Source organism: Tachysurus fulvidraco, chromosome 17 (genome assembly GCF_022655615.1).
Source record: "Tachysurus fulvidraco isolate hzauxx_2018 chromosome 17, HZAU_PFXX_2.0, whole genome shotgun sequence".
Lineage (NCBI taxonomy): Eukaryota > Metazoa > Chordata > Actinopteri > Siluriformes > Bagridae > Tachysurus > Tachysurus fulvidraco.
This window is the reverse complement of record NC_062534.1, coordinates 5,329,628-5,400,276: the sequence shown is the minus strand read 5'-3', so window position 1 is coordinate 5,400,276 and position 70,649 is coordinate 5,329,628. Positions and strand designations below refer to the sequence as shown.

Sequence of the window (70,649 nt, the reverse complement as noted above, 5' to 3'; positions counted from 1 at the left end):
ATCTGGCATGAGATCAGATCTTTTTTAGATGAGAACACGTTTCCTCACAGATAATCCTTACAAACCTTACAATTTTTAAAATAAAATCCTGCTACACTTGACCCAACAAACTATATGTTGGTTACGGACACGAGTGGTCTGTATCGTAATGATGGACCTGTCGAAACACGGCATGTGATGTAAAGTTTAAGTAAGTCTAGAACAACCCTTCACAAATAGCTACCAACAAACTGCAATGTCTTTCTACACCTAGTTACACCAACTGAGAATTATGTGCGATGTATTGCCATTGACGCTACTACACTTTCTATAAGGTAACTGCGGCGGCAGGGAGTGTGTGTGTGTGTGTGTGTGTGTTATCTAACCGTAACCATATGTGGTAACAGATTTTACAGGTGCTCAGGCAAGTTTAGAAAGTGGACCCTATTATGCTCTAAACACTTTGGTCTTAAAAAAAACAAAAAAAAAAAAACACTGGCACCCTTGAATAAAAAAAAAAGAATGGTCATTTTTAAGCACACTAAAAATGCAGAAGCTCTCAGATATACGATGTGGAGCCACGTCCTTTTGTCTTCACACAACGGTCAAGAAGCCAGTAAAGGAAAATGATGAAATATCAACCTTTATTTATTCATTTTTTTTAAGGATGTATTGTTCTTCCTCATTTTCACGATTCGGTTGTATAGTAAAAACCTCCAATGGATTAGAACCCTTTTTTCTCCAAAAAGGTTTGGCAGAGGGCAACTGAACTTAGTCTCATGGAACACTGGCTGAGAATCGGAGGCCTTCAGACTACAGGTTTCATCGAATTCAGCAAGCCCAGGGTGGTGTCATTTCAGGAAGGGGAAAAAGAAAACAAAAAACTTGAACTATGCTCTGAAGACCTCATCACATGATGTAAACCTTCTCAGCCTGGGAGAAGCTGAAGACTTCTTTGGTTCTGGGGCACACCACCTTGTCGTCTTGGCGAATAGACAAGAGAGACTGTGGAGGGAGAGAGTGAAAAAACATCAACATAAAGTTTTAAACAAACTAAAGCTAAATATTTATTAAATGACATAGAAATGGGGTTTCAACGCTCATATACACTTAAAAGCAGAAAGGAAATTTAAGGCAGAAAGTAGCATCTATCGGCAGCAAAGGCCTGGCAAAGCAACTCGAGGAAGGACATTCCACGTTTGGTGATGTCCATGAGCTCAGGCAGTAGTTGATTGGAAATAATGTCACCAAGTATTAAAAATAAACCATATATTTATAGTTTTGTTAGTTTGTCCAGTTATTTCTGAACCTGTGAAAATTGAGGTACTAGGTAAAAAAAAAATTCTGAACAGTTAATGCAAAATTTTTGTTAAACCCCTTGAATTAAAACGTGGTTAAAGTCTACACTTCACAGAGGCAAAATATCACAAACTGTGTCACTGTCCAAATATTTATGGACCTTACTAACAGCCATTATGCATTACCAGAACAGCTTCAATGTGCAATGGCATACACTGTATAAGTCTCTGAAACTATACAGGACCCAGGAGCACCCACCATATCACCCTGTGGCTTGGGAGCAGTCGTTCTGGAAGAAAGCCCTCTCATCTACATAGAAATTTTTACGTTTGAGGATAACGACAATCAGTCAGAAAAACCCTGTATTCATTTTCATCTGTATGACATTTACCTAAAAGGGCAGGGTATAAAATAGGCCTATTTTTATTTATTCTTCTCAAGAAGACAAGAAAGAAACTAGATTTGTCAAAACTAAAGTTTGTCATGACAAACCTTGATGCTGGCTTGTCGGAGCAAGTATTCCCAAAGGCCGGTATGCTAGGGTGGCAATACGAGCATGTGACATCGCTGAATTCCCGTGACACAGTTCCCCTCATTGTGCGGAGTGTTTTGATAACACACACATCCATTTTGCGGTAATATTTTATTTTGGAGGCGGGGCTACACGTGACTTTATAATGGGTGTCTATGGCAAAAAAGGCCATTTTGAGACCCGGTACCGTGAATACTGGTAGTCGGATTGCTTAGAAAAGTAAAAGCAAACTTCAGAACAGAGTCTACAGCGAGAGAGAGAGAGAGAGAGAAGAGAAAGAGATGGGGAGTGAAAGAGAAAGACAGGGAGAGGAGAGAGAGCAAGAGAGATGGGGAGAGAGAGACTAGATAAAATGGTATAATGGCACCTGAAGCTGTGTTCGTGTATAAGACTGCCCTGTAACAGTTCTCTACTCACATTATAGCCATAAACATAGCCATTAGGCAGCATCATGGGTGGGTTGTTCTCGTTCATGACTTCGCCGGAGATTTTACACACCAGACGAGAGTTTGCGCAGTGGGCCATGGGAAGAGGCTGAGCCAGTTTGTTCAGGGACTTGCTGCATACTGGACAGTCGGGGTTTTTAGAGGAACCATCCTCTTTATAACACTGTCTGTGAGCCAAGAGTCAAGGACAGCAACTTACACTGGACATCTGAGTGAGAGGAAGTTCAGTATATTTAACAATCACTATTCTATTAAAAATGATAAAAACTATCGATATATAACGGTACTGACCATGTGTCAGATTTAGTCTTGATAACAGACAGCAGACTTTATAAACTTGAGAGTAAATGATAGCATTGCTCCCCCCTCGAAGATATTTTAGAGAACAAATATATAAACCTACAATATTCATCGTTTCGTAAGAGATTAAATATCTCAACATAACTAACTGCATGTCTCTTAATTAAATACTAAAGAATCTGAGAAACAACACAGGAAATGTTTTGTTTTTGTTTTTGCTAGAAGTGACATTTGTTTTAAAGGATATGTAAACATTTGCATGTAACTGGATACTAAGAATGTGTTAACATTATCTCTAGATGCTTTTAGGAAAATGTGGTGTGTGGGAGGTGATCAAGCCCATTGCTGTGAGGATACGGGGTTTTGATGGCAGACAGCCCTGCCTGCAGAGTGATGGTGAACACAGAGTTGTTCCCCAGCTGGTGTAATCGGTAATTGTCGTATCTGAATTGCTGGATTAGCATTTTCCAGCGGCCTGGATCCAGAAGGTCCTACGAGAGACAACAAGCGTCCGGTAAATCAGTTTCGCTGTTTCCAGCCCCGACATCAAGAGTTCAGGTCATTTTATGAAATCATTTTCTTGTGCTTCTCTGGTCTTGACTATACTTCCTTAAAAAAAAAATATACAGGATTTCTTACTGTCCTCTTTAATCTCAGTTAGCAAGGTGGGGTGCATGATGTTTGAAAGCCAATGTTGACATTTGAAATCACCTAAACAAACACACCCCCTAACCCAAATGGGCATCACCCCTGTTTTTATAGCTCCGCCTCACACATACATACGTAACCCAGGTAACTGTTATGGCAGAAACTGCTGGGGCAGCTGGCCGAGGGGATTTTTTTTTATCAGTAAATGAACTCGATGAGTAATACTATGGTGATACAGATGTGTTTGTGTAGTACTGTGTGTTGTACCGTGAAATTTTTAGCTCCGTCTCACGCGGAAGACGAGGGGCAGAGGTAACGGGGCAGGTATCCACCATGTCAATGTTTCAGTCGCTTTCGGCTAATGTCAGACATGCGCACTGAACACTCTCTCTGCCGAATATTCACAAGACCCGCACCTTTCTGCTCATTGGCTACACATTCGTTTTGAAGCATTTTTTTTTTTAAACATTTTGCACCCCACCTTTAAATTGGTCAAAATGTTTCTCTAACAGTTCCAGCTGTAAAACAAGACACTCGTTCTAATCGTTTCTATAGTAACGGCTAATGCACAGGGACTTGTATGACTGACCTATAAGCCTAACAATTAAACAATGTCCTGTTTAACAAAAAAAATCCAATCATTATTAGGAGGAATCTGTATGTAGATGTGTAACGTTTACGGAGTCTCCAGTCTCAAGTGCACTTGTTGAGAAATGACGACCGTATTTGAACTCACTTTGTAAGGTGAAATGTGAGTGTCAGAAGGAAACGCCAACATGCCCATCACCTGCCGAACCTCATCCAGCTGCCCACCTTCTGCTTGGCTGAAATGTTTCCGTGCATGTCTATAATACACATGGGTGAGTTTTACAAACTGTATGTATTTAAACAGCTCTAAATCAGTTCAGGTTACAGAAGCTGGTCACTGTACCGTACTGCGTCCATGCGTTTGTTCTGTCGAATGAGCTCAATAAATTCCTGGATCCTTAAACTGAACTCCAGGCAGCTCTGAGAGAAAGGAGACATTTACAGTAAGCTAATCATGAGAGAAACAGAAGATAGCTCTAATGTGATGCTTATATCAAGGATTTTACAGTGCCATTAAAGATGACTCAGCCAATCAGGTTTGAGAAGTGAAGCTTTCTGATTTAGAATGCTAAACTACTATATAAACATCGTTACCTTCATTTTCCTCAGACGAGACTTGTTGTCATGGCACCAGGCCAAGCAAGTGGCGGTTTCCTGCCTTTCAAGTGATTCCTCCACTTCTTTTGCAGTGAGGAACATCTCAATGTTGACCAAATCCTGGCAAAAATGTAAATGTACAGAGATCGCTTCAGCAAATAAGAAAACAAGAAAAATATACAAACCTTTCTTTTCCCTCAGGGGTGAATTTATGATTTTTATGCACCTCGTGTTGTAGGTTGTTCATTTAAAATAATTGTGTGTGGGTTTGATCTACATGGAGCAAAGCAGAGTAAGGAACAGAGCTGCACCTCGATGCCACTTTGTTTGGCGAGCTTGACAGCGGTGTTGTAGTAGCCACAGCGTAGCAGGTGCTCCACCATCATGCGGTCCATGCGCTTTCTCTTCCACACGCTCACGTTAGCCGGTTGGTCGCTGCTGTGCTCCTTCAGGTGTTCGATACGCCGCTTACAGAGTTTAGCGCTCTCGTCCTCGGCCTGGATTGATTCTGCTGCCTTTAAGAGATGTTCCAATGAGCATTAGAACCCTGTAGAAATCATACCCTGCCTCCAATATCCAGACACCAGAAAAACCAATGATTTGAGCACTGAACCATTAGTTTCCCAACAATGTGCCATAAGAGCATAACACCATCACATATGTGGATTTTTTTCCGTATTCTCATCCTGTTGTCTCTGTGTACTGGGAGCGTTTGACAGTAAAACAAATTTCTTGGCAATAAAGCTCTTTTCGATTCTGATCCTAACTCTAAGCAACCTAAACCCATCAAAGTTTTTCAGTCTGTGAGTACACACCAGAAAAAGAGAGACCTTTAAAAACAAAAAAGAAATTCCACGAACCCATTTTATAGCTGGTAAGAAATACGGTTACTATGTGAGCGTACCTTCCGTTTGAGTGCGCTTAGCTTCTCCACCACACCATCCAGCAAGGAGACCACCGAGTCCACTACAGGGAAGGAGCTGCTCAGGGTCTTCTCCAGCTCGGCCACCACCATGGTCACGTGACTCGTCTCACGGTCTATGTTTTTCTGCGCTGCACGGAATCGCTTGTTTAAGGTCTCATAAGGAACCTGTAGGGGGACAAGACATGTTCAGGACATGAAGCAACTATATCAGTTGATAGAATCAAGACAAGAACCTCCTGAAAATTTAAAGGAACAACTCATGTTCAAACTAATCATTTTCTTGTGGTCACATAAATTGCTACAGCAAACATAGACCAACTGGTTCACATCAAGATCTCTCACTTTAGCTGTGATTTATATCAAGTCTGTTTTATTTTTCATTGGTAGTAGGATGTCAGATTTAAAAAAAAAAAAAATATCCAGCTAGTAGCTATAAGATCATTTCACTATGTATACAAATGATTATGTACTGAATCTGATTAAGCAATGTGAGATGTAAAAATGTAAGTTGACTGTGATACAAACATCAAGAAACATCTATTTTCTGCACCGTTTATCCTATACAGGGTCACAGGGGGCCTGGAGCTTATCCTAATGAACTCAGGAAACAAGACGGGGAACAACCTTGGACACACACAACAGCCTACAACGCATGTCTAAAAACTGCACTTCAACAAAATAATGTTAAAGTTTAATAAAGAAATATCAATTTCATATGATTTCTCTTCTAATCTATAGTATATAGTGGAAAGTATGTGGAACCTGAACATCACACCTGTGTGGGGTTCTTCTTCAAACTGGGCCACAGATATAGACACACACAATATTATAAGTTCCCTTTCCGTGTTGTGTTCCAGCACAAAGCGAGCTCCATAAAGACAGGGTTTGTCAAAGGTGAAGAGGAGGAACTCAAGTATCCTACACAGAGCCCTAAATTAAACCCCTATTGAACAACTTGGGGATGAAATAAAACACCAAATACACCCCCAGACCACCTCACCATCCCGACAGCAGGACCTGATCTCAATAATCCTCTTGTAGCTGAATGAACACACGCCCCCACAGCCACATTACAAAATCTTACAAAAAGGGGGAATAAATCTAGAATGGGCTATAGAACAAACATCAATTTCTAATGGTCTGGTGTCTACAAAATTTTGTCCATATAGTTTGTTTCCTTACCTCACATTGTCCTGCACTATGATGCTCATTACTGTTGTGTACAGTATTTAGCTTTTGTTCATTAAAATGATATATTGTCTCACCTCAGCAATATACTTCAGGACACTCAGACAAAGTATTCTATAGTTAAGTCTTGCTCATTTGTACAATTATCTAATCACAATTATGTGTAAGGACATTAAAATAAGTCACAGCAAACATCAGGTTACTTAATAAAAATAAATAAATCTGATCTTAAGATCCCTGACTTTGGTATAGTTGTCGGTGCCAGACCGACTAGTTTGAGCATTTCAGAAACTGCTGATCTGCTGGGATCTCAAGTTTCATTGAGCCTGTACCCACTGTATCCTGAGAATCCTGCTCTCGAAGACAAGACTGTAACCCGATGTGGTCTGTCGCAGGCCCATCCTCGAGCACATTGAGGTTCGACATGTGCATATTTCTGAGATGCTTTTCTGCACAGCACGATTGTAAAGACTGGTTACTTAAGTTACCGTAGCCTTCCCGTACGCTCAAATCTTTTCTCCTTTTAAGCTCTCTCGACAAACAAGACATTTCCACCTGCTGAACAGATGCTCCCTGGACATTTCTTTTGTTTTTCCAGGTCATTCTTTGTTAACTCTACAACCGTTAAAATGTTTTCTGGAATAGTCAATACTCCACTCGGCCTATAATAACTACAAAACCTTTTGGATGTCCGGATGATTCAAGATCGCGCGTTCATTCTAAAGTTGAATGCCTGTTGTTCGTGGTGGATTTTGTCAGCATGATTAAAAACAAGAAAAAAATGAATGAAGAAAAACAAAAAATATGACATGGCAGGATTCCAACAGTGGACACAAAAGCCCTTGGCATTTAAATTCTGCACACGTGCACACAAGTGAGACAGATTCCCTCTGTGTTTAAGCTCAATAAATCCCTGATATTCAGTGTCTGATCTCGACATGCAGCTTTCCTGAAAAGCGTCACTGCATGCTTGATGTAGGAGGAAGAAGGGAAAAAAAAAAAGCAGTGGCGCAGAGAACAAAGGTGGCAAAAGCAGCCATCACACGTTCTGCATGATTAAAACCAAGGCATGGAGGGACCATGAATGTGACTTTCTCTCTCTCTGTCTCTCTTTATGCAGATTTACACGTCTGCGTGCACAGACATGCTGATCCATGTGAGCATTCAGACATGTGCATGTCTGCTCAGCACCTAGACGTGTCTCATACACAAACCTACACCGTGTGTGTGCTCTGTGCAAATCGTTACAGTCTCGCTTCACAAGCTAGATAAAGGAAGGAAGGAAGCTATATGATGACCGATGACGAGCTAACGCTAAACAACAAGGACGTCATGTTGCGTTTACGTCACATCAGCTAGCAGCATTCCGGCCTGAGCCATTTTAGGAATAAGGCGCCGGGTATTTATTCCAGGAGGCAGCCATTTATTTCAGCAGGCAGCTAAAACAGTCGTTGCCTGCAGGGGAGGCTATAACATGAGCCGATGAGCAGCAGAGGCGTTTCTACAGACATCCAGTATTTAGAGCTGATTTTACTAAATAAAGCACGATAACGGGGACATTTACGGCATTTACACCAAATCTATTTACCTAATTACACCTTCATATCGACTGATATGTCATTATTCAGCGCGTGTTTGCGTGTCTGTCTGTCTGTCTGTCTGAGTTGTTTTGCTAACTTGTTTAGCTTTTAGCTCCCTGAACAAACCCGCAGTTCTACATTGATTCCAAACCTACTGACATCCGGTTTAAACTACAGCGCACAGCTAGTTAAACACAGCTTAACCCGACTAGACGGTTCTAACGGGTGTCGTGAGTAAGTATTTAATCAGTTACCAACCTTCAAAGTTGGATATTCTTGAACCTTAAGAGCCATAGAGAGTTGAGCAGCTGTTTCTTGAACCGCCATCTTGGTTTGGGGGAAAATGTTGCGCATGCGTAATACAAATCAGGGCGCTAGCGGTAGATACGCTTGTTCATCAGTAGCCCTTAGTGATGATTTCACAGTAAAAGGTTTCTTTACTGCCTCCTGCTGAAGAGACGAGACATTACAGCTGTCACAGTCAAGTCAAGTCAAGTCAAATCAAGAAGCTTTTATTGACATTTCAATCATATATAGCTGTTGCAGTACACAGTGAAATGAGACAACGTTTCTCCAGGATTGTGGTGCTACATAAAACAAAGACAGAGCTATAAAGATTTAGTAAGTTAGTCCTAGCCCTATAAAGTGCCACTGTGTAACCTGGTGCAAACAGTGCAGGGCAAGACAACAAGACAAAGTACAAACAAGACAGTGCAGAACAAAAGACAGTGCAGACGAAAAGTTACAAGACATACAAAAAATACAGCAGGTCCCTGAGATAATGTATAGGATTTGTGCAAAAACAGCAAATGACTAAAATATTGTACAGTATGTGCAAAACGACGGAAATGATTAGACAGTGTGTGCAAAGAGCAAAAGAGTAAAAAAGTGTGCAAAACAGCATGCAAACAGTTTGATGGATGTATATTGGAAGTGTGTGTATTTGGTGTAGGTCTGTGCAGTCCATATAAATGATGTGCGTGTGTATGTCGTGCTTAGTACAGCTCAGTTCAGTTATTGAGAACATGAGTACATGAGACATTACCCAAAACAAAATAAAAAAATATGTATAAACAAACTTGCCTTTTTCCCTCTGATTCAATGCTTCATAGATTGTTTTTTTTTCTGCCACTTAAGACACTTGTGCTAAGGCTACAGCTTAAACCTTTTTATAAAAACAAAAAACAACAGTATAAAAACAAAAATGTACTGTCCGGCACTAGTCAGTGATACCTGCACTCAGCTGTTTTGAAACTCACAATCTAAACAATCAAACCCACAACGCTAGGCTACCACACATGAACTTGGGAAGGAAAAGCATTCAAGTTCCTGCGCTCCAACATCTCCCAGGACCTGAAGTGGGACACTCACATTAACACCACTGTTAAAAAAGCCCAACAAAGGATGTACTTCCTTAGCCAGTTGAAGAAGTTTAACCTGCCACAGGAGCTGCTGAAACAGTTCTACTCAGTCGTCATCGATTCTGTTCTGTACACATCAATAACTGTCTGGTTCGGCTCAGCTACAAAATCAGACATCCAAAGACTACAGAGAACGGTTCGGAAGGATTAGTGTTCCACATACCCATCCTTCAAGAACTGTATATATCCAGAGTGAGAAAAAAGGGCTCAGAAAATCACTCACAACCAAGTCATCCACTTTTTAAACTTTTACCATCTGTCCGGCAATTCAGAGCCCCAAATACCAGCACAGCCAGGCTGAAGAACAGTTTCCCCCAGTGTATTTTGTTGTCTCTGTGTACTTCAAGGGTATGAAACTAAAACAAATTCCTTGTATGCACAAGCATACCTGGCATTTACTGTAGGCTCTTTCTGATTCTGAAACTAGAACAGTCAGAGGAAACCCTCAAAACACAGGGAGAACATGCAAACTCTACGCACACAGGGTGGAGGTAGGGTTTGAACTCCACGTGCCCAGGGTGGAGCTGGGGTTCGAACTCCACACACCCAGGGTGAAGGTGGGGTTCGAACTCCACACACCCAGGGTGGAGGTGGGGCTCGAACTCCACGCACCCAGGGTGGAGGTGGGGTTCAAATCCACACACACAGGGTGGAGGTAGGGTTCGAACTTTTGGCCCCAGAGGTAGGAGACATGCAAACCATGCCGCCATGCTCTCCTGCATGGTATCCATATGTAGTCTGCCTTAAATAACATTAAATTTTGCTCGAAATTAATGTCATTAAATAACTCCTAGCACACAAGGGGACTTTTTCTACACTCCCTGTGATAAGAAATGTTTCAAAACTGATGGAAAAGTTTTTTACTGAAACACTCTTATTACCCATTACAAGTCATTTCATCTTTCATCCTCAGCCAGCAAAAACATCTCGTGTTAGTTTGTCCATTCCACCTCCTTTTCTGTTCATCCCTGGTGAAACCCCCCACGGCACCTCCCCACGCCCCCCCCCCACTTGCCCCCTCCCCCCCCCACTTGCCCCCTCCCCCACTTGTGCCTCTCCGTCCCCACGTGCTCAGATTTCGTTTTTTTCTGTGACCCCTCCCTCATGAAACTGAGAATGGTTAAATCCTAAATCACGCCGTTTTAAGTGTGCAGTGCACAATACATTGGTAAAAGTCACTATTTTAATGCGTTCAATAGTGTACACTAAGTAGGAAATAGGTAGTCGTTTGGAACAGCAGTTACAGCGAAAGGTCAGCCGATTGGCGCGTTCCCAAAAGCAGCTCATCACTGATTGGTTGGTACTCATTCCCTCGATTGTGATTGGTCAGTGTTTTTCTGCAACGGATACCCGAATCCGGCACGCCGAGGGACTGAGTGAGGCTCCGAAAGCGGGCGGAATGCAAGGTTTGTGATTGTTTTTGCCCCCTTTCCCCCCTCATACTTCCTGTGTGCTGTAGCCAGCTGGCGTTTCATGTGCACTGACACAGGCTTTTCTTGTTTTCCCCACAGGCAGGGAGAGGCAGTTAGAAGGGACTGGTTTTATGTCTGCTGGCTTTCTATCTAAACCCACCGCATTTGAGGGAAGTGTTAGGTGTAAAAAACAAACAAACATTTAATGTGTGTGGAATTTTAATCATCATTTATGGTAGATGGACATTAGATGTCCTTAATTTTAGTCAAATAACTTAATATAGGATGAATAAAGTACAGGGTGAAAATAGTGCTCATATTACTAAATTAAATCTCTGTGATTCTTAAAGTGCCCTCGAAATGAAAGTGAGTTGTCAGGGTGTTGAGTCAAAGTGGGTGTTGAGTCAGGGGATGTTGAGTGGGGGGGCTGAGTCAGGGGATATTGAGGAGGGGGGGTTCAGTCAGGGGGTGCTGAGTATTGTCTGGCAACAGCTGGCAGAGGTTCAGATTTTCATCACATCTTATTATTTCTTACTTAATTGGAATAAAATCCTGCATACGCACCAACGCTCTGTAGATAAGACACAACCATGACCTATATGAAGAACGTAAAGGAAAAGTTATTCCAAAAATGACATGTATGCAGCGTTCGTATATCCGCTATGTTTGATTTGTGCCAAAGAGAGTCATGTCTACTCAGGAGATATTTCTAAACTAAGATATAAACTACAAGCGTGGGATGTTTTGTTCTCAGTATAACTACAAATCGTGGAGTGACATCTGAGGGATGATCTAGAACAGGCTCAAGCATTACAAAAGTATTTTGTGGTCTCTGTAGAACAACATATCCTCACAGTAGCACAACTCAACCTAAAATCCACACAGACTGAGTGTGGGAGTTAACAGCTATGAAAACAGAGTACAACTCGAGTCTGTGTCTCGTACCAAAATAAAGTAATGAAATCATAGCTAAAAAGTAATGAAATCTTCAGTTAATTATAAAGGATTTTATTTTGGTGTAAGGAACATTAGTCATATTGTTCCATGCAGAGCTTAAGAGACAGAGTTATATTTTAGTGTATTATTTATTTTTTGGATGAATTAAAATGATCATACCGAAGTCAACAATGCAAATCTGCGACACGCCTCGTTCAGAAATTCATCCACAGATCATGGAAAGCCTACAGTCATCTGAAATAGTCTCACCATCGTGCATATACCATAAACGAGGCCAAACAACAGCAAACATGATTGATGTAGTATCGTGGGCGAATATTCCCTAACTTACTGTTTACTTCTGTTCACTCTTTCTGGTTTCACATTTAGTCATCATTAACGTCTGGGGTAAGATCTTTAGCTATGGAACATTGTCCAAAGGTCATGCTGAAGAGGAGTTCTCTCAAAACCTCAAATCAGAGGCTGGACTTCAAAATAAGGAGAAGGATCATTTCAGGAAATGACAACATTGGCTGTTAGTATAGGTTTTCTGCCGTGGGGATCGTTTTAATAAAATGGGCTTTACTGTAATGGTGGACCACAGCGTCATTTTTAGCACAACTGCCTCATAACCACAGGCTCTGTATTTGTTACAAGTGGAGTTGAATAGGAGGTGTGCGGTCACACAGAATTTATTACAAGAGGGAGGGTTGAGTTTAACAATTCTCCACGCTGCTCTGTATATGTGTGTGTGTGTATGTGTGTGTATGCGCGCATTTGTGTGTCAGCGAGGCAGCAGCCGTGCATGCCACAGACAGTTTAATCTTTTTTTCTCTGGGGCTTCTTCTCTCCTTACTCGTTGTTTTTTTCCCTCCTGTTTCTCTTGTTCCATTCCACAATAGCATATTGTCATTCCTGGCTGTACAATTTATATGCTTGATACTTGGCTTGTAATTGAACTGCTGTTTGGAACATATTTTAAATATTGGAATATATTTCAAGTAGTGACCTAAATAAAACTAGTCCCATATTTAACATATCTCAGTTTAATCTCTTACTTACTGTGTAGGATATTATTTTGTACAGCTATAAAATAGCCTGAATCTTTACCTATAGGAATAGTCATGAATCTGTGAATTTAAAAGCACCCTCTATATCCTCCTACCTTCCTAAACAGCTAGCTGAATATTGAACCATGAAAGTCGAATATAACATCAATATTGTGATTATCAAATACAATCCATTTTTCAGTAATATCTTTCTATATTTGAAAAAAAAAAACATCACACACTCTGATTTCAGGTGCAAATGTTTGTGCCGAATTTATTAGTTATTTTTATTGGATTTATTTTCTTCCTCATTTTTAAATATCAGTGAAGACGTTAAATAAATGTCTCAGTTTAACAGTCAAAAATGCAAAATTGCATCATTATTTTTATTATTATTTTATTATTATAGCATATCCATACAGTATGTTGCCATGGATCAAGTCAAGTCCAGTGAAGGGTCTTGATGTGCCTCACGACAAGCCACTTGAGGCAGTTTATCACAATGGGTGTGTGTGAATGCGATGGGATAATAGTCAGTGATTTTGAGGCATGTTAGAATGACGGTGCTGCTAAGGGAAATGTTGAAGATGTCAGTGAAGACATCTGCTAGCAGTTCTGTCACAACACTGCATTCCTCAAAACAGTTGGGCTGAAAACATGAATAGAACCCTTTTGGATCCAGGCTGCCTGCTACTTGCGCACCACGACTTTTAAAGTACCAGGTCATTCTTAAATTATTTTCCATTTGCAAGTAATCTGACATGATTAGTTAGGATCGTTTGCATATCAGATTGGCGGCTGGTTGTGACCTCACAAACTAAATTAATGCAAATTAAATTTCTTTACTGATCAGAAATTAAACATTTTATTTCACAGTAATTTAACATGGAAATGGACATTTCTGATTTTTGAGTTCTGTGTAGGAAAAAAAAGATCTTGCTTTATTCAGTCAGGAGACTATCTCTGAACTAACTTGGAAAACTGCGTACCCAAATTTTCCAAGTGACACCATGACAAAAACATGGTATACACTGTCTTTTTGTTGAGTAAAACCAACATGGTGCAAGGCCCTGTGTAGGGTGGGGCTCGGTGAAGTAAAAAAAAAAAAATTGAATTAAAATAAAGAAATCTTGGCAACCTACCTTGGCTTCTGCAAAACAGCACACATGCCTCATTTGCTCAGCTCTCCAGGTTGGCTCGTTAGCCAGGAAATTTAGCAGCTATCCGCGTTCTGTAGTATAAATAGCATCCCATCATCACACCACTGACAGTTAGAGATGTTGCAGAATAAATGTGAGGAAAAGAGGGAGTCATCTTGCTGAACGCACATCAAATATCATAGGAGAACTTTTCTGCATTTAAAGATTTCTGCACTTGGAAAAATCTAGTCGCACGTGGAATTAATTGAGGTTTTGTACTGCAAACAGATGAAAGTGATGAAGGGCTCAAGAAAATATTGAATGGAACATAGCCCATTTTTGTACACAATACCAAAAGTGCGGTCAAAGAAGTGCTGTCAGTTTTGTCATACTGACTTTTTTTTAATGTGTTTATTACAACTCGTTGGCGATATTCTATTTAACTTAAGTACCATTTGACATGGTAAATTATTAGATTACAGACAATTTTAGTAGTTGATTGTAGCTAGATTTTCACAGTCATTACTGTCTTTTGTTCAATTGCAATATTACTTGTTACCCTGTATGAGGTAATCCAAAGACAATATTGGCCAGATCATATTACTGACTGTGCATTAGAGAATGAGATCAGTCAGCATGACCTGGGTCTATGCAGTGAATCAGATAAACAGAAGCGTTGTTCAGAGTGAGTTTGCGGTAATAAGGACATCGTTCAGCCCTCTAGCATGCACTGTTTATGGTTCACCTTTTCCACTTAGTGTCTGTAGCACACATTATGTGTCCTAAACCACTGATGTTGCCCGACAACCAAAGAATTCTATTATGTTGTATGATTTTTTTTTTGTCTGACAAAATGTGTAAACCAAACTTCAAATGTTTTTATCGACATTAGATTTATCTTGTTATTGTTTTGGATAAAAAATGGAAAGCCCAATCGATCGACATATTTTAGACTTTTGTAAATTATTTCCCTGTCACCAAGAGTAGCATCCAAAACACAGGAGTTAAACATGGACATGCCACTAACATGGCTTCTTCTTCTTCTTCTTCTTCTTCTTCTTCTTCTTCTTCTTCTTCTTCTTCTTCTTTTTCTTCTTCTTCTTCAGACTATTATGTATGTATGTTATTTCCCTCTGTTGTCACCCAGGTCTCGTTGTCAAAACTGTAATTTACTTCTCTATACTGAGAAAAGCTTTTTTTTTTGTTCCGAGAACAGTACATTTATAGTTTGTATTATTAATATGCATCTTTCACCTATAATATCCACTTAGTGTGCAGTGTGCACTTAATGCACTGCTGCTGCAGCCACATGATTGTGTCACTGAGTCACTATTCACTGAGGTGTTCCTATTAATGTGGACGGTGAGTGGGTTAAATAGATATAGTGTGCTTCTAAATAGATTTGAGGCCATTAATTAGGTTTTAGAGTAGAAGCTTAATAGGTACTTTCCTCTGTCTTTGCCCTGTAGTTGTTCCCCAAAATTTCCATTTTTTTCCTCCTCCTTTTTTTTTCTTCTCAGGAAACAAAAGATCAATTTTGCGCGAGCAGAAAGACTCCACCCCATATTCCTCTTCCCTCTTTCTTGCAGCCATCTCTCTCTCTCTCTCTCTCTCTCACTCACTCACACACACACACTGACACTTGCGCTGCCATTCTGTATGTGTGCATTGAAATAGAAAGTGAGGGAGCAAGGGGAGAGAGAGAGAGAGAGTGTGTGTGTGTGTGTGTGTGGTGGGGCGAGCGTGCGCATATGCTCGTGCTTGCACGCGCGCGTGTGCAGCGTACACTACAGCGGAGACGGAGGGGGAAAAAGGGAATAAGAAAATTTGAGGTAGCCGCCATATGCTGAGGATTTGGTGAATGTTTCGTTGAAGGGGTTATTCGTTCGGACCTTACACGATGGGGAGCTCACACTTGCTGAACAAAGGCCTGCCTTTAGGTAGGTAAATCGTGTCGGATTTTTTTGCCCGCATGTGAAGCGGTTGTAAAGCGCGTGATATATGCGCGCGCGGCGATTATTTGGGCGTTGAGCGGTAAAGCTGTGTGTGTGTGTGTGTGTGTGTGTCCCCTTGACTTCCCACCTCCTTTCGCTTATGCTTTTTCCCCTTTCGTCTGTTCTGTTTGTCCGTCTCTCGCTCCTATTATCTTTCACGCTAACCATTCATCCTGAGCACAATGCAGCATGTTTTTTTTGTAAAGCGTTTTGGTGTGTGTGTGTGTGAGAGAGAGAGTGCGCGCGCACGCGCGCGCGCGCAGTGTGAGGTTTTCTCTTGTTCCACGCCGTCTGTCTCCTCCTGCGTGGAAAATCAGAGGGTTTTGGCAAGGACACGGTGCCTCTCTCACATTCGGGAGTCCTCCCATGTTGTACAGTGGAAATGTGGCTTCCAATCCAGGCCTTGACTTTTTCTCTTCCCTCGAAGGAGGAAATTTAGGGTTTAAAACCAGCCAGAACAGGAAGAGCTTAAGGCATGTTTTTATTATGCATTAAATGCGGCCACACATCAAAAATCACCTAATTTTAATATTTATTCTCTACACTATTATAAATATTAGAATCAACCTCATTTAAATAACAGCCTTCTGACATCTTTTCACTTTGTTGTATCACATATTCTTTCAAAGCCAAACCTCATTTAGGGTCGTGTGAGAAGGTTCTCACGTGTTTAACCAAGGGGTGGGTTGTGGGTTTTGCCCAACAGCAAGCAGCGACCGTTTGCATTATTGCCCCGGATGGCCGGGGTAGAAGATATCTCATCTCTATGAAGTAGCTAATTCAAACGGACCCAACACGCATCCCTGGGGGTCAAGAATGAAGTACTCTGACCCAGTCACACAGATCCACACTACAGCCACGTTTCTTTCCATGATTTGTTTTGCACATGTGTGCGATTCACCTGTTTAAACGATCCTTTGTGCAGAAACCCTAAAAGGTTCAAAAGAACACTGTATCAGCACAGAGTTAACGTTACTCATCGTTCTGGCTAGTCCTTATTTGGTCTGATTGCATGCATGACACAGATTAGGTACGCTTATATCATGCTGGCAGTTTGTTTTTTTTATCTGAAAATTGAACGGTTTGGGTGGGAGGAGGAAGCTGTTAGTCTGGAAAGCTAGACACTGCTAGACTTCACACAACATGAGCAACTAAAGGTTTATGAGCGGTCCTTAGACCTGGGTAGAAAAATAAAGGTAACTGGTAACTGTATGACTAAGGAGGCACGGGATAGTATGTGTGTGTGTGTGTGTGTGTGTGTGTGAGAGAGAGATTTTGGGAAAAACAGTCACGTCATGTCTGCACACGCCAGATTAGATACAGTGTGCATGGATCAGGCATGTCCAAGTCACAGAGGTACATATTGCAGTCACTAGTGAAATACCTGTGATGTCATACAACACATTTTTCACTGTTATTTCCAGAGAGTTTTGCTTTTTTAATGTCCTACCTTACGGAACAACACAGCTGACTCTGGTTCAGATGGTGGAGTGTCAGGTTAAGGTATATTGTACTGCTTTTTAATTGAAATGAAATATTTATTTTTTAGGAACCTTCATTTGTTTATTTTAAGTATTTTTAAATGTGTGAGGAGGGAATACAGGGAAACATGCACTCACATACACACATCATCAGGGTGATTTCCATTGAATTATGTTTAATATTCACAATTATTTCAATACATATTCATTGCCTATATATGTACACTATCAAAAAAGTTTCTTTGTGGTGTTTTTTTTTTTTAAAACTCCATAGAAGAAACATTCTCCAAATTCTTGTCTAGTGGAAAGTCACAACTATAAATGTGTCCAATATAAACACCATATAAACTGAGCCTTTTTATGAGCTTAGATGTTGTTCAGAAATGAATTATTGTATAGTACATGGAGTCATTATTGTCGCCTGTCTAACAACAAACACATTGTCCTAGAAAGGTGGGAAACTAGAACAATATGACAAACACAGCAGACAGACTGAAGAGTACCTGAGGCGTGTTATTATTTATTTTTCTCTCCTCGTTTTTAACATACATCATCTGTGTGTTTATCTGGACGTTATCAGCTTCTGTTATCAGATTAGGGAACAAACAAGAATGGTGGCATTTACTGACGTTAATCCTCAGCACACAATGCAAACATGAACTTTTACCCTGCAGTGTGTGTGTGTGTGTGTGTGTGTGTGTGTATAAAATATTCTATAGATATCAAACCTTCATCCTACCCGAAGGGTCTGTACGAGCACAATATGCGAGATGCCTTATTGAGATTTTGTGCTGAACCACAGTGCAAGTACTTGGAATTAATACGTATAATTGACTATATAGTTAAATATATTATTATTATTATTACTATTATTTTTAGTTGTGATTTTGATAAAAAAAAGACTCAGTAGTTGTATCTCAGTGGTTAACGTGTTGGACTACTGATCGGAAGGTCGTCCATCTGCCCTTCCTTGGCCCCTGAGCAAGGCCCTCAGTTGCTCAGCTGTATAATTGAGATAAAGGTAGGTCACTCTGGATAAGGGTGTCTGCTAAATGGCATAAATGTAATGTAATATAAATTTTGAGACTCCCATATAAGTGAACGAGCTGTTAATATATAAACGATAACATTGTGGAATTAGTGAATTAATAGAAACCTGTGATCTGTATCAACTGACAACTATCACAACTGCTGCTATAGAATCTTAATCAACACAAATTCAACAGTGATGTGGTATGTGATTTTGAGTATTTAAGGTATTTTGTGTATTTAGTGAAAAAAAATGTTCTGAAATGAACAAATTTTCCAACCTGATTTCTTCGCAAATAGTTGATCGTAATTGTGCCAAGTAACCGTTTTCAGAACCAACCATTTGTCACGTCTGGAATTATTTGTTGTAGGCAAACAGGAAATGATCAGATAAAAATCTTTACACCGATCAGTAGACAGATGGATGTGGAGTTCGTCTGATACGCTCGTGAAGGTGACCTGCTTCCTCGTTATCCCAGACTTTCTTTGGGTGATAACCGTATGGTTAGAATAAGAATCTGAATATTTTGTGTCCGTGTCACAGGCCACTTCAGGATGCATCTGCGTCGCAATATGTTCAGGAAGCGCAAGTGTGACAAGTGAGAAAATGACCCAGCATGCTCGGTTATGTGTGCTGTAATTGGTAGCAGCATTTTGTCAGCGACGAACCTTTTTCGGGTTTGTCCCAGAGATATGTGAATATCTCACTGGAGGTCAAGTACAGAATTTATTCCACAGGGTTTGTTTTATTTTGGCAATCTTCCCTGTGAGACTAACCTTGAGTGTTAATGTTTTTGTCTATCGTTTAAGCGTTTTTTTCTTCTTCATTTTTCTGAACTTCTTGCACAGAAACAGTTCTGCCACGTGCTGTTTTAAGGTCCGCAGAAGAGCCGTTGTTTAAACTTATTTTTGCATTTTATATTCCTTCTACTTGTATAATGGCCTGGTGGCTGTATGATTATGCTTCCTTATTTTGTTTAGCCCACAGGCAACCTTTTTTGGTCAGATTATGAGGAAACAAAAAGAGTGCTGAAGAAGCCTTTTGTTAAGATATAGAAAGATATAGAACAAATCCCCAATGAACTGAAATTTCACTGGAATTTTACTTTCGTATCTCTTTAATCCTTGTACGTTTTTGGGTTATAATTTTTGTCTTCACTGTCATTAGAAATTGCATTTATTATTAGTCTATTTTCTTTTATTTTCTACTGTTTTTTTAGGGTGTAAAGCATTAATAATAATAATAATAATAATAATAATAATAATAATAATAATGTCACAATTAAAGGAATTTTCTACCATAAAATTTAGTAATTGCAAAGAATTTATTACTGTTGTGTAACAAGAATAATTTGTGTAAATCATAAATGAATTATCTGTAAGTCTATGACAGTTGTGATGATTAATTAGATTTCTTCAAATATTTAACAAAACAAGTCCCTTGGCAAAGAACAGGCTAATGTAGTGTTCATCAGATATAAATTCTCCCGAGATTGAGAGAGAAATACTCATTAAGTGCTCGAATCTGTACAGAAATAGACGTTGGTGTTGACTCCATTTGTGCTCACTGAGAGCACATAGACATTGATCAGTATTGTGGAAGTTTTTTCTCTTATTGACTTTCCTTTAGTGTTGGTATCTTTAGCCGAGTCATTGAGATGTCTTGCTCCTTTTTTTCCTTCTTTTTTTTCCTCCTTTTTTTTTTTTTCTTTGAGGCTTTAATGCCGGAGCGTGGGGTGGCCTCAATTTCCAAGCTGCGGCTTGTATTGCCATGATTCATTTTACCACAAAGTGGAATTGATCCTTGCATAACGGGGGTGGTGAGCCGTTCGTTCTATACAAGTCCGTTTGCTGTAATCGAGACATTTCGGTGCATATCGCATGCCACAGAAACGACAGACTCGAAGACGTCTCGAGCATTCGTTGCATTATTACGAGATTTATTAAACTTTATTTAGACCTAAGATTCGGATGTCTTTTGAATTCAGCACAACTGAACTCTTGAAAAAGTCGCAGTATTCGAAACTGCATGCACAGGAGCGACATCTCTGCCTACAGCGCTGCACGGTAGCACTTGGAACCACAGTGAGGAAAAAGAAATAACTCAAGTTCCACATCTCTCTGTGCAGGCATTAGGCCTCCTATAATGAACGGGCCCATGCACCCTCGTCCTCTGGTGGCGCTGCTGGACGGCCGGGACTGCACGGTAGAGATGCCTATCCTGAAGGACGTGGCCACGGTGGCCTTTTGCGACGCTCAGTCCACCCAGGAGATCCACGAAAAGGTAGAGGAATCTTTTACTGTGTTTATATTTGTGTATATATTTGATATGTTTTATCACTTACACATAACTGACATCATAGCATTTTTTTTCTTGACCAGACAGGAGATCTATGGTAACTCTTACATAATCAGATTTGTTTGACCCATAATTTGTTTTAAAGCTACAGTATTGTCGGTGCCGCTATTATGGAAAGTGTATCAACACTGACCAATCAGAATTAAGGCAATCATGTTTATATATCATGCGATTTTTTTTCAAATGTGTTCAAATATTCCCCCTTAAAAAAGAAAATGCCACATAGCCATATTTTTCAGTATTTTATTAACACGCTGTATGTCAATGTCACTGAATAACCGTATGAGTTTGGATGTGGCGCTGCTCCACTCGTCTGTGCTTCGTCGGGGTGGTAGTCAACAGCTGAGACTGAAGATTTGTAAGTCTTCGACCATCTACAGTGTAGAACCAAAAATACTTCCACACACTGCTTTTTAGACGACGTCGGTTCGTAATGTGGGATGTGGTAGCTCAGTGGTTAAGGTGTTGGGCTACTGATCGGGAAGGTCATGGGTTCGAACCCCAGTTCCACTAAGCTGCCACTGCTGGGCCCCTGAGCAAGGCCCATAAATAACCCTCAGTTGCTCAGTTGTAAGTCACTCTGGATAAGGGTGTCCGCTAAATGCCGTAAATGTACATGCCTGCTCGAATCGGCTCCACCGCTTGCCATTATCTTCCATTTTTGTATCTTTAGCTTAATTTACTAATAGGTCATGAGTTCATTCAAAACATTTAGGATGCTTGCTGCTGGATCAGATGCTGATCAGCAAACTTAAAAGCTGGCTAAAGTGCTCAGGCTGCATGTTATTAGTCGTATGGGCAAATTAAAGCTTGAAATTTTCACGTCACGTTCGAATATCGGGTTGAAAAATGACAGCCCTAATCGGAATAGACGTTCGAACAGCGCTGTGATTTGAATTTTTATTATAGTTGCTGTTAATTAATTAAAAACTTTTAAGGTCATTATAAAGAGTTCTGCATTTTTGCACTAGCACTTTATAAATGATAAATTGTAAACTGTTAACAGTGGACTCATTGTTTGAGCAATCTAAACACATTTGAATTAATAGCCTTTGAATAAATCTGGATTTGTTATAAGTTCCCTTTTGTTTTTTGTAGATTGTAATTGTAACTTGTCACGAAGCCTCGATGTCAACATGCCGACTCCAGTAGACATGCCAGCTAATTTACATATTAAACATAAGCAGAGTTGATTCTGCTCTGAACTTATGTATATTGACCCACAAGCTTGCAGTTACAACTGTATCTAAAATTACAGGCTAATTTCTAGGTCATTGTGGCAGCTGGTTACTACAGTACGTCGTAGTTTCTGTTTATCGCTATAATCATCATGCCAGATTTTCATTATCTCTGCCGCTAAATCAAGTGTAGAACAGAGAAAGTTTCCTACATGCTCTTCGCTTCGTGATCAAACGTAACCTCTTAAATATTTAATCCCGTTTAAGAAACCCGAACACGGCTTTCTGATTTTCTGCTGACTTGCGGATCTTCTTTTTTTGGCACGTGTCGCGTATTTTTGGGCAGACGCCAGGCTCCGCCGTGCCCCCCCAGAGCTCGCAGTGACAGATGGCTCTCTGGTTTTCCTCCCTGTTGTCTTCTACAAGCCAATTTAAACTTCCCGTGCTGAACGGATGGGGTTATTACAGAGAATAAAAAGCTCTTATTCTGCTGTTTTGCTGCATGTGATTGAAATCAGTGGTATTTGTCAAAGCGACAGTGACACGATGATCAGCAGTCAACTATCTATCTATCTATCTATCTATCTATCTATCTATCTATCTATCTATCTATTTATTTATTATTTTTAAATGAGCAGCAGCTTTCCAAGGCTTCATAAATATCTTCCTCAAAAAATGTTTTTCCCAGATTCAGCTGACACGCAGGCTTTAACTAATAATGCTTACTTTTTGTATTATAACGCAGTGTTATAATTCCTAGCTCTAATTGGTCAGAAGATGTTGACTAATATTCCATACCTGCAACTGTTTAAGCAGATGTATGGCAGAGATTATGATGGTTATTTATTTCCTCTTATTAAACTAAACCTGTGTTTAAAGGTGTGGTCTTTGTTGTTTGAAAGCCAATGTTGACATTTGAAATCACCAAAACAATCACTACCCTAACCCAAATGGGTTCCACCCCTGTTTTGAAAGCTCCGCCCCCACACATACACCAGACAAGTATAACCCAAGTATAAACCAGACAAGTATTATGGCAGAACCCATTGGGGCAGCTGGCTGAGGGCATATTTTTATCAATAAATTACCTCGATGAGTAATACAATGGTAATACAAATGTGTTTTTGTAGTACTGTGTGTTGTACCGTGTAAGGTTTTGCTCTGTTTCACCCGGAAGACGTTCAGTTCCCTACAGCGCTGGATAGCTGATCCTATATTAACACGGGCCCTGCTTCTTGCCTTAAGTGATTCTGGTAAGAAAAGTAGACATGGTGGCTTAGTGTTGTGGGTTGTGTCAGGGGTTTCCTCTGGGCACTTCAGTTTCCTCCCCCGAGTCAACAGATGTACGTTGGAGGCAGATTGTCATGTCTGAATTGTCTGGGTGCCCTGTGGTGAGTTGGCACTCTGACTATAGGGTCCTTACAACCCTGTATATGATCAGCGCTACAGAAAAAGCCTGGAAGAAAGGATTCTGGTAAGGAAACAACAGTTTCTAGTTGTGAGAAGTATTTCGAGTAATAAATCAGTTCAGGATGTGCAGTTATTTAATACGAGGAATTAACAACCTGGTATCAGATGCTTTGCATCCGGTCACGTGATAACTGAACTGTTGTTGATTTATTTTCTAATAAATGCAAGTTTTTAATGTATTTTATTTCTTGTGCACCAAGAACTCTTGGATCCCTGTTATTGGGCATGTTGTATTAGATTAATTCATCATATTCAACACAACACTGTAACAGACAATGTAATAATGGAAATTTAGTGTAATAACGTTACAAATTTATTACATCCTTATAGAATTTCTTGGCTCTTCAGGTTGTAAATGGAAATCATGTGTCAGTATTTTACTTGTTTTATTTTATTTCTTTGCCGGTTGGTTGCATTTCATTTGCCTTTGAGAGACGCAAAGAGAAATGCTGTAAATCATGTCAAATCATCTTCAACTAGTGTTATGTAAAAATAGAATTATTCAATTCTAAGAAATGTTTTGAACTGTAGAGATTTGAAGTCCTAGTGAAATCCAGCAATAGGATCGAATGGAAGCCGTGCTGATAATTAAGCTCAAGGGCCCGAGGCAGTGTGTGCAAAATGAGAAGCACCTCCGCAGCGGCGGTCGTTTGAGTATGAAAGTTAATAAGGTGGAGCTGAAATGTTTTTAGTCATGTGGCCGACGGAGCAGAAACGCTTCCATGGTAACGTAAAATCCCAACCAAGGGTCAGCACATTTCCATGAACTGTATTTCATGGAAATAAGGTCTTAATAGACATGCAGCTGAACCGACCTCGATGCCGGACGAACGCTGTTTTTACTTGGAAATGCAAAACGCAATTCATTTTGCTTTTGCATGAACGCCAGATAGTTCTCTGTGGCGGATCCAAGTAAACGCATTTATGAATTAATCCCTGTTTTATGAGTGTAGGTGTTTGTGGAGCTGGGCAATATAATTCAGTGTGTAACTGTGGGAGGCATGAATAGCAAACCTTAACGTCAGCAAATGCTTCACAGCACATTCACAATGGTTATGTTTTTCGCCCAGTCTTCATGTTAATGCGGTACGTTTCTGTGGCCAAGACCACGAACAAACCGGATGAATAAGAGCGACACTGCCTGGAATTTCTAATAAGTTGATTTTTTGAAGATTTGGAAATACTTTATTTATCCCTTTTCAGGAAGTTTTTAGGTCTGTAATCCTTTGTTTGAATTAATCAATCAATTAATTAAATAAATAAAAATAGTATTTATTTACCAAGCTTTGTCACCTATTACCTCCTCAAAACTTTAATGTCATTAAGCACCTACACATTTAGCCTCATCGGGAAGTCCCCAACCCTTCTCTGGTATAAATCCTTATCTGTTGCAGAAAGTAATAGTTTATTTGTATATATTTGCCTTCACTTGTCCCCACCTTTGTCTCATGTGTTCCTCCAGGTATTGAACGAGGCCGTCGGAGCGCTCATGTACCACACCATAACACTAATGCGCGAGGATCTGGAGAAATTCAAAGCACTTCGAATCATAGTCCGCATAGGCAGCGGTTTCGATAACATCGACATTAAATCAGCGGGTGAATTAGGTAATCTCATTTCCTTCCTTACCATGTTAACGCTGACTGCATTTTGTAGTTTATGCAGTGTGTATAAACCTCTTTCCGTATAGTAATGGGTTTGGGTTTGTTATTTATTTATTTATTTTTAATATTATTTTATTTATTTGATGTTTTTAGGTATAGCTGTGTGTAACATGCCGTCAGCCTCAGTGGAAGAGACAGCCGATTCCACGCTGTGTCACATCCTCAATCTTTACAGACGCACCACCTGGCTGCACCAGGCTCTCCGTGAGGGCACGCGGGTCCAGAGTGTGGAGCAAATCCGTGAGGTCGCTTCTGGAGCTGCTCGCATCAGAGGGGAGACTCTGGGGATCATCGGGCTTGGTCAGTTTACACAATCGCTGTTAATCTTCTTCTTTTTCTTCTTCTTCTAATTATTATTAGTAGTAATAATAATAATTAGTTTGTTTTAATATAAATGCTAACAGTTTATATTATAGTCTAATTTGGGGAATATTAATAGAAAATAATCAAATATGGGGAAATTCTATTTAATTTAAGTTATAATTAAAAAAATAATATATAGTTGTTTTTTTCAGGTAAAGCAATTGATTCTTAATCAAAAATCTAAAATAAAAAAAACATTTATCACTATAACAGGAAGGGAAATCATTTCTAGACAATTTATTGAATTATTCACTTTATTTATGTTTGTTTGTTTGTTTTTTTATTTATGTATTATTTATTTATTAAACTGATTTTTACTGTATTTTATATTGTTTTTATTGCTATTTAAACTGTATCATTTTTTATAAGCAGCGCTAGTGATTCTGATTTATTTATTTTATTTTATTTTTGAATAAAGCACTTAATAATATTAATAGAATGTCATGCACTATAGGCTTAATGCAATAGAATATTTACAACCTCTTTTTATGTTTAATTAAGCACCAGATACGGACTTAGAAATCACAAATGATCTTTAATGTAAAGCGGATATGAGACGCTCGAAATCGATGCGTTAAATTAATCAGTCATTTAAAGCCACTATAGAAGAGGAAATGAAACCGGTCTGATTTGAGTAGAAGGAAAGGTTATTGATATGTCGTGTGTGTGTGTGTGTGTGTGTTTCAGGGCGTGTTGGTCAGGCTGTAGCTCTGAGAGCTAAAGCGTTTGGCTTTAATGTGATCTTCTACGACCCGTACCTTTCTGATGGCATGGAGCGAGCGCTGGGACTACAGAGAGTAAACACACTACAAGACTTACTGTTCCACTCTGACTGCGTCACCCTCCACTGCAGCCTGAACGAACACAACCACCACCTCATCAACGACTTCACTATCAAACAGGTAAGAAAGACACACGCACGCACACGCACACACACACACACACACACACACACACACACACTCACGCCTCATATATCAAACAGGTCTTTCACCTTCAAAAGCAAACACGCCAGCCTTTGACATATTTTTCATAGAAGCTCCACATTTCAAGATCAAAGCATGCTGAGATGAGTTCACACTCAAAAATGTGCCAAATAGCAGGTTGCTTTTTCCACCCAATAAAAATGGCAGCTGACGTATGAATTAGGAAAGATCGATGTTTGTGTAGGTGGCTTGAGCTCTGCGATATTCTCGGACACACCTAGAGGTCCGGCATTCTTCTTTTCATTTTTCTTTTTTTCTTTTTTGTCCTGAGCACTCGATTCATCTCCGTTCACTTACCCTAATAAAATGCATATATTCCTAAGAAACAGATGCAACCTCTTTCTTAGACATATTATTTTATTGTGTCGATTGTGTATTAATCATTATTTCAATATCAGAAATATCGATTTCTTCTGCTTTATACAAATCCATTCTCAAACTTGCTTATGCTTTCTTCAGGCTTCGACCTTATTACGGACTATACAAATAAATAGACCGAACTAACTGTGTTTTTGTTTTTTTTGTTTTCTTTGTTTGTTTTTCTTTCTGTGTTAGATGCGTCAGGGTGCGTTCCTGGTGAACACTGCACGAGGGGGACTGGTGGATGAAAAAGCACTTGCTCAGGCACTAAAAGAGGGCAGAATACGTGGCGCAGCTCTCGACGTTCACGAGACGGAGCCATTTAGGTGAGCCGTGAGTGCGTATGGTAGAGAGAACGAGAGCTGCTCTGGTAACTGTATGTGTGTGTGTGTTTGTCTGTGTGTTTGTGTGTGGGAGACAGAATCAGAGTGCCTCAGGTTATTCGACAAAACTCAATGAGGCATTATTTGCTTCATGAAAGCTAGTCGTCTTACTCCTCAAACTCCCCGTCTCAGTTTCAGCCAGGGCCCACTGAAAGATGCCCCTAATCTGATCTGCACTCCTCACGCCGCCTGGTACAGCGAGCAGGCCTCCATCGAGATGAGGGAGGAAGCAGCTCGGGAGATCCGCAGAGCCATTACCGGTATGGCACAGTTACGGTTTTTAAACAAACGTCACATGCCTGATAGAGGGTAATGTGTTTTATATCCAAATAACTAATGATAAAAATCCATCTGAAAGTGAAACATGAAGTGTTTCACTTTCTCTTGACACGAAAATAACATGGAAAAAAAATCTGCTTATTAACAGGAAAACCACAACATGCAACTTCCTTTATCTTCTATCTATAAAGATGACAGAAAAAGCTGTTTTTCTTATTGTTACTGGCACCGGAGACTCCTTGCATAAATGCTAAATAAACCCTTTTACAGAAAACATATCACACAGTGTCTAAGATTGTACATCTATATTATACATAATTCCATTCGATATAAACATATACAGTGATACCTCGAGACACGAGTGCATTGACATACGAATCTTTTGAGGTTCGAGCTGTGATTCGACCAATTTTTTTGCCTTGAGATACGAGCAAATTTTTGAGATACAAGCATCCGAGCCGCCGCCGCTGAAACAAAGATCCCCAACAACCACATGTGCTCTGTTTCCCCTGTCTCAGCTTCCCACGTCTCACTCGGTTAAAGCCGCCTTCACAATGCACACGACAAACGACGGCCGATAAACCATAAGTCATTCATTTCTTATGGAGAGTCGCAAAGGGGCTGCGTGAGGTGACGACCATCTGCGGATCTGTAATTTTGCTCCGTTTTGAGCGTTGGATCCGTTAAATAATTTAAACTTGTGTGACTACACCGTATCTGATATGCCGACGGGTTTTTATTAAAACAACCGGCAGATGTTAGTGAGGAAAGAGTGACAAAAAAGGAAAAACAAGTGGAGAGAAAAGCGATGAAGAATATTAAGCAAAATTAATGTAAAGAAAACAGAAATTGTAGCAATTAAGTTCAGTTAATAGAATTTTAGTTAGTTTTAGTGAAATTTAGTTAAGTTCCATTTAAGTGTAAAGTAGCATTAAGAGTGTACAGTAGCGAGTAAGTGAACAAAAGTGAAAGTGTAATTCCTCCTAACTCCTCCCTCAACCACCGTGCGCATCTTCCGTAAAGTAAAACCAGGTTATTTTTTTAACATTCTCTTTTATTACTGTATGTTTTTATACATATTTGTTATTTATACATACAGGGACTGTACATTTTTCATATTCAAAACACATAAACAAAAAAACTGGAGTGGAATTTTGCGAGCTGGAACGGATTAATGGGATTTCAATTCATTTAAACGGGGAAAATTGCTTTGAGATACAAGCAATTTGAGATACGAGCAAGGTCACGGAACGAATTAAACTCATATCTCGAGGTATTACTCTACTTTTAAATGTATTTATTATTAGACTTGGATTATACGGTGTGGCCCTATGAATTAGCTGTTACTATAGAAACGATAACGCATTAGAACAAGCGTGCAGCCGGGAATACAGTTAGAGCAGCTGAGTGAAGAATCATGTTAATTATAGATTAAGGATTTGTTGTTGCAGGATTTGAATTTTTCCAAATAAGCATTTATACAGAACTGTTTTTCGTGCTATACGATTGTTGCCGAATTTTTAACACTCTTCGTCATCCGAAGTTGCTGTATTGTCGTGGTGTATCACAGCTTTTTTTTTTCCCCCCAGGTCGTATTCCAGACAGCCTGAAGAACTGTGTGAATAAGGAGTTTCTCACACAGACCACTCACTGGGCAGGCATGGACCCTGCCATCCACCCAGAGCTGAACGGAGCCTACAGGTGCCTGAAATGCACTTACGCTAGCAGTGGGATATCAATACAGATTTGTTTACTTATTAAACTGTTTAGTCAGCGCAGCAGTTTACACACCGGTTAAACCTACAGGGAGGATGGAGTGTATTGGGGGAACTACAATGTCACAGTTTGGGAGGTGCAGGAAAGGGTGTGAGTGGTTTGGAGGATGTTTATTTGTGCTAGATGTTGTAGTACATTGTTGCACTTATGATTCTAAGCCATTACCTACTAGATTGAATTCAATCTCCTGGAATAATTAACCTGAAACAGATATAAGGATGGAGGATGTATTTTATTTTTTTTTCCCCATTTCTGTCAATATCTTCTCTCATCTCTTTGGCTTCTGTTAGCTTATTTTTGCTCCATTTTTGTCATTCTCACTCTTGAACCTTTGTTTTGACCCCAAACGTGGAAATTCTGAAGGCTCACCGTTAGCAAAGGAGTGATTCGTAAGCTATTTAACATTAGATAACCTTAAATGCTGTTGCCATATCTCTGCCAGCCTCCATTTCCTGGGTGTTATTCTGGTTCTTTCTATCAGGTCCCGAGAGAGTTTTACATTGCAAGAGTGTTATCTCATGTGCTGCAGTTATCATAACACCACACCCCAAGTGACTGTAAATATATCAGCACCAAGAGTACTGTGAGCACATCACAACCACGGACAAGCTAATCACAATAACGTTATATCAAACGACCAGATATGCTCCAACTTACACTGGAAAATTTTAAAAATGTCCTTTTAAACAATAACACACCGTAGCAACGGATATAATATTCCACTTGAAAACCCAAACACGAAAATAAAACAAAAAAATCTTTAAAGCAGATTTCACTTTCACTCATGGTGCTTTTTCCACCCTGGACTTTTCCGACTAAGTGCTTATAGACTACACAGTTTATATAAATAAATGTGCAAAGTGTTGTGCTGACCACAAAATGTCCACACATGATAATGTGCACATGTTCTGCATGTAAAATAGTTTAAGTTAACATTGGGAAGCTATGGGAGGCTTAGTGGTTATCACCTTCGCCTCACACCTCCTGGGTGGGGGTTCGATTCCTGCCTCCACCTTGTGTGTGTGGAGTTTGCATGTTCTCCCCGTGCCTCAGGGGTTTCCTCCGGGTACTCCGGTTTCCTCCCCCGGTCCAAAGACATGTATGGTATGTTGATTGGCATCTCTGGAAAATTGTCCCTAGTGTGTGAGTGAATGAGCGTGTGTGTGTGCCCTGCGATGGGTTGGCACTCCCTCCAGGGTGTATCCCTAGGCACAGGCTCTCCCGAGAAGTTCGGATGAATGAATGTATTTGCAAAACAAAACAAAAAAATCATTATTCAGTTAAATGGGGCAAGTATTAACTGTAATAAAATTATATGTTTGTATATTTATATATAGGATCCTATAAAAAGTCTTGGTTTTTGTGACTGAAAAAATGAAACCAAGATAAATTACGTCAGAATCATTTTCCACCATCCGTGTTAAATTACAGTGTATAAAAATGACCGGAAAAACAATCAGAAACCTTTTAGAGAAAAGTTAAACAAGTTACAATAAGCTGGTTGTATAAGTGTACACACCCTTTTACGATCATGGGGGCGGGTGGGGGCTATGAACTGAATGAGCCAATCACGTTCAGTCTCATGTTCAAAAGAATTATACAGCTGTCATCAGGGGATTTATACTTATTAACGGTAAATAGAGATCAGCCGTTTCTTTAGGATCTTCTCGGTTTCATCTTAGGGCCTTTTTACACCTGGTCACTTCATGTGTTTTCTCTGATCCGATAGCTATCTGATTTGTTAAAACTGCTCCATTTACATTAGGCCACATAAATGCGTCTCGGCGAATCGGATATTAATCCGATCTTTCTACTCCCGCCAAATATGCAAATATATTTTACCTCATTTCCGGGGTAATTGAAATGGAACACACTTTGGTGTATGCGGTTTTCAGAATGCAATCAAAAGGTCGCGAGTGACGTACTTCCGTTTGGGAGGAGTATAGCGCTGACATATGTGGCTTGAACATCCACATTCATTTACACCTGTCCAGTTTCATCTGAAACGCATCCCAGACCACCTCCTGAAGTGGTTTGAAAGATCGGATTTATATCCGTCTCGAAACCGTTTCAGAAGGCGTTCTTTTTATCATCGGATAGCTATTTGATCACAGAAAACGCATGAAGTGACCAGATGTAAAAAGCCCCTTACAAAGCATGTGAGTTCTCTTCGTTATTGAATGGTATCGATCGGAAGAGAGGTATACATCGTAAAGTCACGCGTCTAAAAATAGAGAAGACGGAGCATCATAGTAACATAACCAAGAACAGGACGTCCATCTGAAATTAAAAAAAAAGAAAAACGCTTACCAAGGAGGCTGTCTAAAGACCTACAGGGAGATTAAAGGAGCTGTGTGAATATCTGACAAGTTCTGATTGCTCTCTGCATGTGACAAAAATCTCTTCACACATCTGGGCTGTGAAGTAGGATGGAGGGATGGAAGCTTAACTAAGTCACTTCAAACCATGTGGCAAGATGTGTGTATGCTATTTTCAGATTTTCAAATAATTCCATGATTCTAAAATTTATGGTTAATGCTAAAAAATAAAAAAAAAGGGCACATCGTTAAAAGAACACCGGTACCACTGCGAAGCATGGTGGTGGCAGCATCAGGATTTACTGCCGCTGTTCTTCAGCTAGAACTAGGGCTATTTGTCAGGGTGGAGGGAATCATGACTAGCTAGTAAGCTGAAGATGAAAATAAATTGCACATGTACCCAAACCATACATCCAAATCAACCAAGTAATGGATGAAACCAAAGCTGATCAATGCTTTTGATTGAGTGAGTCAGAGGCCAGACCTGAATCTAAATGGAAAAAAATCTTACAAGCTGATGGATCTGCAATGCTTTCGTAGGAAAGAGTGGAAAAAATATTGGCAAGATGTGCCACAGTAGACTATTTCCCAAAATGACTTTAAGATGTAACAAAATCAAAATATTAGTGTAGGTTTGTGCACACTTGCGTAACATAGTTGTTGTAGCTTTTTATTTATTTTTTGTTATTTTTTTCTGGAAATGTTTCTGTTCTAGGAACAAAAAATGAACAGGGTGTGTATACTTTTTAAATATCCATTGTGTATTTGACTGTACATAAAGCCTTCTAGTGGCTAGTTAAGTATCTTAGCAACAGCTAAGCAATCAACATTTTTACACTTGACGCGAATGCATTTCTGTTTTGAAAATTTAAAGCATAACGCATATTTATTTGTGTGTATATTTGTTCGACTTTGAGCCCAACATGTAATAATTTGCTGTTTAACTGACAAAACAGTTATTTGGGGAAAAAAAGCTAGTTGGTGCAAATGCACCCAGTCACTATAAAGTCATGGCTGTTTGCTCACACAACCCCCACATGAGTGTGTACAATACAGAGCAGTGTCTTGCACCAAAACTCCCCGGACCAAAAAAAAATGAATTAGAAGAATGAAGTGTAATGTTTTCCTGTAGAAGACAGAATGAATAGAAGAATCAGTGTATTGATCGCAGCACAGAAGACTTAATAATTTTTTTTTCTCATGTAGCCTCTCCACATATTTGTCAAATATATTTATTTGTTTTTGTTTGTTTGGGGGGGGTGTCTAATGAATAAAATTTAAAGATCCGTATTTGCACCTTTATATTTTAATATAATTGTCTGATTGACATTTAAGTGTAAGTGAAATACTGATTCTTGTTTCTTTCCCTCTCTGCTTTACAGGTATCCTCCTGGTGTGGTGAGCCTGCCATCCGGAGGCCTCCCGCCGCCAGTGGAGGGAATCGTGCCGAGCGCCGTGCCAATCAGCCACAGCCTTCCCCCTATAGCACACCCGCCCCACGCACCGTCTCCGGGCCAGACGGGCAAAGCCGAGCCCGACCGAGAGCAGCACCCCAACGAGCAGTTGTAGCCACACACTTCTGAGATTCTATCCAGAGTTTTCCTTATCACTAGAGAACTCACCTGGTCCTTCTTTGCCCCAAAGGAGACGAGCACCACATGCTCGAAACCAGCAAAGAAAAAGAAAACAACAAACCGTGACTGTCTGAAGTAGCCTACTGTTTGAACTAAAGGTGGTGGATCATGCTCACGCTCTCTCTCTCTCCCTCTCTCTCTCTCTTTATCTCTCTCTCTTTCTTTTTCTTTTTTTTTTTATTGTGGAGACATTTGGGACAAACTAAAAAAAAAAAACTCCCTAAAACAAATCCTGCTGGTTTAGATTGTAGTGCAGTGGGCAATGTTTTTGATTTTTAAATTTTTTTTTCTTTCTTTTTTTGTTTTATTGTTTGTTTTTTTTTGTTTTGTTATTTTTTTTAATGTCCTATGGGTTTCATTGTTAAAACAGCCGTAGTTCTGAATGTAACCTGTTTGTGTACAGTTTTTAGGATACGATCAGTGCTTTGTAGAAAAGAAAAATAAGAAAAACAGCATAAAGGGAGGTAACCATCAACTAATAGTTTAGTTTTTTTTTATTGTTTTATTTTTTGTTTTTGGTATGATTTTTAAAAAAAAGAAAAGCCCCGAAAGAGGCCTGTTTTGCACACCCTCTCAGGAAAATTATTTTTCTCCTGTCCCTCCCTCCCTCCCTTTGGAATTAAATCACATAGTGCATCAAATTTTAAAAAATTTTTTTTTTTTTTTGTATCCATGTGTCTTTTTTGTAGTCTACTTTAGCACAGTACTTTCAAAAAGTATATTGAGTGTTTTTTTTTTGTTGTTGTTGTTTATTATTTTCTGTTCCTGTTTGTTAACTTAGCATGTACTACCTTATGTGTTAAAGGTAATAAAAAAAAAAAGTTGTCCTGTTTTGACGGAAAAGAAAAAAAAGTTTGTCTTGTGAAAAGCTGGCGTCATGCTTGCCTGTTTCTGTGTGACTTGACCGTACCGTGTTTTACGAGGCAGCTGCCGGGGTAGTTGCAGCGCTCCATTGCCTACATAGTTTCCTTCCTGGTTAAAGTGGTAGGCTAGCAATATACATACTATATATACTATGAGATATCATTATTTTTTGTTAAACAGAATTCAAAAAAAAAAAAAAAAAAAAAAGAAATGTTTGTGACTGTATGCATTTGTATGAATTATTTTAAATGAAATAAAAGTCCAAATTTAATGACATGGCTTTCAGGGTGATGGCACTGAATTTCTCAAGCATGATGATGATGATGATGATGATGATGATGATGATCGTGCACAACATTAAGCCCAATTCACACCAGAAGCTATGCAGTACCTGATTATTCTGAACATGCGTTACTAATGCAGTGTAATGTATGATTACTGAGTCTGGTGTAAAATGAGCTTTACCGTTTCTTTATTTTTATTATTAGCAAACAGTGGATTCCACATTAACACTTGTATCGCTGATACTAGAGAGCAGGGTTTGGTTGGACCAGCGTTGACATCTTACCCCAACTCATTACCATCTTCCGTGTGGCATCAGATCAGCAGCACAATGATTTAGCATGCTAAAAAATCCTTGAAATTCCAGTTTACATGATGTTCCTTAGAAACATTGCTCCTCATTGCTCCTCAGATATTCACATGATTGTACTGCTTCAGTTTCGACATCTGATACGAGGAAGAGGACGTCTAACGTCTACTGTCTCCGGTCAAGAAACATGAAACCTGAGAAGAGCCACCAGACGGCGGATACAGTTCATTAGTTCAATAAATAAAGGGTCCGATTTGTTTGCATTCATCGTTGCCGTTAGAACTCGGTCAGTTAACGAAGCCTGTTAATTAAGGATAATAGTGTAAACATGCAGTAGTGATTTAGACACGGACAGGCAAATATATTTCCTGGTTCATCTCAGTCTCCTTGTGTTACATTTCATGCAGGAGTTCTGAAGTACAGTTCCAGTCATAATGGTGGTTATTATTATATCCAGCATTAAATTATTATTATTATTATTATTATTATTATTATTATTATTATTATTATTAGGCTTTTGTGTTTATACTGAAAACATGCTCTGAATAGTACAAATTCTCAACTGGTACATCCTTGTAAAGTTAAAAAAAAAAAAAAAGCTGTTGCTCTCAAGCGTCATTTCACTGACATGTTGTGTCCTGTAACTGCAGAGGTTTGTCTTGTTCTAAATGATGGCCGATGTGGTGTCCGGAGCCGTGTCTATCCTGAAAGATAAACAGGTTGTTGCTGGCCGCAATGGCGATGATGTTATCTGTAGGATGCCATGCCGTGTGTAGGATCTTCTTCCTGAAGTCCAGGTTGTCCACACTGATATCATTCTCCCTCCTCTTTTTCCCCACACACACACGGCGAGGTCGGAGCACGGCACGCCGCTTACACACCTCCCTACTCGCCTCCAAAGTCACATCACGCCGACTCGCTCGGTCAAACATCCGGAAGAAATTATTATACGCCCCTGTCATGATGACACTGAGAGACACATAAAGATAAATGTTTGGGGGAGGGGGGGAATGATTGTAAATGTAGCTCAAAGATGAAAGTTCAGAGGTCATGGATTTACCTGTCAGTTCCATTCCAGGCACATTCAAACTTATCAAAGATGCAGTCGCTCTCGTAAAGGGCACATAGCTTAGAGCGCAAATAATCCTGCACCTGCAAATACACACTATTTGTTCATACACAATACACACGAAGATGTAACAGAAGTCTGGAGAGTTTGCCTTGTTCTGCCCTGTTATCTTGAGTGAACTGAGTAATTTATAGGGACTAAATGTGAATAAAAATCGTTCCTGTTTTGTTGCATTCATTTTCAGTACTGAATTTCTTTTTTTATGCCACACGACACATTGGTGCTTAATTTTAAGCTGGTTTAAAATAGACACTCTGGGCTTTAAGATTTGAAGTTTGTCATACGTACGTTTCATACCTACTAGAGCTAATAGAAAAGCATTTTTGTTTTCCAAACAAATCCAGTAAACAGTCAAACATTCAAACCCCATTAATGAATGAATGAATGAATGAATGAATGAATGAATGAATGAATGAATTTCTGCTCTCTGAGATGCCTTAAGTGCTTGTTCATGTGTCTAAAATTTGAAGTTGTTATCCTTAAGCATGAAAATCCTGTGTAAAGTTATCCAACAGAGAAGGAAACACATGTCTCACACTAAAATATTGACAAGAGGCAACAAAAGTCAGTTTACTCAGTGAAATGGACATCAATCAGTATGGGGCTCATTTTATATCAGACTTGTGTTAAAGTAAGTCACTTGTTTATACTGATTGGTGTCCATTTCACTGAGTAAACTGACTTTTGTTGTCTCTTGAAATTATGTTAAATGAACAGGACAGAACAAGATAATAATAGCTGGCCTCATTGGACATCAGTGTATAACAGCTGGGTGTGAGAGATGAGAGATGAGACCTGATAAATCTCCACTGGTTTGTTCTCCATGTTGAGGTCCCAGACTTTAGCAGTGAGGTAGTCTCGGGTGAGCAGGTAGCGTCCACTGTGACTGAACTTTACATCCGACACAGAAGAAGTGATCTCAGAGAAGAACGATCGATGGGCTGGGTCCACTGACTCCTCAAATACTGAGACACAACACACACACATGCCGACGGAAACGGATATTACTTACAGATATACTGTATTACAGACAAAAAGATTAAGAGAACTTTTTATGACACACAGTTAAGAACATACTGTCCACTTTATTAGGAACACTGTTAATGTTATGCATTTATCTAATCAGCAATTTAAGGCAAATCATCACAAAGACACGGGTCAAGAGCTTCATTTATCATCAGAATGTAGGAAATGTGTGATCTCTGTAACTTTTATCATTGCATGGTTTTTCATGTCGGATGGGCTAGTTTGAATATTTTGGAAAATTCTGATCTCCAGAGATTTTTCACTGAAATAATCAATTAGTGCTCCCCAAGAAGTGCTTAACCATCTAAAATGTGTTACATTAAACCAATAGAATTCTGCATAAGGTTCTCTGAACAGAGCTAAAAACATCTCACACTGAACTATACAGATGGGAAATGATAAGTAATGATTTAAACGACGACAACAACGACTGGTAAATCATTCCAAATGTTGAATATAATAGAAACAAATTTATCTTTATGATTACTTTGAACAGCTCTTGTCTCCGTTCAATTGGAAACACTTCAGTTTTCCTCTCAAGTGGTTTGCTGTTCACTTACAATCACTAATCTGATATCTGTGTGTTTCTCGGTCAATACAGTCTGCATGTTAAACAGCATGAGTGAGAGGAACTCACGTTTAGCAGGTCGGTCACATAATGCTCGAGATCTCATATCACACAGGCGTGTAGCACCTGCACTACTACTGAAGGCCAGCAAGTGGCAGTGATGAGGGTGAAACTCAGCCACGGTGATCACCTCGCTCAGATCCTCCATGTTTTCTGGCTTCAGGTCCACAATGTCTGAGAAAGTTGGTTAAGGAAACAGACATACACTGGATACACAGAGAAGCATTACTGACATGCCTGATTCTTGGAGCTTCAGTTGAAGTATATCTGAAAGAGTAATCTAAAAGACACTTACACTCATTTGTGAATCTTTCATATACAGAGAGCTATGAATCCAGAATACATCCCAGTAACACCGATCGCCAGAACAGGATATTTTAGAGTAGCCAATCCACCTACCAGCACTTTTAGCCGGTCGGATGAGACTAGAGCACCCAGAGGAAACTGACAGCTCTTATATCTCAAGCTCTTATATGAACAAAGGATCAGACTTTATCTAGACCCAAATAAAAGTCTTCATTTTTATCATCATTTTGTAAGCACTTTAGCCGAACGTATCCAAATCTACCGCAACTGCAGATACACACCTTTAGAAAGCTGTCCAGGTGTACAGACAGGATACTGAAGCTGCGATCTGTGATATTCAGATTCCACAAGTTGATCCTCAAGTCATCAGCAGACAGGTAAGTCTCACAGTCACTGTTAATGCTGATAGAGTTGATGTGATAGGCATGAGCATTAGCGAACACACGCCGTGGTGACGCTTCCACCAGCAAATCCATCGGCCGTAACACGGGAACCTTCAAAAAGATTACAAAAATACACGTCAAATAAATTGCAGCATTGTTTGTTTTGATCGTTAATCCAATCCATTAACATTCATCTCATTTCTCAATTTGAATTATAAAAGCAATATATAAGATTTTCCCTATAGTGATAAATAAGAAATGGATTTTTACATATCCCAGGCAAATATGAAATAATCAAAGAAAACTATTTATTATAAGCATTCTTTAAGGGTGTCAGTAAGTCCATAATGTTTATCATGACAAGTTGCATATTCTTCAGAAGGTTATGAAGAGTGATCAGATGAATTGCAATTAATTACAAAGTCCCTCTTTGCCATGAAAATTAACTTAATCCCCCAAAAATGTATAAAAAATCCACTATGGTCCTGCCACAAACGGACCAGCTGACATCATGTCAGTGTTAACACAGGTGAGAGTGTTGATGAGGACAAGGCTGGATATCACTCTGTCATGCTGATTAAGATAGAATTACAGACTGGAAGCTTTAAAAGGAGTTTGATGCTTGAGATCATTGTTCTTCCTCTGTTTACCATGGTTACCTGCAAGGTATGTGATTCACAGGCAAGGATATTTCTGCTAGTAAGAGTGCACCTAAATCAACCATTTATCAGATTATCAAAAACTTCAAGGGCAGAGGTTCAATTATTGTGAAGAACGCTTCAGGGTGCCCTGTATATATAGGACAATGAGTGATTTTTCTATTGTTTTAAGGAAAAATAGACCACATTAAATGTCATTAGTGACATATTTAGTTCTCCAGGATCTAATATGATGATCTTCTGTGAGATGTTCATGATCATGTGCCTTGTTGATGTTACAGAGTGACATAATTATTGCTAGCTCATTTAGAGTTGTGATAAATAGTTTCCAACCGTGTGATATCAAACATAAATGATTGTGCCACAAAACAAATAAGTGCTTGTTTTCACAATCATTATTTTGAACTGGTGTTTAAACTCATGTGAATGAGAAATAAAAGCGGATACACTGAACGCAAACATCCCAAATGTAGTGCAGCTATATGACGTAATTATGGCTAAGCTACTAGGTGATTTATGAGGTGATGCGTGTGATGCCATTAATAGAGCGCATTGCGGGTAATGAAGGAAACGGTTAACCAAACTGAAACTAGACCAACATGTCAATGAAAGAAAATCAAACAGACTGCTAAAGATCATATATTAGTCATGATCAAATATTGGTATGAGTGTTGTTTAGGGCAGATTTTGAAGGCAGTGGAAATAATGAAGAAATAAATGTTTTCATTTATTTCAAGGGGTGCCAATAATTTTGGATCCATATTGTGTATTTAAAGGGAGGTCTAAAAGTCTGAGAATAATATTAAAATGCTTTTATTTGGATTCTTTTAAAATTGAATTCAATTCAGTACAAATTTAAAAAAAAATGAGTTAGCATTGATCATATTGTCATGAACGTCAAAGTTTAGCACCTTTTTTATTTTAATGACAGCGTGTACTCGAGCTGGTCTGCACAAGACTCCACAGGTTTGTGTGAAAGCTTATGATGTCATCTAAACAGTATTCTAAATATCAAAGATTAGACTTGATGAAAATCTGATCTATTTGTTAACATGGTCAATACACACATTTGCCTACATTTAAACATAATTAGAGAATAATTATTCAAGATATTGAACATTTACTGTCATTGTTTTAAATACTTTCAAAATGGTAAAATCCTCTGTTTATTTCCTATTTTAAATGAAAGAAAAATGTTCAACATGGACTCAGACTTTTGGACCACTCTGGATGTAATTGTTTGTAGAAATCCACCTGAAGGGATGTGATCCTGGAAATGTCCTTCATCCGGCCCTCCTCGTCTTTCAGGTTGTAACCTTCAGGCCTCTTGTCTCTCTCGCTTACCTTCCAAAGCTTAATGGTCTTATCTGTGAAAAACACACTCGTTCAAGATACACTTATTTGAAGGTAGGGACGGTGTGAGAAACCAATTTGGTGAAGTTACATTTATTCTGACTTATCAAATTCTAAGTATTAATCACCATTGGTGGTCAGGAGGAAGTGGGTGGAATTGATTTGAGGTAACCAACGGATCTTATTGATTTTCTCCTCTATCTCTAAGCTCTTCAGGCAGTCAAACTCAGGCTCATGGCTCTGAAATGTACTGTACACATTATATTCCCCCTGAGAGTGAAAGAGAGAGAGAGAGATGAGAGAGATTTCAATTAAACCGTATTAAATATAAACAAAATTTCACATTTTTCATGTTTTGCTGCTAACTCGTTTCCCCAGAGTACTGTTGAGTAAAATCTTACCTGAGGTTCTCTTTGAAAGATGACCACTCTCCCACCCTTGTCCCCTGTGGCCAGGAACTCTCCCGATTGGCTGAACTCCACCGTAGAGATGACATCAGCTGAATCAGTATTTGAATGAAACAAAGAAAAAAAGAACAATTTCATCATTAATGAATGTGACATTTACTCTGACAAAACACTTCCCAAAAAAAAAAAAAAAACCCCAATAAGTTTAATAATACAAACAAATTACACATACTGTTTAGAATGTTTTAAGAAAAATAAAAATGTATTTGGACACTAATTAGTGGCTTCATTAAAGACGACGGTTACAGTGTTTTGTAAACTTCTAAACATCTGGGTATTGTTGGTGGAAGTTTCTTCTTCTGGCTTTCTCCACACAGACCAACAGATCTATACACGTTATATTAGTATGGAATGACTAAATTTGTACATATAATTTAAGTGGAGATTTCAAAAGCTAAAGTAATTTTTCTAAGGTAAACTTGAATGCCAGTCCAGCTCAGGATAACTCTCTTCCCTGCCAGTTCTTCTCTTAAACCATTCTCACTAGTTTGTTCTCACCATGTCCTTCAAACACTTCATTAAAAAACCCAAGACAAATTTTTTTTTACTAAACTGTGGCTGATTACACAGTAACATAATGTGAGAGTGTGGTATAATTACTCATATAAGTAGCTACTAAAGTGTGACCGCATGTACTGAAAGTTTTTTGGCCACTTTGAATGAGACATCTGAAGACATCTCCTGATCCGTATGAGACATGATGAGTATGTTTGTTGTGTGTTTCTGGTTTAGGGCAGTGTAACAGTACAGTTAAAGTAAGGCTGATATACTTTACCGTCTGTGTACTCCGGCTCCAAGGCCGAGAGCTCAGAATGGAGAACAGGGCTCAGCATTATTGGATGGTGTTACAGCAGCTACATCTGAACCAATCCTGTGAGAGGGGAGGGAACTTTCTGAAAATCCTACAGAGATTCAGTGTACTGACAACATAAAGGCTCGATTAGGTATTTAACATCTGATTAGAACACACACACACACACACACACACACACACACACACACACACACACACACACACACACACACACACACACACACACACACACACATACACACACACACACACACACAGTAAGTCTCTGAGTGCTGAGATCAGTTAATGCAATCCTGATCCTGCAGTTGATGAAAACAACAGATTTTGAGACAAAATGTGACACGGAACAGCCACACACACACACACACACACACACACACACACACACACACACACACACACACACACACACACACAGATTCTGGTACACGTATCATGGATTATCATAGAAAGTGTGTTAGGAGTGTTCTGAAAAATTACGTAATGTCACTGAAAACAACAAAAGCTGTCATGGGAAGAGAATTAGCTCTGTGTGAGATTTTTGTCCCTTCTAAGACACACATTTAACATGTCATAACAATTAAACCAGTAGATTAAATACAGTAGAGCCGGGCAATATGATGAAATGATAATATCACAATAAATTACAGCGTACTGTTGGTTACACTCATCTACACTGTATCAGGCAGAGAATCTGAGACAGACAAAGAGTTTTGAAGGTTTATCTGTTAGAGAACAACTTTGAAGGGCATCTAAACCTAATGCCTTGTGAACATTTCTGACAAACGATCTGCCTCCTATTCCTACCGACATCTCTTTAGAACACATTATCAGAATAACAACTTTCTATTATAATTCTGTATAATATTGTATATTCATATTAGGTTAAATCTACTTCCTTGTTTAGTCATTTCTTTAGTAAATGTTACACGAATGTACTTAACACGGTTGTTTATTAGATGATGTTATATAATTTAATGTGGAGCTGTTTTTAATGTGGAGCTGTTTTTAATGTGGAGTTTTTTACTTTTTAATACTTTCTGTCATAGCACACATAACCATAACTTTAACTCTGCTGTCAGATGACGTCCACTTCATCAGAACGAAAGATACAAACGTAAATTTATAGAAGCCTTTTAATACAGAATAAGTCATATTAAAACTTTTAACAAGTAATTTAACAAGAGTATGAATTAAAAAAATTAAATGTTAAGTCTAGAGTCTAATGTATATGTGATCTTTAAGACTGAAACATTGCACAAATTAAAGAAGAAACCTTAACAGTGTATTAGTTTTGTCTATTAAACATACTAAAGAAGTGTTTCCCTATTAGTGTTATAAGTAGAACCCTTAGATCCCATTTTTTCCCCTAAGAGTGTATAACAGCGACACTGTATATTAATATAGTGAACATATAGTGTTAATATAGTGAAAATTGTCACTATACACTTTATTTAGAGGTTTATTATGTCACTTAATGTCACTACTCACAGCAACATGTAGTTGATGTCAAAGTCGCAAAGATCTTAAATAGTTCATTCATTCATTTTTTACTGCTTAAATGAACTTCTTGGGTCATGGGGAGCCTGTGCCTATCTCAGGCATCGAGGCAGGATACACCCTGGACGGAGTGCCAACCCATAGCAGGGTACACACACACTCTGGACAATTTTCAAGAGATGCCAATGAACCTACCATGCATGTCTTTGGACCGGGGGAGGAAACCGGAGTACCTGGAGGAAACCCCCGAGGCACCGGGAGAACATGCAAACTCCACACACACAAGGCGGAGGCGGGAATCGAACCCCGACCCTTAAGGTGTGAGACGAACGTGCTAACCATTAAGCCACCATGCACCCCCCCCTCTTTAAATAGTTTAGTTAGTAAATAAAAATTAACTTAGATTCCCACTTTGTGTATAATGTTTAAAAAACATTATACACAAATGTTTCCCCATAGTAGCCTCTGTTTTTCTTCTTTCTTGAAGTAAGTAAAAAGAGACTGCAAGCATGCCATGTTACACAGAACTGACCTTCCAGTCATAAACATTATAAACCTATACATTTACTGACAACTACTGTATTACAAAGTGCTGACACTGGAGACTCCTTCCAAAAATGGTAAAGAAGTAAACACCTTCTTAGAGAAAACTTACCACAGTTACATGTTACACGTTGCACGTTATGTTACTTAGATGAGTTACACGTTTTTAGATCTTTTTACAGTTTGTGAAATGTCTTCTGTACAAGGCCCTGTGATTTAGCTCTGACTACAGAATAGAGACGATAATGTTTTAAAAGCAGATTAATTTATTCATAGAAAAATAAACAAACACCTTCTGAGGATTCAGAATCAAACAGGTCCAGTTGAACTTCCCCACTGTACACAATTATAACCAACACACTTTTAGAAAAGGAACAGTTTCTATTTTGGGATATTGAGATAGTCACACATCTGGAATTATTTTATAATCATGATAAATGTCCCCCGTGTCCCGAGGTAGTTTGGATAAGCGGTAAAAGATGAATGAATGAATGACTGAATGAATGATAAATGTCCATGATTTGTCCAAGAATGTCCATGTAGTATCATGATATGATATTTTGACCATATTGTTGAACCCTATCTCAAGACACATAGCTATTTTTACTAAACCCTACTCTGCTCTCTTTGACAAACAAACAACACACACACACACACACGCACACACAATATCTTTCTTACCCTCAGTCACATTGTTGTACGTTTGATCCCCGAATGTGTGGATGTTGATTTCTTCATTCGGCCCCACGACTGATCTCTGAGTGTGTGTGTATCTGTGTGAGCGTTGGTGCATCCATTCTTCCTACATCAGCACATCCACTTGCTGCAAAGCCTTATGGGGCAGGAGGAATCCCAAGCAAAAAAAAGAAAAAAGAGTGTGTCATACACACACCCACACAGAACCTCGGTTTCAGCTCACCTATAGCAGACACACACATTCACACACTTGCTGGTGAACAGAGGAATGCCAGATGATGCCAATGCTCCAGCCAAGCTAATCAGCTACTGTTCAAGTGCTGATGTGAAGCAGCTCTCCGTGTAGGCGTATTGACGTGTATGTGTATGAGAGGAGGGGGGGTGGGTGGGCTAGAAATCAGTGTGTACGTTCTGGCGCATAGACTCCTCCCCCCACACTGAGAAACAAAGGTCCTGACTGACTCAAGCTCAGCCAGTCACGTGTCAGCTTCTGAACTCCAGCCAATCAGTGAGCACCGCTCTGGTTTTATGGTCCTACAGCCTGGGCTGGTTGCCTAGCAACCGCATCATTTTTACCAGGGATAAACAGGATTGTGGTGGAGCAATGAGAGATAAGCGTGGGTACAAACAGACTTACATAGCTTACATAGATTTGTAATCCAACTGTGTATTAATGTGTTACTTTTTTGTGACTCCATATATCCTTTATAGACAACACAATGCATTGAAACCAAATATAAAACAAAAAAGTAGAATCACGGATGAATTAATCGTGAAAAAACAAACAAACAAACAAACAAAAATATGATCATGCCAATACACGTTTTTAAATTTAGAAAAGTTTAGGTTATTTTGCAAACATATACCATTTTTTGACCAGTCTGTGTGTAACTATCATTACAATGCAATAATGAAAAGTTTATTCATTTTATTCGATATTTAACAAAAGGTCAAAAATATTGCCTGAAATCCATTGAATCACGTGGCTCCTCTTCTTCAGCAGATTTCAGGTTAAAAAAATACAAAAATCACATCCTTTAATTTGCTTTTAATAAGTTTAGACTTAAATATTATTCTTGAATTCCAGATACACACAAACATTCACACAGTTTTCTGCAAGAACATTAAAATCACACATACAGAATAGAACCAAAGTGCAAAGGCTAACAATGAGATGTCTCCCTCTGCTGTTATCATACTTCCACTTCCACCCTCATTATTTAACAGTACAAGACGTATTGAGAATAGATCAGGGTTTATTCAGATATTACATTAATTCTGAATAGATAATAGAAAATTCTGATAGATATTATAGGAGGTCATAAAATGTACAGTTTTTTGCCTAGTCTTACAAATCTGCTTAGTTTAAGAAGAAACCAATTATAGAAAAATACAGAGAATAAACAATGTTAAAAAATTAACATAAGATACTTAAAAGCTGTTATATCATCTGACTGTATCAGTATTATACAAAAACCTAAAGCACTCTGAAGCCCTTGCTTAACATTTATCGAGCATAAACTTTTTAATTTTATTTGATCTAATTTTTATTTTATTACATTTATTATTTATCAGAGACTTTTATATAGAGTGATCTTACTGATAGAAGTGCATTGGACTCTAGAACAAAAACATTTCATGCTAGTTCACTAGGATCAAGGACTTCAAAAAATCCTACAGTAGTTTCATATTGTTGGCATTAATCTAAAAAAAGAAAGAAAGCGAGGCAACACAAAGCCAAAGGGCTGCTTGTGCATGGCTGTTAGCCGTAAACAAACGCTAATGCATTGTACACTAATCAATATTTTAATTGGCATAAAAATCTAAATCAAATCCCTAATAACTTTATGGAGTTTTGTGGGTGTCACCATATGCAAATGAGCTATAATCACGAATGTGTTTTAAACTCTATATGTCCTTGAAATATCTATACTTAAGTACTTAGAAAATCAGCGTTTTTTCGAAACTTTTGGTAACCCGGAAACATTTTTTAGTTCAACTTGACAAATATTTACACAAACAACGACTGATGATCTAAAGACCCAATGAGAGAATAGGATTCCAGAAATACAACCCTGTCTACCCATGTAACACTAATCCCGTCTGAATAGGGCTTAAAATTTTGCTGTATATTTCACAGCTCAGTTTTTTTTACGGTCAGAGATGTCAAATATACGATACGCATTTATCTGGTTGCAATTGACCCGAAAAACTATGAGGAATTGGACAGAAAAGGATTTGGATCGTTTTTTAATGTAATAATGATACCACAGAAAATGAATAGCATTATATGGTTTTCTGAAATATCTCTGGCATTATTAATGCTTTTATAACATTAAACAAAATGTCTAGATTTGAGAATGATTCATTTTATTGGTTGAATATGTTAGGAGTTCAATAAAAATAACAGTGACACTACGGTTTGGTCTGTGATATCTCTGACCACAGCAGTGCTCTGCTCTACAGCTTGTTGTTCTCTGTGTCTGGTGGACATTTGTCTCGAGGCACTCTGCCTAGGTTATAAAACTCTGTGTTAGGTCTCATGTCTGTGAGATGGGCCATGCGGTTAGACAGGGCAAAGAAGGCAGCGATGGCAGCGATGTCCCAAATATCCTCTGGATCAAATCCGTGAGCCTCCAGTGAGCTGAAGTGTTCGTCGGTCAATGTCTCACTGCGACACACGATCATGGCAAAGTCCAGCATGGCTCGCTCCCGTGCAGTAATATCTGCGACTTTATAATTCACTGCCACCTGTGGGATGAGAGAAAATCATCTGGGTATAAACACCATGTACAATCTTCTCAAAAAACAAACAAACAAAAAAAACAAAACAAATTGGACAAAGCAAAGCCTGTAATTTTTGTTGTTGCTATATTTCTGGGTTTGAGATCAAAAGATGAACGAGATGTCAGAACAAACACGTTTCTGTTTCATCACACAGACTCACAGTGGAAGAATATTAAATCTGTGTTGATGGAAAAAAAAAAACTCACAAGGAAGGAATGAGTATAAAAGAGAAAACGTTTCTTAGCTCTTTAAAGAATGTCTTGAATGAAATCCTACAATGAAGAAACTGTGATGTTCACAGACTTGTTTTGGAGGCAACAAAAACAGTTCCTTATAAAACTAAAGAAAAGTGAGAATGAAAGATTGAAGCATAAACACACACACACACACACACACACACACACACCTCCACACACACACAAACACAAACACACACACACACACACACACACACACCTGATCAGCTACCGTGGGCTTCTTAGAGTAGATACGATGTAGTGCACTATGCGATACCACGCAGTAGAGGCAGTTGTTATGAGCGCTGGTTGCTACCACAATCAGCTCCCGCTCTGCCTTTGATAAACCTGCTGTAAAAAAAAAAAGTTTTTACGATACACAATACATAACGATAAACATTATGACATAAAGAAATGCTTTACGGCTATCATAAAAATATTATCAATAAAAATAAAATAAAGGATAAAAATAGATAAAAAATAAACAGTATTTTTAAAAAACTACAGTATAAAAATAGAAAGAACTATACATGTGGGAAAGGGAAGAAAGTATATCGAAAAATATAAAAATGTGTAACATGAATGCACAATTTGACAAAAAAAATTGATGTGCAAAAATTTATGGTGCAGAAAGTGTGCAATACATATAGTGCAAAACCCGTGTAGTCCATACCGGTCTCTTTGTTCATGAGCAAATTATAATAAGCGAAGAAAGCTCGAAACTCTTCGGGACGGTGAGCGAGGACCTTGAAGACGTTTGGAAGGAAACCACCCTGAGAAAGGAGAGTCTATGATATAGTACTGTCACAAACAGACACACACACACAAACAGAAGGTGAGAGGAGTGAAAACTGGATGCCTTGCCTTTATTTCGACCTCCTCCATCAGCTCTACAATGTCGTAGGGCAGGTTTTTCTTGTAAGGCACAGGATAGCGGCTGATTTTCTCCTCATCGCTGCTGCTGCTGCAGAGGCGGACGCTGACCGGTGTCCTGAGACACATACTGCTCTCCTTCAGCGCAAGACTGGACTATAAGGGTTTAAACACAGTTCATAGTTTGTTTTAAGCTGATCATCTCAATGTGAGTGAAATGGCATGGTCTCTATAGGGATAATGACATAATGTCTTTGCAACCTTTGAGGAATATCTACCTGCAACACAATGCATAAAATCATACAGACACAAATCAGGTGATCAAGTTATTGATCATATCAAACATTAAATAGAAGAACATGTGATCATGGTCACAAAATGGTACGAACAAAAACAACGCCCATCCACTACACACATCATCTCCACTGGCTAGCATCTAGGATGCAGTACGACATCATTTTTCTGACCTCTAATGCCCTCCATCTGAGCGCCTCCATTCTTCCATCCCTACACAAACTCTCAGGTCCTCTGATACAGCCTACTCACCATACCACCTTCTCCAACATGGGTGGGATACACCCTGGACGGAGTGCCAACCCATCACAGGGCACACACACACTCTCATTCACTCACACACTACGGACAATTTTCCAGAGATGCCAATCAACCTACCATGCATGTCTTTTGCAAACTCCACATACACAAGGCGGAGGCGGGAATCAAACCCCGACCCTGGAGGTGTGAGGCGAACATGCAAACCACTAAGCCACCGTGCCCTCTCAACTTCTAAAATATTATCATATTATCTCTCTCGACTTTTAAATCACAACTTATACACGGTGCTCTGTGATTGACTGGGATTCTATCCAGAGGGTATTCCTGTTTTAAACACAGTGTACCTGAGACAGACTCCAGATCAGCCACAGCCATGGCCAGGATAAAGCACATACTGAAGATGAGTGAACATTATCATTAATCAGTCATTATTAATAACCCACCAAAGCTCGATATTGTTCATTTTGTTAATGCTACTCAAAGGTCTATGATGAACCCAGGGTGAGTGGGTTAGTTAGTAGGTTAGCAGGATTATTAGTGTAGTGGATGTAGTGCAGGATGTATTAGTTTCCAAGACATTGCTATAACATTTGATTTATAAATGCATTCCGAATGTAAATGTATCAAAAAATTTATTTACTTATGTTTTCATTTAACTCAATTTAAATGTATTTACACTTATTTTGCTAAGTTTTTTCAGGTTCATTCTAGATTCTTTTGATACATGGCTACAGTGTTACATAATGAACTAATTTAAAGAAATGATGTATACTTATAACTATTAAGGGTCAAGTTCTGAAAGTGCATGTCTATATTTCTTCATCTTCTTCTGGTATCTAAAGCAGCTCATAGAACCATGAAATTTCTTAGTTGGCTTGTAGAGGATTCAATTAACATTCTGACCAAATGTGGGCCAAGTGCTGCCAACACTTTAGTGCCACCATCAGGACAAATATGGGTCTAATTTAAAAGCATGTTTATTGTCATAATTCTGAAGTGTGTTTCCAAAATTTAAAAGCCTGGTAAAGACTTGTTCAATACACACATTGAATTCACCAAATTAAATTTTCCACTGTGGGGCAGTGGTTTAGTGGTTAGTACGTTCGCCTCACACCTCCAGGGTTCGGGGTTCGATTCCCGCCTCCGCCTTGTGTGTGTGGAGTTTGCATGTTCTCCCCGTGCCACTGGGTTTCCTCCGGGTACTCTGGTTTCCTCCCCCGGTCCAAAGACCCGTTAGGTAGGTAGGTTGATTGGCATCTCTGGAAAATTGTCCGTAGTGTGTGAGTGAATGAGAGTGTGTGTGTGCCCTGCGATGGGTTGGCACTCCGTCCAGGGTGTATCCTGCCTCGCTGCACGATGACGCCTGAGATAGGCACAGGCTCCCCGTGACCCGAGAAGTTCGGATAAGCGGTAGAAAATGAATGTATGAATGAATGAAATTTTCCACCATCTTGTATTTTTTTTCTTTCATTGCTTCTTCTAATAAAATATACATTAAATACAATCATCATCAAATTATAAATGTTCTCAGCAGAATTCTGATACACCAAACGTTTTTTCGCTATTTTGGATTGTGAAGCCACCAAACAGGATGCAAGGCTGCATCTCAGCAACGACTTTGTGCACCGACACAAACTTTGGTGCGTCCTACAAATGTAATGACAGCATCGATTACTGGACAAACATTACAATAAAATGCCTAAAACGCTACTATCTAAGTGCTCAATATTCACTACATTTGGCTCACATTAACTTAAGACAAGTCTGCATAACATTTTTATCAAGGAAGCTCCATACAGAACAGTTCTCCAGACATATATTTGGTGCAGACATGTAAAAATGTTTTTAAATTGCATAGAGAACAGAAATTCAACACACAGGTCACAGCAATGACAGCTATAGCAACAACACCACCCATTAAACACACATCATGCATGAAACTACAAATCACCCTTGTATCCCTAAATGCCTAAAGTTATGGCTTTCTGCTTTGGTACAAGGAACCTTTGCATCAAGACTTTTCTCTGATCTGCCACCACTTAAGTGGTAGAAGACACTGGCAGGTGTCATGCAAATGACCCCTAAATACCTTTCCTGAAATACTAAAAACTTGTATTCTTCTGCAGTGACCTAATGAACCAGCAATGACGGTTAAGGGTGGATAAGGGTGTGTGCAAATTTTTATAAATCTAGAGATCTACCAGCTCCAGTTGTACTCAGCGATACTAAAAAGGAGATGTGAACTCCATGTGATCTTTTGCATCTATACAACATTTGTTTGACTGTATATTTAGAATCACACCCTCCAGTGTCACCCATATGAGGATGGGTTCCCCTTGAGCCTGGTTCCTCTCAAGGTTTCTTCCTTTACCATCTAAGGGAGTTTTTCCTTGCCACTGCTGCCTGAGTCACCTCAGACTTGCTCATTGTGGACAAATACATACACATTGTGAACTAAATCTATCTAATATTAATCTTGAATTTTGTATTCATTAATCTTTATAGTATTCTTTATATTAACCTTTTGTTCTATGTTTATGTTCTGTAAAGCTGCTTTGAGACAATGTCAATTGTAAAAAGCGCTATACAAATAAACTTGAATTGAATTGAATAAATTCAGATGCTTTCCTGTAATTGCTTTGGCAACAGCCGTAACACACACACATGTGTGTGTGTGTGTGTGTGTGTGTGTGTGTGTGTGTGTGTGTGTGTGTGTGTGTGTGTGTGTGTGTCCCACTGAAACTATGTGCCTGGGCCCTGAAATGCTGCTTCCAGCTCTTACTATAATGATGATGATGATGATGATGATGATGATGATGATGATTATGTTCATGTAGCTTGTTCTATTAGAAAACTAGTGTGTCTGTCCTATATTAGATACAAAAGGAAAAGGAGCCTTATGACAACCAGCTATGTTTGACCCACTTTTGTAAAGACATTTTCCCAACCTTCCAGGGTTGGTGGAATAGGATTGAAAGGTTGTGGGAATGAAAAACAAAATGGGAACTAACAACAAGTTCAGAACAAGTGGCAGAATCTTAAACACACACACACACACACACACACACACACACACACACACACACACACACACACACACACACAGAGCCATTTTTACAACATTAATCCTAATAACAGCATATGCAGAATATATAACAGAATATACTTATAATTGTGTAATCTAATGCATATATAATGTGATTTACACATATCTACATTTAAGGTTAACACAAGGTATGATGAGTAACACTGTCAATAATAATAATAATAATAATAATAATAATAATAATAATAATAATAATAATAATAATTCCGGGGTCAAGCCGATCAGATGCGCTCAGAATATGTCGCTGATGAACCATACCAAGTTTCGTAGCGATATGGCATTGCATTCGTAAAATACTGGACTTAACGTGGAAATCTCGTGGCCACTAGGTGGCGCTGTCACGAAACGTTGCGAAATGTGTGTGTGTGTGTGTGTGTGTGTGTGTGTGTCACTGTGGTGCTGATTCTGATTTTAGCACCCAATACTTGCGATTCTGGTTCTGATATTAGCACCCGATACATATTGTGTGCCAAACTGCCCCCAATTTGTTTTGGACTGTTTAGAGGGTTTGAGCTAGACACACCAACGTTGCTATAGTAACTTATAAGACTGGCCTCTACATGTGTGCCAAATTTCATAACTTTCCTACGCACGGTTCTATGGGCTGCCATTGACTTCTATGGCAGAAGAGGTAGAATAATAAGAACACTAACGATAACAATAGGTTTTCATCGGCCCCTTCGGGGCTTGACCCCTAATAATAATAATAATAATAATAATAATAATAAAGACTAAACTGCATTAGCAGCTAATGTTAGCCTCATATGTTTTAAGTGATTAATACAATCCTTACCAACAAGCCCAGGGCAGAAGCACGAACAGCCCTCATAACACCGCGACACAACATTTACAAACTTAGTTTTTAGATATAAAACCCAAGAGATGAAAAGTTAGCAAGCAAAAAACTTCACATGCAAAACTAATGTCAAAATAGCATACGCCTTTAGGTTAAGATACGGTTTAACCAATCAGAGCGCAGAACTGTGTCACGCCTCCTTTGCTTTAACCAATCGAATTTGAGAACTTTGAATATATTTTACTCTGTAGGTCTGTTTTCCGTTTTACAAAGAGGAAAAAAATGGAAGCAAAATAAAAGTTCGGCTCGACTAGACCTCGTGTCAGTGTTAGGTCGTGAACTTTAGATATTAAGAGAGACCTTGGGATTTCTATTTCTATTTTTTTTTTTAGATCAGAATTAGAATTGGAATTAGTTTATTGGCCGAGTGTGTTGATGTTGACACACACAAGGAATTTGGTTCCAGCGGTTTGTGACTCTCAAAAGTACAGACATAAATAACACTATACTATGCAAGACAAAATACACTATATAAGACAAGACAATACAGACATAAATAACACTATACTACACAAGACAAGACAATACACACTATACAAGACAATACAGACTATACAAGACAATGCAGACATAAATAACACTATACTACACAAGACAAGACAATACACACTATACAAGACAATACAGACTATACAAGACAATACAGACATAAATAACACTATACTACACAAGACAAGACAATACACACTATACAAGACAATACAGACTATACAAGACAATGCAGACTGTACAAGACAATACAGACTATACAAGACAATATACACTATACAAGACAATATAGACTATACAAAACAATACAGACGATTAGATACAATATAGACAGTACAAGTATTAAATATGAATACAGGATATATGACTGATCATTTATGTACATAAAGTGTGGAAAGTGCATGGTAGGGCAAATAACAGTACTGTGCAATATTATGCTTTTGTGCAATATGCAGCAGGGATATGAAGGTAAATATGGGTGATAGGTATGAAGCAGGGGCCTGGGGAAAGAAACTGTTCCTGTGTCTGGCAGTTTTGGTAAACAAAGTTCTGTAGCGCGTGACAGAAGGCAGAAGCTGATAGAGGTTGTGTCCAGGGTATGAATGGTCAGTAGTGATTTTTCATGCTTGGTTTCTGGTTTTTGTATAGTACAAGTCCTGGGGAGTGGGCAGGGGAGCACCAATTATTTTTTCTGCATGTTGTAGTCTGTTCCTGTCATTTTTTTGCTGCTCCAAACCAGATGGTAATGGATGTGCACAGGACAGATTCAGTGACTGCAGTGTAAAACAGCATTAACAGCTCCTGTGGCAGACCAAACTTCCTTAATTGACATAGAAAGTACATCCTCTGCTGGGCCTTTTTTATGATGGAGTTTATGTTATGTTACACTCCCATTTCAGGTCTTGGAAAATAGTAGTGCCCAGAAACTTGAAGGTCTCCACAGATGACACAGGGCTGTTGGATATTGTGAGGGGGATTAGTGTTGAGGGGTGTTTCCTGATGTCCACTATCATCTCCACAGTTTTGAGGGTGTTTAGCTTTAGACTGTTCTGACTGCACCATAGCACCAGCCGCTTCAAACCTCCTGACAGTATGCAGACTCATCACCATCTTGGATGAGACAGATGAGCATATTATTATCTGCAAATTTCAGGAGTTTAACAAGTGGGCCACTTGAAGTGTAGTCATTGGTATAGAGGGAGAATAGCAGTGGGGACAGGACACATCCCTGTGGAGCGCCAGTGCTGATTGTCTGAAATCTGGAGGTAACACCTCCCAGATTCACCTGTTGTTTCCTGCCTGTCAGGAAGCTGGTGATCCACTGACAGATGCAAGGGGTATAGTGAGCTTTAGGAGTCTGGAGTGGAAAATTTCCGGAATTGGATTAAAAGCCGAACTGAAGTCGACAAACAATGAATGTAGAGCCACTGATCTGTTTGCTCGGTAGGCAAACTGTAGGTGATCCAGCATCCGTACTGTTACAGTCTTTATGTGGGGCAAAACCAGCTGTTCAAAGGTGTTCATGAAATCAGACGTCAGAGCGACAGGTCTGTAGTCATTCAGTCCAGTGATGGAGGGTTTCTGGGGGAACGACCGGGATGATTGTGGAGAGTTTAAAGCAGGAGGGGACTTCACACAGCAGTGAGAGCTGTAATGTGAAACACATATTACATTACAGTAATATTATTCACATTTTAAAATATTATGCAACTATTAATTTTTTTGTTCAAACATATTTAAAAAGGTTCATATTTGCGGTTTTTTGACTTTATAAATGTAGTAGTATTCGGACCAAATTAAAACAATAACAACAACAACAACAGTCAGACTTTAATTTTGACAAAGTGAAGGCGGAAGTGAGCTGTGTTTCTGCTACCGTTCACATGACGGAAGTGAAAACCGGTTTTGTTTTGATAATTGTGTTTTTTCTCTCTTTCTCTCTCTCTCTATATAAATCTATTTAAACCAAACCGATTTAGAGCTGTGTTTCGTCTCCTAATGGGCGGTCTTGGAGTGATGGCTAATGACGAATCTCTGGATTATTCGGTTCATGAAGCTTGGAACGAAGCCACTAATGTTTACCTGCTGGTTATTTTGGTCAGTTTTGCTCTGCTGATGTACGCAAGAAAGTAAGAGCTGTTTATTTAAACTACATCCCACCAATGTGTGCTTTCTGTTCTGTACATAAATAACATTTAACTCCTTTGGGTTGTGTTTTACAACCTGGGACCGAATCACGATTAAATATCATTAATATAACACAAAATATTTCACCATAATAAAGTGCAATGTGAATTAACCTGTGTACAAAAATACAAAAGTATAAAAACACGTCCAGTTAAAGTTCACATTATATTAGTAAAGCTTTATTTAAAACCTTAATATCATGCAGATCACTGTTAAATCCACAGACTACAGCACTTTTCCTACACAAGTCTAAAGGAGAAACAACTGTAACACAACATCATGCCACCGCCACCATACTTCAGTAGAATCTAGGTTAATGTATAGGGATTTTTAACAAATTAACAACATGCTCATATATTTCACTCTTATTTTCCTTATACAGTTTGCCCTTTGTTTTCATTACACACACACACACATATATATGTATGTGTGTGTATATGTATGTATATATATATGTGTGTATATACATATATAAATTGTAAATTATAAAATAAATGTTTAATTCATTTCTTCATACAGAAATAAGAGAAAGATCATGCGGATCTTTACGATGCCTCCCACGGTGGAATCTTCTCCAGAGATGAATTTCTATGACAGTTTGCAGAAAGTGCGGCTTAGGCAGCAGCTGGAGATGTATTCTCTCTGTAAGTCGAACACTACCTTGTCTCCCTGCTTTACATTCACATTTACAGCATTTGGCAAACGCCCTTATCCAGAGCGACGTACTGAAGTACTTAAGTATGTATCATTGGATACATTAACTCTGGGTCACTAGGTTACATACTTACGATACCATGAGTTTAAAACATTGTTCAGGTTTGTTTGTTTGTTTGTTTATTATTTATTTATTTTTATAAACATATATTCAACAAACAAGGAAGGAAGTGCTAGTGGAAGTGTTTCATGAATAAGTAGGTCTTCAACCACCGTTTGAAAATAGCCAGTGACTCAGCTGTCCGGACCCCTAGGAGAAGTTCATTCCACCACCTTGGTGACAGAACAGAGAAGAGTCTTGTAGTATACTTGCCTCTTACCCTGAGAGATGGTGGGACCAGTCGAGCAGTGCTGGTAGATCTGAGAGTGCGAGATGCAGTCCGAGGAGTGATGAGGGCTTTGAGGTAAGAGGGAGCTGGTCCATTTTTGGTTTTGTAGGCAAGCATCAGTGTTTTGAATCTGATGCGTTCAGTTACCGGAAGCCAGTGGAGGGATCGCAGCTCTTTTACATGGCTAATTCACATCAAATAAAAAAAAATGCCTTTCTCTTGTTTATCTTTGTAGCCCGGAAGTTTGACCAGCAGCAACAGCAGGGCCAGGCACAGGAGTGTGTGCAGCTGTCGATGGAGTGAACAAGACTGCTGACAGCTGTGTGACAGTCACCTGAGTCACACACGTGAAGAAGCTCTGTTTGATGCAGAGATGTTTAGGTGTGCAATATTTCAGCTGCAACATTTTTGAATTTCTTTTGTCATTCAGAAGTCTGAACATGAGGAAGACACACACACACACACACACACACACACACACACACACACACACACACACACACACACACACACACAATTTTCTTAGTTGTGTAATTGTTTATACATGCAGAATAAGAGATAGGGATTAAAGAAAACTACCTTGTATGAGAGATACATCTGAATTATGAGCCGTTGCTGCCATCTAGTGGTTATTATAGGTTTTGCAGTTTAATGTTTAAGCGAGATTTTTCTTTTTTTCTGATTCTACAGCTGGTTAATAAATCCGAATGATTAGAAATGCAGGCATAATTCTACTATTATCTTTTAAAAAATGTACAAATATAAATATTATGTAGGTTATATGTGTGACCTTCAGTTTAGCAGGTTTCCATGATGGTCTTCTATTTTACTACTGTACTGTTTTGATTATTATTATTATTATTATTATTATTATTATTATTATTATTATTATTATTAGTAGTAGTAGTAGTAGTAGTATAATTGTTTAATAATGATAATAATAATAATTATTATTATTATCATTATTATTATTAGTAGTAGTATAATTGTTTAATAATAATAATAATAATAATAATAATAATGATAATAATAATAATAATAATTATTATTATTATTACTTTACATTTTGAACGTAATGCATTTTGATAAACCAAGTCTGAGACATGTCGCCCTCTGGTGGCTATTTGAAGTAACAGCATGTTTTGTACAGCGCTTGTATTATGTACAGTATTACATGTAATTCTGCTATTATAAGAAGCAGTAGTACTATTAGTATTTTTGTTATTGTTTTGGGAGCTATGATGTATAATTTGTAGTTAAAATCTTTTTAAACAATGCTCCAACTAAGTGTTTTTTGGGGGAGGGGGCTATTTGATTTCTAAAACATTTAAAAATGCTTTTTTTTTTCTTTCTTTCTTTTTGCTCTAAAAAGCATGGTTAATTCACGTGGTTGAATTTAATTTAGTTAAAATGTGAACATTGATAGACACTTTCCTCGAAAAAAAGGGGATTAAAGTAATTAAAAACCCCAGAATAGCCTGTGTGAATGTCATCATGTTGATGTAAACGTTTCCAGGATTACATGATGCAGTCAAACCTCTAGATTATTATTTGACTCCACAAACTGTGTCAGCTTTGTCTGGAAACTGCCACGGATTGGGATTTATTTTCTTTTACTTGTGAACATCATCTTCACAATTAATTTATTAGGAATAGAAGATTCTGAAATGCAAAAGTTTTAAGAAATACACAACCCAATACTATGTTTTATGTCAGAGTATCAGTATTTACATCAGCTTGATGTGTTCAGTAAGGCTGAAGGAATACTACAGCACTGCTGATTGGTCAGAAGGTGCTGAATAATTTTATAGCAGCAGCTCTGATTTAAAATGCAAATGTGTTTGTTGATATGATTTTCTGTAATTTATTCCACATTGTTTGGAGTTCTCAGTTGCTTTGTAGCAGTCAGAGGTAAGCCATTTTCTGACAAACATTAGTGTTGTACATGTTCTCCGAGGGTTTAATATAAAACTGAATATTTACATTGGACCAAATGTTTGGAAATCCAAAAATAAATAAATAAACAAAACAACAACAACAAAAAAACATTTTGTTAATTTTTCTCCTAATTTTTTTTAATGTATGTTTTTATTTATTTATTTATTTTAATTATTATTGATTGAGCTTCTCAATATAGCACAAGAAAAAACAAAAGAGAACCAACATGTACATTAACAATAAAAAAACAAACAAAAAACAATATTAAAAAACAAAAACAATGAAAAACAGACACTGCTCTAAATTACACAAATGTTGCAGGTGGGCACATTAAAAATAAACAATAAATAATAATGAAAGTGGCATAAGAAACGAAAAAAACCCCGAAATTTTATTATCTCAAGATTATTTAATCTCATTATAAGATCTCAGTGCTCACTGTTATATAATAAGACAAAGATGAGGTTCTTCATAGTCCAGCAGGGAAACTTAATAAATACATAAACGTTTATATAAATATAGCAGAATTGATCTGTTTTAAATGTAATACATAAGTAAAACATCATCTCAGACTTAAATCGCACATATTTGTATAACTGTGTGCTTCTTAACTTGAGTAATTAGAGACCAGAGATTTGTTATTGCTCTAAATTGCTGCACATGAAAAAAATCCTCGATCTGTGTTAAAATAAAGAAAGATATATAACATAATTCAAATAAAAATCCCCACGTGAGACAATGTTTCATATCGTGAGCCGTCTGCTAGGTTTTTTTTTCCTGGCCTTGTGTCTCGCTCATCTTTCTTCTCCCTCATTCTTCCCTTCATGCTTTTAAGGTTTCATCCCATGATGTTTCACTACAGTAAGAGAAATGGAATCTGTCAGGCTGATATCTTATTTCCCCACAATCCCTTGAGCTCAGGTTTCCACAGAGGTTTTATATTCAATACTTATTTTTATTTTATTTATATATTTGTTAAAATCCAGAGCCCGGGGTTGTTGGAGAAGTAATCTCATTGTTCAGCTTCTCTTTTTTTCCCCTCCATCATTTATCAAATAAAAGCTTGTTCTGTTGTTCGTATTACATAAGAGAACATCTGCGTGTCCACACACACACATGTCATGTGGCAGACACCAACAAACGGCACTTGGTCCTTCTTTTTTTTCTTTCTCCATCCTGTTTTTTTTCATCTATCAAACAGATCCTGCTTTTTTCCACATTATTTGAGGGAAGAGTAAGTGTAGATTTGGCACAGACATCAACAAACGTCTTCACCGTCCGTTTGTGTAGGCTCTCAAACTAAAACAAACAGCAGGGAGACCAGGGACAGCTGATTTCAACACGTCTGTCAGTGGTGGTTTTGTGTTTACGGTGGCGTTGCCTGCACACCCCCCGTCCTCGCACCACGCACCCCCCACCCCCCAACCCACGGCGTGCTCTGTGCTCCATTCAGCTCTTCTTGGAGCTACAGATCCAGACAGACATAAACATGTCCTGACCGCACGGCCTGGATCTCCTCCAGCAGACTGTGAAAACACGAGTGCATCCACACACTCCGGCTTCACATGACAGTTGAAACACTGCTGCTTTATTAAAAGAGTTCAGCTACATCGCGTTACCGTGTGCTTTAGGACTAAATCTTAATAATGAATGACCGTGATAGGATTTAGGATCCAGACTACGGCCATCTTATATGAAACTCGTGTCATATCCATACAAAAACTCATCCTGGTGTAGAAGAAGGGATCTGCAGCCTAAGGTTTAGGTGATGTTCAGGTCAGTTACACGACTAGTCAGTGCTAGTTGTCTAAGTTTCTTACTGAGTAAACAGTCGTATTGTGCTTGGTGAACTGATTCAGTACAAACAGGTCCTGTGTTCGACTCATCACGGGTTTTAAATCACTTGTGCTTTTATAATCACTTGCACTTTTGCTTCCTCCACATTTCTGTGATTCTGCTATTAACCCACTGAATAAGCAGCTAAACAAATCATTTACTGCTGCTTTTTAAACTGTAGATGCATAAAAATACATAAGGTTTTAATGAAAGTAAAAGCTCTCTGGGAATAATTGGTGTCTGCTTTATAAATATTGGCAACCTTTTTGATATCATGCAAAAATCTGTATAAAATAAACGTTACCAACAAAGATCGAACTTTCTAAGTACACAAGCAAAAAATGTTTCTAATAATAATAATAATAATAATAATAATAATAATAATAATAATAATAATAATAATAAAATTACACTCCCACTTATGCATAATACGTCAAAGTTTAAAAATAGCACGGATGAAAATAAGAAAAGTTTCAAAGGTCTGAACAGTTTTTTTTTGCCCATGTTTTTGGTGGGTGCCATTAATTTTGGAACGAACAACTACTCCGCAACAGCTGTTGTGTTTTTATTGTTTTTACATTATTCTGTAAAGTTTTTTATGTTTGAAACGTCTTCCTAAACAGCAGTTCTGCACTTATAGGCTGAAACGAGGGCTTTACGTTTATGTGTATAGATTGTAGATTGCAGCTCATATATTTATTGTGCCTTTTGCTCGTGCTGTTGTAGCTTCTTCCTCCTGTTTTTATAAGACGGCGTGTCAAACTTGTACTTTAAGCCCGTTACAAATGCAGGCGACGGCCTTAAACAGATGAGACGAGACATGCGTCGAGACATCAGTGTGCTGCTGGTTTGTATTAATTCACAGGGACAAATGTGGGTCGCAATCAAACAGCCATCTCCTTGTGAAAAATGTGCATCTTTCATTTCATCTCTTTCCCTTTTCTCTCAGTTCTCTCCAGCACTTTCTTCTTTCAAAGGCCTACACACCACAGTAAGTGTGTGCTTCCACATTGCCTGTCTCTGGATCTCGCTGCAGATCAGATGTGACAATTGCCTTCATCCTCCCCTTCGCTCTGGCATTCTGAGTCCCTTCTCATCTCCATCCCTCCGTCCTCTCTCTCTCTCTCTCTCTCTCTCTCTCTCTCTCTCTCTCTCTCTCTCTCTCTCTTTCTCTCTCTCTCTTCCCCATTTCTTTTTTGTCGCAGGTGGAACGTTGCATCGGTTGGGAGCAAAAAGCACAGGTGCTAATTAGAGAAGGGGAGCGAGACAGCACAGTGAATAATAAGACATTTAAAAGATGAAACTCTAATCTGGGAGCAGTGGAAGCAGACGCGCCTGCTGCTCGTGTCTTCTCTTGCTTTGCTCAGGCGCTACAGACGGATCAAACGCGAGCTGGTGGAGGTGTGTGAAGCTCGTATGGCTGCTGTGCCTCGTTTCTCCACCTTCATCCCCGAAAGCCTTAAACCAATAAAGAACAGCAGGCGCATTTGTTGCCACTAAGCACAATAAACTTCTCAGTCTTAACTTTAGTAAGGAGTGTATATTATTATTATTATTATTATTATTTTGTATTGTTTTTTTTTTTTTTTTACAAATCACTGTAATTCTTAGTAATTCTCCCAGTCATGTGAAATGTTCTGTCTATATGAGCATCATATATAAAGGAAGAGAGAATCTGCTGTCTTTTTGTTTTTCTTTCTCATAATTAAATAAAACATGGATGACAATGAAGACAAAAAAGTAGCTAAACCTAAAGTATTCACCCACAAGATAGATAGATAGATAGATAGATAGATAGATAGATAGATAGATAGATAGATAGATAGATAGATAGATAGATAGACTGACTGATTGGTACTTTATTCATCCCAGTGGAAAATTCACAAATTCCAGCAGGATCCACAAAATTGGACAATATGGCATACAGTAAATTCTAAAAAAAATTAGCAATTAAAGTAATAAATTTAAAGTCACTAAAGGATTAAATAAATAAATTTAAAGCCACAAAGTAAGTAAGGTAAGGAAGAAAATTTAAAGCCACAAATGTTAAAAAAATTAAGCCACAACCTTTATTTATAGAAAGTTAGCATTATGCATGGCGTTCTCCACCGCTAGCTAGATGACAAGGCTAATCTTAACCATTATCATAGATAAAATTATAGACATATGATTATTCTGAGTTCGAGGGGTTTTTGTAAGCTGAATATTTTGTGTTTTTTTGGAGGAGCAAAGTAGGCTGTGTATTAAATATTTACAAATTTTTCACAGGTTGAAGGTAAAATACTTTTGTTTTACGTAGTCACGGATTCAGTCGTTAATCTGTAACAGGTTTTGTTTTGTCTTTAAGTTCTGAATTTGAAAAACAAGTTATTCTTTCATTATCTTTCTTTAATTTTTTAGGGGTTGTATTTCTTCTAAGAGCCCGAAGATAAGTACATCTAACTAACTTTTTAACATTAGTCCTGCTGACTTGAGGTGTGACAAGCAAGAAAATTGTACAAAAAGGAATCGAATACTATTAATTAGTTATTTAATTAAAAAACACTAACAAGAAGAACACAGTCAGATAAAACGGTAGGTTTTTTATCCTTACAAATTTACTTGCATAAGCTTGAAAGGTACCTGCCATTAATCTGCTCTTACACGTAGAAATCATGTACTGTGACGGAGTAAATGTAGCATGTTACTACACACCTCTCAATACAAGTCCATGGGTCTATGTTGCAGACTCAGCGACTCCCTTAAGGTCATCTTGTCTTCACACCTGAGCTCTACAGTTCCTCTCCGAGCCCAGAGCCATCCGTCATGGCTGTTGTGTTTAGCTCTGCCCTGGCTAGAGGCCCTCGGGGGCTCCTACATCAGTTCTGCTCCGGTCACTGGCAAAGAACAGGCCTGAGTAAGGAAAGGCCTGAGTGCCAGTCGCCTGCCTCTGCCGCCGAGACCAGACCTGAAGAAGAAACACAGACCGACCTTCATCTCTTGCCCAGGTTTAGGCCTCACATGACCCCCATACCCAGCTCAGTGGAGCCAGGCAGACTAGGTTCATCTTCACTCTAAAAAAAAAAGTGAGGGGAAATAAAAGGCAATGATTGTGGTTGGCCAACAGAACACGTCTCTCAATATTTACCCTCATCATAAAAGCAGACAGAAGAAGAGCAAACCGAGGACAATTTGTTTAGGTGGAGTGCCAGTCGCTTCTGCCAAGCTGGAGGTAGAAGGTTATCTGTAAAGGTGGTCATTCTCTAACTGTAGAAGAAACAAAAAGGACCATTAAAAAAGAAGCTAGATTTTATTACCATTAATACATCTTCAGTATGTTGTGTTGTACAGCCAATTCCTTGTATTTATTTTTAATTTGATTTTACTTTTAAATTCGGGCTTTTATTTTGATTTTTGATTTTTTATAACACTGACAGTCGTAAAAAGCATTTCAGACTGTGTATGATTGTGTATGTGACCAATACAATTTGTATTATATTCTTTCTTTTTACAAAGAGGAATCTGTCACTTCAAAAATTTTCACTTTTGCTTTAAGGAGTTTAATTTCTTAACAAAACTACAGATCAACAGATGTATGCACATCATGTGCCAAAATCACCCTCTCCTGTGTCCCACGCATGTGTGTGTGTGTGTGTGTGTGTGTGTGTGTGTGTGTGTGTGTGTGTGTGTGTGAGTGTGTGTGTGTGTGTGTGTGAGATTGTGTGTGAGATTGTGTGTAAGAGAGTATGTGTGAGTGTGTGTGTGTGTGTGAGTGTGTGTGATAGTGTGTGTGAGATTGTGTGTGTGTGTGTGAGTGTGATAGTGTGTGTGAGAGTGTGTGATAGTGTGTGTGTGTGTGTGTGTGTGTGTGTGTGTGTGTGTGTGTGTGATAGTGTGTGTGAGTGTGTAATAGTGTGTGTGAAAATGTGTGTATGAGTGTGATAGTGTGTGTGAGAGTGTGTGTGTGTATGAGTGTGATACTGTAGTGTGTGTGACTGTGTGAGAGTGTGTGTGAGTGTGTGTGTGAAAGTGTGTGTGAGAGTGTGTGTGTATGAGTGTGATAGTGTGTGTGAGTGTGTGTGAGTGTGTGAGAGTGTGTGTGATAGTGTGTGTGATAGTGTGTGTGTGTATGAGTGTGATACTGTAGTGTGTGTGAGTGTGTGAGAGTGTGTGTGAGAGTGTGTGTGTATGAGTGTGATAGTGTGTGTGAGTGTGTGTGTGTGTGTGTGTGTGATAGTGTGTGTGAGAGTGTGTGTGATAGTGTGTGTGAGTGTGTGATAGTGTGTGTGAAAGTGTGTGTGTATGAGTGTGAGAGTGTGTGAGTGTGTGACAGTGTGTGTGAGAGTGTGTGTATGAGTGTGATAGTGTGTGAGAGTGTGTGTGAAAGTGTGTGAGTGTGATAGTGTGTGAGAATGTGTGAGAGTGTGTGTGTGAGTGTGTGTGAAAGTGTGTGTGTGTGAGTGCGAGAGTGTGTGTGAGAGTGTGTGTGATAGTGTGTGTGAGTGTGTGTGTGAAAGTGTGTGTGAGTGTGTGATAGTGTGTTTGAAAGTGTGTGTGTATGAGTGTGATAGTGTGTGTGAGTGTGTGTGAAAGTGTGTGTGAGTGTGTGAACGTGTGAGTGTGATAGTGTGTGAGAGTGTGTGTGAGAGTGTGTGTGTGTGATAGTGTGTGTGATAGTGTGTGTGAAAGTGTGTGTATGAGTGTGATAGTGTGTGTGAGTGTGTGTGAGTGTGTGTGAGAGTGTGTGAGTGTGTGATAGTGTGTGTGAAAGTGTGTGTATGAGTGTGATAGTGTGTGTGAGTGTGTGTGAGTGTGTGTGAGAGTGTGTGAGTGTGTGATAGTGTGTGTGAAAGTGTGTGTATGAGTGTGATAGTGTGTGTGAGAGTGTGTGAGTGTGTGTGTGTGTGTGAGTGTGTGTGAAAGTGTGTGTATGAGTGTGAGAGTGTGTGTCAGAGTGTGTGAGAGTGTGTGTGAGAGTGTGTGTGAGTGTGTGTGTGAGAGTGTGTGTGTGTGTGAGAGTGTGTGTGAGATTGTGTGTGTGAGAGTGTATGTGAGAATGTGTGAGTGTGTGTGTGAGTGTGTGTGTGAGAGTGTGTGTGAGAGTGTGTGTGAGAGTGTGTGTGAGTGTATGTGTGAGAGTGTGTGTGAGAGTGTGTGTGAGAGTGTGTGTGAGAGTGTGTGTGAGAGTGTGTGTGAGAATGTGTGTGAGAGTGTGTGTGAGAGTGTGTGTGAGAGTGTGTGTGAGAATGTGTGTGAGAGTGTGTGTGAGAGTGTGTGAGAGTGTGTGTGATAGTGTGTGTGAGAGTGTGTGTGAGAGTGTGTGAGAGTGTGTGTGAGAGAGAGTGTGTGTGTGTGTGTGTGTGTGATAGTGTGTGTGTGTGTGAGAGAGAGTGTGTGTGTGTGTGTGTGTGTGTGTGATAGTGTGTGTGAGAGTGTGTGTGAGAGTGTGTGAGTGTGTGTGAGAGTGTGTGTGAGAATGTGTGTGAGAGTGTGTGTGAGAGTGTGTGTGAGAATGTGTATGAGAGTGTGTGTGAGAGTGTGTGTGAGAGTGTGTGTGAGAATGTGTGTGAGAGTGTGTGTGAGAGTGTGTGTGAGAGTGTGTGTGAGAGTGTGTGTGAGAATGTGTGTGAGAGTGTGTGTGAGAGTGTGTGTGAGAGTGTGTGTGAGAATGTGTGTGAGAGTGTGTGTGAGAATGTGTGTGACAGTGTGTGTGAGAGTGTGTGTGAGAGTGTGTGTGAGAGTGTGTGTGAGAATGTGTGTGACAGTGTGTGAGAGTGTGTGTGAGAGTGTGTGTGAGAATGTGTGTGAGAGTGTGTGTGAGAGTGTGTGTGAGAATGTGTGTGAGAATGTGTGTGTGTGTGAGAGTGTGTGTGAGAGTGTGTGTGACAGTGTGTGTGAGAGTGTGTGTGAGAGTGTGTGTGAGTGTGTGTGTGTGTGTGTGTGTGTGTGTGTGTGTGTGTGTGTGTGAGAGTGTGTGTGAGAGTGTGTGTGAGAGTGTGTGTGTGTGTGTGTGTGTGTGTGAGAGAGTGTGTGAGAGTGTGTGTGTGAGAGTGTGTGTGAGAATGTGTGTGAGAGTGTGTGTGAGAGTGTGTGTGAGAATGTGTGTGAGAATGTGTGTGTGTGTGAGAGTGTGTGTGAGAGTGTGTGTGACAGTGTGTGTGAGAGTGTGTGTGACAGTGTGTGTGAGAGTGTGTGTGAGAGTGTGTGTGAGTGTGTGTGTGTGTGTGTGTGTGTGTGTGTGTGTGTGTGTGAGAGTGTGTGTGAGAGTGTGTGTGAGAGTGTGTGTGTGTGTGTGTGTGTGTGTGTGTGTGTGTGTGAGAGAGAGTGTGTGAGAGTGTGTGTGTGAGAATGTGTGTGAGAGTGTGTGTGAGAGTGTGTGTGAGAGTGTGTGAGAGTGTGTGAGAGTGTGTGTGAGTGTGTGTGAGTGTGTATGTGTGAGAATGTGTGTGAGAATGTGTGTGAGAGTGTGTGTGAGAGTGTGTGTGAGAGTGTGTGTGAGAGTGTGTGTGAGAGTGTGTGTGAGTGTGTGTGTGTGTGTGTGTGTGTGTGAGAATGTGTGTGTGTGTGAGAGTGTGTGTGAGAGTGTGTGTGAGAGTGTGTGTGTGTGTGTGTGTGTGTGTGTGTGTGTGTGAGAGAGAGTGTGTGAGAGTGTGTGTGTGAGGAATGTGTGTGAGACGTTGTTTGTGTGAGAGTGTGTGTGAGAGTGGTGAGAGTGATGTGAGAGGTGATGTGTGAGTGTGTGTGAGTGTGTATGTGTGAGAATGTGTGTGAGAATGTGTGTGAGAGTGTGTGTGAGAGTGTGTGTGAGAGTGTGTGAGAGTGTGTGAGAGTGTGAGAGTGTGTGAGAGTGTGAGAGTGTGTGAGAGTGTGTGTGAGAGTGTGTGAGAGTGTGTGAGAGTGTGTGAGAGTGTGTGAGTGTGTGTGAGTGTGTGTGAGTGTGTGTGTGTGAGAATGTGCCTCTTTCTTACCTGATAGTATAATTGCATGAAAGTGCAGGTGCACATGTAATAGGTGTATTTCTAATAAAATTACAGGTGTGTTTTTCTCATTACTTTAAGTCACATTCCTGTCACATTCCATCATCGTCACATTTAGACAATAATGTGTTCTTTTTTCTCCTTTTCTTTCTCATTTATATATTTCTTTTGTTTCCAGCTGAAAAAATGCTAAAATGTTGGGCCATGTATTTGAATTGCCCTGTCTAAAAAGTTTCGGTTTTCTCTGCATCACTGTGCCAACCTTTCATTATCTCCTGTCTCTAGACTGTTCACCTGACAGTGTCAGTCAGGTAAACTGGCCAGCTGCTGTTAGTTTGGCTCCTCTGTGCCATTCTCACGGCTTCATCAGGTGCCTGTCTGCTATTGACACAGACAGGCTGCCTCCTGCCTGTTTGTCACCAGTGGCGCGTTCTCTTCCCTTCCCCACCTTGAGTGTTTCTGAGAACGCTTTGCCTGGCAGCAGCTGTAGTCGTAAGAGCAGCTCGTTTCCTTCAATACCATTTAAAAAACAATCTATTAAACCTTAAAGCGGTAGGAATACGTATAAAGCTGTCTGGTGTTCCCCGGGGGCCTTATCAGGTGAAACAGATGTGACAAACAGCTGGCACTAGAGTGGTGCTGCAGCTGCCAAAGCTCGGGCAAAAAGCTGAAGTCTGCTTCCTCCATGGCTATCAGTTCCATCATCATACATCAAGCATGTGTCCATGCTGAAACTGATATAAGGGCAGATTAATTTCTGCGGCTCTTCTGATCCGGTGCTGATAAGCCGCACGTGTACGAAAGCAGGAGTTTTATGATTGATATAAAATGTGTCGGATTGCACCTGGAGCCCAGCAGGAGTAAATGAGATCTAACACGTTCCACATGTGATCATAACCGGCTGCTGGCAGTCACGTGTGACTGGTTCACGTGGACATTTGCTTACTAAAGAACCACATCTAAGGCACCAGGCTCCCGTTCCTGCCTTTCTAACCACATTTCTCCGGATATCCTTTATCTTTTACACCCACCTCATTTGTGTCACACGTTGTGCTGGTTTCTGAAGCACCTGAAATCGGTGTACCTCCTCTTCTCCTCAATGGTGAGGGGAAATAAAACCAGCCTTCTTTCTTTTTTTGTGTGTGTGTTTCAGGGTTGAGCATGAGGCCACAGTCCCTGAAGGATTGCTGCTGCACTTTTTCGAGGCTGACCTGCTGATTGATTTAGAGCCACTCTGACAGCCCAGGCTTCATTGATGAGTTCTGTCAGCGCTAGTTAGCTCCAGCGTCCAGCCAGCTCTCCCTAACGAACAATTATAGCTAAGAGCACTCACACTGTATCTCCTTCTCACACACACTGCTCATTCTCCTTCACTGTGGGACATCTCTGAGACATTGTTCACACGGCAGGAAAAAATATTTAGAAAACTGATTTTAAATCGGTCCTCATCAAATTATAGCGAGCAAATCTGTTTGTTCAGAATGCCATCATGTTGGCTCACACGTCCGTAGTGATTGTTATAATCAAGCTGGAGATATCCTAAAAAACATCTCCGTACCTCCGACTTCAGTTGATAATCCATATTTTGCAATATACTCCTATACCTATACCATGCACAAGTATTCACCCCTTTAAACTTGTTGACATTTTGCTGATTGGGATTATAGGCACACCATCTTTTTCTCTTCACCACTTTATTAGGAACGCCTGTACACAATTAACCAGTCATGTGTCTGCAGCAGCAGGGGGCACGGTGACTTAGTGGGTAGCACGTTCGCCTCACATCTCCAGGGTCGGGGTTCGATTCCCGCCTCCGCCTTGTGTGTGTGGAGTTTGCATGTTCTCCCCGTGCCTCGGGGGTTTCCTCCGGGTATTCCGGTTTCCTCCCCCAGTCCAAAGACATGCATGGTAGGTTAATTGGCATCTCTGGAAAATTGTCCGTAGTGTGTGAATGTGTGAGTGAATGAGAGTGTGTGTGTGTGCCCTGTGATGGGTTGGCACTCCGTCCAGGGTGTATCCTGCATTGATGCCCGATGACGCCTGAGATAGGCACAGGCTCCCCGTGACCCGAGGTAGTTCGGATAAGCGGTAGAAAATGAGTGAGTGAGTGAGTGTCTGCAGCAGTAAATCATTCAGTGTTCACATTAACCATCGTAAATGGAACAAGACAACAGACAAGCTGACACTGTTTTCAACAGTGATCAACAGTGTTTCAGAAACTGTTGATCTCCAGGAATTTCCATGCAGATGATTCTGTATAGAGTTGACTCAAAATGGTGTTCCAGTGACCAACCGTTCTGCAAATGGAAATGGTGAACGTGGTCAGACTAGAAGGGCAAAACTGAGTCAGGGTGGTAACTTAAATAACCACTATTTACAACTGTGGTGTGCAGAAAAGCATGTCAGGTTGAATTCCACATCTACAGGAGAAGACTGCGAGGCTAGAGTGGTCACAGGATCAACGATAGTGGACAGATAGGAAACAGAATTGGTGCAATATATACATCTCAGTATAAATTTCACTTATGTACAAGCGTATATATTTTACATGTACATTGTTTGGCTATTCAGAGAAGTAATTAAGAAGTTAAGATGTTGGCCTACTGATTGGAATTTTGTGCTTCAAATCCAAGCGATGCAATTCTGCTACTCCTGGGCCCTCGTGCAAGGCCCTTAACCCTCTGTCAGATAAATAAGATGTATGATGTATGAAGGGCGTCTGCCAAATGCCTTTAATGTCTTTCTAATTCTTATGAAATTCCTTTCAGAAGTGTTACGTTCAAATGATCTCATTCAACTTCATGCAACTACATACAGTAGAATAGATTATTAGTGGGTAGATAAATCTATTTACAAATAAAATCATAAGAGATTTCATAAGAATCCCCCCCCCCTTTGCTGTACAACCCCTGAATTAGTTATTTTGGAGAGAAACAATACAATCACAAGTCCAGGGTATTGAATAGCCCCAAAAAGAGGCAGGTTGCATTTCAGAAAAATATGATCCATGAATGTTCCTGATAAGGTTCTTGTTGACCTCAGGAAGTGAAGCGCACCGATGTCCATGAACCACATACAGTGCATATATGACTTGAATCAGACTGAGGGGAAAAAAATTTGGTTCATGTTAAATGTTCAGTCTTCAGAAATCTTTCCTGTTTTACTGAATCATTACTTGTTTGACTGCATGCTTTGCTTTCATTTTACTTATTGAGCTCACACACCTGCTGATATTCACAGGCTTCAGCATTAGCCAGCATTTGTTCAGAATAGACGTATCCTACAGAAAAACGTTTACATGACTGATGATTACATTTCTTCCGTTTTCTTCGTTTCACGTTCTCTTCACTGTAAACGGTGTAATTTAATTCAGCAGGGTGTTGAGGCTGCCTTGCTGTCGATAATTCATCTGGCATTTTATCCAGCTCCATAACATTTCTTGGCTGTTAGTACATACGAATGGTTTCTTGGCTTTGATTATGTCTAAGCATAAATGCATAGCAGGAATTTTTGC

The 70,649-nt window shown here is 39.3% G+C and overlaps 5 protein-coding genes across 10 annotated transcripts; 2 read left to right on the top strand and 3 right to left on the bottom strand.

Moving 5' to 3' along the window:
* Positions 1–606: 606 nt before the first annotated feature.
* maea (macrophage erythroblast attacher, E3 ubiquitin ligase) lies at positions 607–8,497 on the bottom strand. 2 transcript variants are annotated; one of them, XM_047802113.1, is made up of 9 exons: positions 8,341–8,497; positions 5,294–5,479; positions 4,701–4,904; positions 4,387–4,509; positions 4,136–4,212; positions 3,941–4,049; positions 2,914–3,047; positions 2,228–2,423; positions 607–984 (listed from the first exon to the last, which is right to left on the bottom strand). In XM_047802113.1, exons 1-9 carry the CDS (start codon positions 8,434–8,436, stop codon positions 889–891), a joined length of 1,221 nt encoding a protein of 406 aa, XP_047658069.1. In that variant the 5' UTR covers positions 8,437–8,497; the 3' UTR covers positions 607–888. The 2 variants fall into 2 exon arrangements, with proteins under 2 accessions (XP_047658069.1, XP_047658070.1); XM_047802114.1 differs by lacking the exon at positions 8,341–8,497 and adding an exon at positions 8,091–8,110.
* A 2,238-nt stretch (positions 8,498–10,735) lies between these two features.
* Positions 10,736–34,457, top strand: ctbp1 (C-terminal binding protein 1). 4 transcript variants are annotated; one of them, XM_027154708.2, is made up of 10 exons: positions 10,846–10,909; positions 11,015–11,085; positions 20,673–20,827; positions 25,013–25,157; positions 25,308–25,514; positions 26,265–26,479; positions 27,119–27,249; positions 27,439–27,566; positions 29,175–29,286; positions 33,062–34,457. In XM_027154708.2, exons 3-10 carry the CDS (start codon positions 20,690–20,692, stop codon positions 33,246–33,248), a joined length of 1,263 nt encoding a protein of 420 aa, XP_027010509.1. In that variant the 5' UTR covers positions 10,846–10,909; positions 11,015–11,085; positions 20,673–20,689; the 3' UTR covers positions 33,249–34,457. The 4 variants fall into 4 exon arrangements, with proteins under 4 accessions (XP_027010511.1, XP_027010509.1, XP_027010508.1 ...); XM_027154710.2 differs by lacking the exon at positions 11,015–11,085 and having other exon boundaries at positions 10,736–10,909; XM_027154707.2 differs by lacking the exons at positions 10,846–10,909; positions 11,015–11,085 and adding an exon at positions 15,645–15,979.
* ppp2r2cb (protein phosphatase 2, regulatory subunit B, gamma b) lies at positions 34,102–44,624 on the bottom strand. Its single transcript, XM_027154706.2, has 10 exons — positions 44,259–44,624; positions 41,496–41,591; positions 40,655–40,752; positions 40,382–40,523; positions 40,155–40,267; positions 38,175–38,352; positions 37,562–37,726; positions 36,694–36,863; positions 35,830–35,921; positions 34,102–35,738 (listed from the first exon to the last, which is right to left on the bottom strand). Exons 2-10 carry the CDS (start codon positions 41,551–41,553, stop codon positions 35,390–35,392), a joined length of 1,365 nt encoding a protein of 454 aa, XP_027010507.1. The 5' UTR covers positions 41,554–41,591; positions 44,259–44,624; the 3' UTR covers positions 34,102–35,389.
* A 682-nt stretch (positions 44,625–45,306) lies between these two features.
* Positions 45,307–52,878, bottom strand: si:ch211-175m2.5 (uncharacterized protein LOC568697 homolog). 2 transcript variants are annotated; one of them, XM_027154758.2, is made up of 5 exons: positions 52,624–52,878; positions 48,161–48,325; positions 47,970–48,069; positions 47,517–47,644; positions 45,307–47,024 (listed from the first exon to the last, which is right to left on the bottom strand). In XM_027154758.2, exons 1-5 carry the CDS (start codon positions 52,675–52,677, stop codon positions 46,734–46,736), a joined length of 738 nt encoding a protein of 245 aa, XP_027010559.1. In that variant the 5' UTR covers positions 52,678–52,878; the 3' UTR covers positions 45,307–46,733. The 2 variants fall into 2 exon arrangements, with proteins under 2 accessions (XP_027010559.1, XP_027010558.1); XM_027154757.2 differs by having other exon boundaries at positions 47,517–47,647; positions 52,624–52,863.
* Positions 52,879–55,028: 2,150 nt separating this feature from the next.
* smim19 (small integral membrane protein 19) lies at positions 55,029–57,682 on the top strand. The gene is made up of 3 exons (XM_027154549.2): positions 55,029–55,304; positions 55,882–56,006; positions 56,641–57,682. The coding sequence occupies exons 1-3, from the start codon at positions 55,174–55,176 to the stop codon at positions 56,706–56,708; spliced, it is 324 nt and encodes a 107-aa protein (XP_027010350.1). The 5' UTR covers positions 55,029–55,173; the 3' UTR covers positions 56,709–57,682.
* The last annotated feature ends 12,967 nt before the right edge of the window (positions 57,683–70,649 follow it).

Excerpts from the sequence above, each read along its gene's own strand:
- maea (XM_047802113.1), bottom strand. The coding sequence starts at position 8,436 with ATGCGCAACATTTTCCCCCAAACCAAGATGGCGGTTCAAGAAACAGCT. Across the intron at positions 5,480-8,340 it reads AAGAATATCCAACTTTGAAG|GTTCCTTATGAGACCTTAAA; the intron begins GTTGGTAACTGA and ends GTCCCCCTACAG. Across the intron at positions 2,424-2,913 it reads CTGTCTGCCATCAAAACCCC|ACAGTGTTATAAAGAGGATG; the intron begins GTATCCTCACAG and ends CTTGGCTCACAG.
- ctbp1 (XM_027154707.2), top strand. The coding sequence starts at position 15,940 with ATGGGGAGCTCACACTTGCTGAACAAAGGCCTGCCTTTAG. Across the intron at positions 15,980-20,672 it reads GAACAAAGGCCTGCCTTTAG|GCATTAGGCCTCCTATAATG; the intron begins GTAGGTAAATCG and ends CTCTCTGTGCAG. Across the intron at positions 25,515-26,264 it reads TCTGGGGATCATCGGGCTTG|GGCGTGTTGGTCAGGCTGTA; the intron begins GTCAGTTTACAC and ends TGTGTGTTTCAG.
- ppp2r2cb (XM_027154706.2), bottom strand. The coding sequence starts at position 41,553 with ATGCTGAGCCCTGTTCTCCATTCTGAGCTCTCGGCCTTGGAGCCGGAG. Across the intron at positions 35,922-36,693 it reads AACCAGTGGAGATTTATCAG|GTGCAGGATTATTTGCGCTC; the intron begins GTCTCATCTCTC and ends GTGTATTTGCAG. Across the intron at positions 35,739-35,829 it reads GCCTGGAATGGAACTGACAG|TGTCATCATGACAGGGGCGT; the intron begins GTAAATCCATGA and ends TGTGTCTCTCAG.
- si:ch211-175m2.5 (XM_027154757.2), bottom strand. The coding sequence starts at position 52,677 with ATGTTGTGTCGCGGTGTTATGAGGGCTGTTCGTGCTTCTGCCCTGGGC. Across the intron at positions 48,326-52,623 it reads CTTCTGCCCTGGGCTTGTTG|TCCAGTCTTGCGCTGAAGGA; the intron begins GTAAGGATTGTA and ends AAACCCTTATAG. Across the intron at positions 47,648-47,969 it reads GCTCATGAACAAAGAGACCG|CAGGTTTATCAAAGGCAGAG; the intron begins GTATGGACTACA and ends TTTTTTTTACAG.
- smim19 (XM_027154549.2), top strand. The coding sequence starts at position 55,174 with ATGGGCGGTCTTGGAGTGATGGCTAATGACGAATCTCTGGATTATTCG. Across the intron at positions 55,305-55,881 it reads CTGCTGATGTACGCAAGAAA|AAATAAGAGAAAGATCATGC; the intron begins GTAAGAGCTGTT and ends TTCTTCATACAG. Across the intron at positions 56,007-56,640 it reads GCTGGAGATGTATTCTCTCT|CCCGGAAGTTTGACCAGCAG; the intron begins GTAAGTCGAACA and ends TTATCTTTGTAG.